The sequence below is a fragment of the Arachis stenosperma genome, chromosome 3 (assembly GCF_014773155.1).
Source record: "Arachis stenosperma cultivar V10309 chromosome 3, arast.V10309.gnm1.PFL2, whole genome shotgun sequence".
Classification (NCBI taxonomy): domain Eukaryota; kingdom Viridiplantae; phylum Streptophyta; class Magnoliopsida; order Fabales; family Fabaceae; genus Arachis; species Arachis stenosperma.
The window spans coordinates 108,752,274-108,824,362 of NC_080379.1; the positions used below are offsets into that span (position 1 = coordinate 108,752,274).

The window sequence follows — 72,089 nt, forward strand, 5'->3', positions numbered from 1 at the left end:
TGACGCACAGAAGAACTACACAACCACAGAAAAAGAGCTACTTGCAGTGGTTTACGCCATTGACAAATTCAGATCCTATTTAGTAGGATCAAAAGTGATTGTGTACACTGATCATGCTGCTCTTAAATATCTACTCACAAAGCAGGATTCAAAACCCAGACTCATCAGATGGGTGTTGCTTCTGCAAGAGTTTGATATAGAGATAAGAGACAGAAAAGGGACAGAGAATCAAGTGGCAGATCACCTGTCCCGAATAGAACCAGTGGAAGGGGCGTCCCTCCCTCTCACTGAGATCTCTGAAACCTTTCCGGATGAGCAACTGTTTGCCATCCAGGAAGTGCCATAGTTTGCAGACATTGCAAACTACAAGGCAGTGAGATTCATACCCAAAGAGCACAGTAGGGTGCAATCAAAGAAATTAATCACAGATGCAAAGTACTATCTTTGGGATGAACCATATCTCTTCAAGAGATGTGCAGACGGAGTAATCCGTAGATGTGTGCCTAAAGAAGAAGCACAAAAGATCCTTTGGCACTGCCATGGATCACAGTATGGAGGACATTTTGGAAGTGAGCGAACGGCCACAAGGGTCCTCCAAAGTGGCTTCTACTGGCCCACTCTCTATAAAGATTCCCGAGCATTTGTGCTTAATTGTGACAGTTGCCAAAGATCAGGCAACCTACCTCACAGTTATGCCATGCCTCAGCAAGGGATCTTGGAGATTGAGTTGTTTGATGTATGGGGCATTGACTTCATGGGACCTTTCCCACCATCATACTCAAACACTTATATTCTGGTGGCAGTGGATTATGTATCCAAATGGGTGGAGGCTATTGCAACACCCACTAATGACACTAAAACAGTGTTGAAATTCCTCCAGAAACATATCTTCAGCAGATTTGGTATCCCTAGAGTGTTGATCAGTGATGGGGGCACTCATTTCTGTAATAAACAGCTTTACTCTGCTCTGGTACGTTATGGAGTCAACCACAGGTGGCTACTCCATATCATCCACAAACTAATGGGCAAGCTGAAGTCTCAAATAGAGAACTCAAAAGAATCCTGGAACGGACTGTAATTAACCGTAGAAAGGATTGGGCAAGAAGCTTGGATGATGCTCTGTGGGCATACAGAACAGCATTTAAGACCCCTATAGGGACCTCTCCATACCAGCTTGTGTATGGAAAGGCGTGTCACTTGCCAGTGGAACTGGAACACAAGGCCTACTGGGCAACCAGATTCCTGAACCTTGATGCCAAGTTAGCTGGAGAAAGACGATTACTCCAGTTAAATGAGCTAGAGGAATTTAGACTTAATGCTTTCGAAAATGCAAAAATTTACAAAGAGAAAGCAAAAAGATGGCATGATAAGAAATTGTCATCCAGAGTCTTTGAGCCAAGACAGAAAGTACTGTTATTTAATTCAAGGCTCAAATTATTCCCTGGGAAATTGAAATCCCGGTGGAGAGGTCCATATGTAATTACAAGCGTATCACCATATGGATACATAGAACTTCAGGATAGTGACTCTAACAAAAAGTTCATTGTTAATGGACAAAGAGTTAAACACTATCTTGAAGGTAATTTCGAGCAAGAATGCTCAAAACTGAGACTTGATTAAAACTCAGTAATAGTCCAGCTAATGACATTAAAGAAGCGCTTGCTGGGAGGCAACCCAGCCAATCACAAAATTTAATTTTATTCGTATTAAATTTTTTTTTTCAGGTATATGTCAAGGTATCTTCAAGGTAAAATAGCAATTGGTTGGATTCACAGAGTTATAAGGGAAATTGGAAGCTCACTGGCGTGAAAAAGCCAGTACGAAGCATTTTGGGCGTTGAACGCCCAAAAGAAGCACCCACTAGGCGTTCAACGCCAGTAAGGGTAGCCTTCTGGGCGTTAAACGCCAGAAAGGAGCATCTTCTGGGCGTTAAACGCCAGAAAGAAGCACCTTCTGGGCGTTTAACGCCAGTTTTGGCAGCATCCTGGGTGTTTAGAAAAACGCCCAGTAACAAAGGACTTCCTGGCGTTCAACGCCAGAAAGATGCAGCAAATGGGCGTTGAACGCCCAGGAGAAGCAACATGTGGGCGTTAAAAGCCCAAACCATGCAGCAGTTGGGCGTTTAACGCCAGGATGGTGGGGAGGAGGTAAAATTCGTTTTTCTTTACAAATTTTCTAAATTTTTAAGTTTAAATTCATGATTTCTTGCATAAACATGTTTCAAAATGTCATCCTTCAAAATCAAATTGGTTTTCTAAGAACCCTAATTTCTAAAATCCCTCTTTCAAAAATATCAAATGTATCTTAATTCATAAACACAAATCTTTTTCCAATCCAATTCTTTTTCAAATATTTTTTAATTTCCTCTCATATCTTTTTCAACTCATCTTATCTTTATGTGAAAATGCCTTTCCTTCTACTCCTCTCCTTTCCTTTCTTTTGCTTGAGGACAAGCAAACCTCTAAGTTTGGTGTGATTTGCCATGATCACTGAGCTAAAACTCATTAAGATCATGGCACCTAAGAGAACAGGAAGAGCAAGGATGTGAACTTAAGGGAGCTGAAGCGTCAGAAACTTATTCTTGAAGGCACCCCACAGACTAGAGGAACATCCACTTCCCAAAATACAGGTTGTTAAGTTCTAATTCCAGCTTTAACTCTGTGATAGTGTTATTATAGGATTTTACCTTAGGAGATATTTAGTTTATCTATCTTGATTTTATTTCCATTTAAGCGATAATTTATTTTTCTCATCATCATCAGGCATGAATAAAGTAGTAGATTTTTTTAGAATAAAGAAGTAATTTATATTTTCGAGTTCTTAATAATAAAATTTATAATTAATTATATGTGGTGGCAATACTTTTTGTTCTCTGAATGAATGCTTGAACAGTGCATAATATGTACTTTGAATTTGATGAATATTGGCTCCTGAAAGGATGAGGAACACGAAAAATATTATTGATGATCTGAAAAATCATGAAATTGATTCTTGAAGCAAGAAAAAGCAGTTCAAAAAAAAAAAAAAAAAAAAAAACAGCCATGAGCACTAGCCAAGAGTAAAAAAGGGATCCAAGGCTTTGAGCATCAATGGATAGGAGGGCCCAAGGAAATAAAATCCAGGCCTAAGCGGCTAAACCAAGCTGTCACTAACCATATGCTTGTGGCATGCAGGTCCAAGTTATAAGCTTGAGACTGAGTGGTTAAAGTCGTGATCCAAAGCAAAAGAGTGTGCTTAAGAGCTCTGGACACCACTGACTGGGGACTCTAGCAAAGCTGAGTCACAATCTGAAAAGGTTCACCCAGTTATGTGTCTGTGGCATTTATGTATCCGGTGGTAATACTGGAAAACAAAGTGCTTAGGGCCACGGCCAAGACTCATAAAATAACTGTGTTCAAGAATCAACATACTACACTAGGAGAGTCAATAATACTATCTGAATTCCGAGTTCCTAAGGATGCCAATCATTCTGAAATTCAAAAGGTACAGGGAGATGCCAAAACTGTTCAGAAACAAAAAGCTACAAGCCCCGCTCATCTAATAAGAATCTGAGCTTCATTTAAAACTCTGAAATATTATTACTTCTTAATTTCTGTTAGAACCTATTTTATTCATCTAGTTGCTTGAGGACAAGCAACAGTTTAAGTTTGGTGTTGTGATGAGCGGATATTTTGTACGCTTTTTGGGGTAATTTCATGTAGATTTTAGTATGTTTCAATTAGTTTTTAGTAAAATAATATTAGTTTTTAAGCAAAAATCATATTTCTGGACTTTACTATGAGTGTGTGTATTTTTCTGTGATTTCAGGTATTTTCTGACTGAAATTGAGGGAGTTGAGCAAAAATCTGACTTAGGCTGAAAAAGGACTGCTGATGCTGTTGGATCCTGACCTCCCTGCACTCGAAATGGATTTTCTGGAGCTACAGGAGTCCAATTGGCGCGCTCTCAACGGCGTTGGAAAGTAAACATCCAGGGCTTTCCAGCAATATATAATAGTCCATACTTTGCGCAAGGATAGACGACGTAACTTGGCGTTAAACGCCAAGTTCATGCTGCTGTCTGGAGTTAAACGCCAGAAAAACGTCATGATCCGGAGTTGAACGCCCAAAACACGTCATAATCTGGAGTTTGACGCCAAGAAAGGTCTTTACACGTGGAAAGCCTTAGTCTCAGCCCCAGCACACACCAAGTGGGCCCCAGAAGTGGATTTCTGCACCAATTATCTTAGTTTATTCATTTTCTGTAAACCTAGGTTGCTAGTTTACTATTTAAACAACTTTTACAGACTTATCTTGTACCTCATAACATTTTCAGATCTGAATTACATACTTTTGACGGCATGAGTCTCTAAACTCCATTGTTGGGGGTGAGGAGCTCTGCAGCGTCTCGATGATTTAATACGATTCCTTTGTTTTCCATTCAAACACGCTTGCTCTTATCTAAGATGTTTATTCGCGCTTAATTGTGAAGAAGGTGATGATCCGTGACACTCATCACCTTCCTCAACCCATGAACGTGTGCCTAACAACCACCTCCGTTCTACATCAGACTGAATGAATATCTCTTAGATTCCTAATCAGAATCATCGTGGTATAAGCCGGATTGATGGCGACATTCATGAGAATCCGGAAAGTCTAAACCTTGTCTGTGGTATTCCGAGTAGGATTCCGGGATTGAATGACTGTGACGTGCTTCAAACTCCTGAGGGCTGGGCGTTAGTGACAGACGCAAAAGAATCAATGGATTCTATTCCAACCTGATTGAGAACCGACAGATGATTAGCCGTGCTGTGACAGAGCATAGGAACGTTTTCACTGAGAGGATGGGAGGTAGCCATTGACAACGGTGACACCCTACATAGAGCTTGCTATAGAATGGGTTTTGCGTGTGGAGAAAGGATTTCAAGGAAGAGTTAAAATTCAGAGGACAAAGCATCTCCAAAACTCCAACATATTTCTCACTACTACACAACAAGTAACGCTATTATTCCCTATTATTTTAACTTACAATTTTAAATACTTTGGCTTCTTACAAATAAATCCAAATAACTTTATTAGCCTCCTGACTAAGATTAATAAAATAACATTGATTGCTTCAAACCAATAATCTCCGTGGGATCGACCCTTACTCACGTAAGGTATTACTTGGACGACCCAGTGCACTTGCTGGTTAGTTGAACGGAATTGTGAAAAGAAAGTAATCAGTTAGTCGAGTTAGTTCTTTTTGGCACATGCCAAAGAGTCATTAATTAAGGATCACAATTTCGTCCACCAGATAGCTTATTGAATTATTTTGTCTCCTATTTCTGGAAATGCAACTTGATGAAGGCATTTACTGATGATGAGTGATTGGGCTAAGAACTAGCTAAAAAGCTGAGTTTGGTGTGGCCACTCACCTACTTAATCTAGGCTTACAACCATTTGGATAAACTAAATTTTGAAGAGTAAGCCCAGAGATTAAGTTTGGTGTGGCCACCACCACACGAGGATCACTTAACAAGCCTAATGCCACTCAATTTAAAAGCATTTAATATATTGGTGGAGGCTTGAATGTGAATTTTAATGTGTTCAGGGGAGATTAGAAGCAACAGAATGTGAGAGAATTAGAATTACTTCTTCCCCATGAACACATTAAAAACCCCAATGATGAACCCAATTTATTGAGATGCAAATGAATTAAGTTTGGTGTCCCAAGGGACACCCATCAGTTGCAAATCCATTCACTAGCATTAAAAAGGAATGTGGAGGATTATATTGTCATTACTCATGGGGTTTTGGTTTCATTTTCAGGAGATTGAATAGGGCCCACTTGGTTACCCAGTTGGTTGATAGCAAAGAGGTCAAAGTGTACTTGCACTTTGGAACTCAACATACGCAGAGGGCACAGTGGGATAAGGATTGGCGCCTCTTCCCACGTTAGGCGCCACTCCCCAAGTAGGAAAACATTGAATTCTCTTCCTTTCCCACCATTCGAACCACACTCTCACCCCTATAAAAACCTCACTTCTCCATCTCCCTCCCACTTCAAACCCCATCCCACACATGAAAGAAACTCACACAGATGTTTCTTTCTCTCATCTCTTTTCTCTTTCCATCCCCTTTTTCTCTATCTTTCTACTTGATTGGGACAATCAAGTCCTAAGTTTGGTGTTGGAGCAAAACTTTTGTTTTGCTTGTGTTTCTTTGCAACACTATATTACTATCTCAAAACCTTCAAACACACTCTCTCTCTCCACCCAATGGCACCACCAAGGTCCTCAGCCTAAAAAAAAAACAAAGACCAAAAAACCAACTTCCGGTTCCTCAAGCTCAACCTTCAATAAATACAAATTCCTCTCCGCGTTCAACCAAAACCAATTCTATGGTTGGGTGAGTGAGAGGGAGATCATCCCAGAGGTTGGTTTCCAACTGGAAGGAATGAGCACCATGAGATCAACATTGAGATTAACAACAGGGGTTGGGCACTCTTCTGCAACCCACCAAGGAAAGTGGTGGAGGGTGTGGTAAGGGAATTTTATGCCAACGTCGTGCCACAACCAGGGCAAGCTTATAGGTACATTAGCTATGTGAGAGGGAATTCCATTGACTATAGTCCCTCTAACATAGAAAGGGTGCTGATGGTGAAGAGGACAGACTCCACTCGGAGTTATGAGGAGAGGATGAAGCAACCAAACCCAGGATTTGATGAAATCCTGAACGAAATTTGTGTACTAAATGTGCAGTGGATCAATGACAAAGATGGGAAACCCAACCAGCTGAGAAGAAGGGACTTGAGCCCCCAAGCTAGGGGGTGGTTGGACTTTATGAGAAGATCTTTGATTCCTACATCCAACACCTCCGAGGTGACTGATGACAAGTCATCATATACCCATTTCTCAAGCTAATTTCACTTGTTTCACTAGTTTTTATCCACTTTCTTGCACCATAAGTAAGCAATTTAGAGTGGAATTGCATGTTTTATTTGAATCAAATAACCACTATTTAATTGATGCTAAATCATGAGGTTTAAGCTAAATTTAATTGATTTTTAATTGATTTATAAACCTTGTGAATTTAGTGATACTTTGATTAGTTGTTTTGATTATTTGTAGGTGAAGAAAAGAAGAAAAGAAGAAAAGAAGGAAGCGTGGCTTAAGAAAGCGTGGCCCAAGGAAGAAAAGAATGTAGCGCATGGAAGGGAGGAAGCCACATTGCCCTCCACGAGAGCGCACTGCCCTCCTAGGGAGCACAACAATGAACCAAGCATTCAAGGCTTCACTGCCCTGCCCTCCTTGAGGGCGGAGCACAATTCTAGGCCAAGAAATGAGAGAAGGAAAATCTCTACCCTGCCCTCCTCAAGAGCAGTTTCGGGCTCCTCATGAAAAAATTCAAGGAAAATGTTCTTTAAGTGCCATTTATGGGTTTCGAACCAAGCACCTGAAGGGAAGGAAGGAGCGCTACTCACAAGGGAAAATGAGCCACACTTGGCTAAAAGGCTACCACCAAGTTTCGAACACAAGATCTCTAGGAAGCCAAGCCTTAAGCGTGAATCACTTGTGGAGGGCAGGGCAACATTTCTTGGTGCATGGCACACAAATTGGAACGGCCAGGAGCTTGGGCGCGCGCAGCTTGGACGCACGGGCAGAAAAGCAAGGTCGCACCATGACAACATTGCCCTGCCCTCCACAAGGGCAGGGCAGCATCCTAATGCCCCTCCCAATTCGGCACGCTAGTTGGATCCACATGCAAGGCTTCCCTGCTCTGCCCTCCACAAGAGCAGAGCAACCTCCTGGGAGCAACATGGGCTGAATTTCACTCAAAAATCCAACTTAATTCATTTCTTCACCAAATCAAAAAGCTCACTCAAAATTCTTAGTTCCAAAATAGAAAGTGTATAAATAGGTGTTAGTTTGGATTAGAAGGAGGAGTTTTTTTAGAGAGCTTACTTTGATTTTAATTTCATCCTTAGTCAACTTGAGAGCTGAATTTCCATTTTCTGTTTTCTGCGATTGGAGGAGAGAATTCGTTTCTTCTACCTCTGATCTTTTGTTTTCTTTACTGGGTTTTGATTGAATCTTGAGTGTGAAGAATTGAGGAACTTCTGTCTCAATCTCCATTTAAGATCTCTTTAATTTCCCTTCAGCATAATTGAGTTCAATTCCATTTCCTTTACTGCTGCAATCTTTAATTTCTCTTTAATTGCTTTGTGAACTTGGATCTAGGAAGGCAATTGAGATCTAGAATCTGCTATCTAGTCTCTAGAGTCCTGAGATTTGATTTTATCTTTTTGGTTCTTCTGCTGAACCACTGCTGCAATTACATTTTCACTCTCTGTTTGAATTTTAGTTACTTTCAATTCATCTCTTACTTTGTTAATTGCTGCAATTTAATTTCCCTTGCTTAAATTCTGAATTCCCAGTCCTCAAATCCCTTTTTCATTCAAGCAATTTATTTTTCTTGCACTTTAAGTTATCGCAATTTACATTTCTTGCACTTTAAATTTCAGTCATTTAATTTCTTGTTCTTTAAGATTCAGCACCTTTACTTTCAATTCTCTTTAATTTCTACAATTCATCCCTCCCCCTTTACATTTCCTGCTATTTACTTACTGTTGGATACAAAATCACTCAACCAATACTTGATTCGCTTGACTAAATCAACCACTAAACTAAAATTGCTCAATCCTTCAATCTCTGTGGGATCGACCTCACTCCCGTGAGTTTTATTACTTGATGCAATCCGGTACACTTGCCGGTGAGTTTTGTGTTGGATCGTTTTCCACACATCAAGTTTTTGGCGCCGTTGCCGGGGATTGAAATAGATTGACAATGATTAAGTGAAGTGGAGATCTAGATTAAGCATTTTTTTCTCTTTTGTTCTTAATTAACATATTAACTATTTGACTATTTGCCTAAGCTAACCAAGTCTTCATTCTAGCAATAGATTGAAGTTTCACTGGTTTTCTTGTTTTGTGTGTTTCTTGTGGTGTGTTTGTATGTCAAGTACAGGGAGAGCTTCTCCTATTTTCTTTGAAATTGACCAAAGAACTCTTCAAAGATTAAGAAGAGCTAAAAGAGGGAAGAACATTGTTGGAGAGGAAGAATCTGAGGAGGAATTCCAAGAGATGGAAGGAGATCCATCTAATCTCAATCAGCCAGAAGGAGGGGCCAACAATAACCCACAACAGAGGAGAGTACTGGCCTCCTATACATTTGCAAATGCTAGATATTGTGGGAGTAGCATTCTTACCCCTAATGTCAATGCAAACAACTTTGAACTGAAGCCATAACTCATCACATTGGTCCAAAACAACTGCTCTTTTGGAGGAAGGCCATTGGAGGACCCGAACCAATATCTATCCACTTTCTTGAGGATCTGTGACACAGTTAAAAGCAATGGAGTGCACCCTGACATATACAAGCTGCTGTTGTTCCCATTCTCTCTCAGGGACAAAGCCACTCAATGGCTAGAAAAATTTCCAAAGGAGAGCATCAACACTTGGGATGATTTGGTGAGCAAGTTTCTTGCCAAATTTTACCCCCCTCAAAGGATCATAAGATTGAAGACTGAGGTGCAGACATTCACTCAAATGGATGCTGAAAATCTATATGAGGCATGGGAAAGATATAAGGCTCTGCTGAGGAAATGTCCACCAGAGATGTTCACTGAGTGGGACAAGCTGCAGAACTTCTATGAAGGACTTACTCTGAAGGCTCAAGAGGCACTTGATCACTCAGCTGGAGGATCATTGCAATTAATGAAAACTGTAGAGGAAGCTCAAAACCTCATTGATATGGTGGCCAACAACCAATATTTCTTTGCTCACCAAAGGCAACGCCAACCATCACAGAGGAAGGGAGTGTTAGAATTGGAAGGAGTGGATACAATTTTGGCTCAACACAAAGTGATGCAGCAGCAGATTCAACAACAATTTGAGCAAATGGCCAAGAGAATTGATAGCCTACAGGTTGCATCAGTGAGTGCCACAAGCCAACCATCAACTCCTTGGAGGCAGAATAAAGATAACCAAGAAGAACAGCAACAAGAGCAAGTGCACTATATGCACAACCAAAATTCTGGATCAAATGAGGTGTATGGTGACACCTACAATCCATCTTGGAAAAACCACCCAAACCTTAGGTGGGGAGACAATCATAATCAAAACCAACAACCATGGCGAAGGAACTCAGCTCAAAACACTCCAAGAAACAACCAAAATCACAACCAGTAGCCAACTAACCAGATTCCTTACAGAAAATCCCAAAACAATTACCCCAATTCCAACCATTATCCATCCAATACCCAACCAACTAACCAAAACACTTACCATCATCCATCAACACCCCAAAACCAACCAATCTCATAAGACTCTCAGAGGATTACTAATCTGGAGATGCTCATGGAGAAGATGATGAAGAACCAAGAATTAACAACAAAGAACCAAGAAGCTTCCATGAAGAGCCTAGAAAGGCAGATTGGACAAATCTCCAAGCAGATTTCTATTGAGAGACCTTCAAGCTCACTACCAAGTGACACCATTCCTAATCCAAAAGAGTAGTGCAAAGCTGTGCAACTAAGGAGTGGAAAGACATTGGTGGATGGCAACCAAGGGGCAACCAAGAAACTTATGGAGAGTGACAAAGAACTAACAGAGAAAGATGGAGCTAACAACAAGGACATAACAAGTAAGAATGTCACAGAAAAGCTCATAGAAGAGAACAACCAACCACAGAATTTGAAGAAGGGAAAGCAGATCATGGAAGAACCAAATCCAACACAACAGCAAATGGAGAAAAGTCTTACACCTCCACTATCTTATCCACAGAGATTCCATAAAAAAGTAAAGGATCAACATTTCCACAAATTCCTTGAGACTTTCAAGAAGCTAGAGATCAACATACCCTTGGCTAAGGCATTGGAGCAAATGCCTCTGTATGCCAAGTTCTTAAAGGAGCTTATCAACAAGAAAAGAAGTTGGGATGAAAAAGAGACTATAATGCTCACTGAAGAATGCAGTGCACTAATCAGAAAAGGACTTTCTCCCAAGCTTGAAGATCCTGGAGGTTTCTGATGCAGGTGGAAACTTGTCTTTCAACAAATCTCCCTTCGGCAAGTGTACCGAATTGTCGTCAAGTAAAACTCACAATAGAGTGAGGTCGAATCCCACAGAGATTAACGGATTAAGCAATCAATGGTTAATTGATTATCCTAGTTAGACGAATCAGATTGGAGTGATGAGTAGCAGGAAATGTAAATTGACAGAAAAGTAAAGAAAACAATAAAGTGCAGAAAAGTAAAATGGCAAGAAAAGTAAATGTAAGAACTAAAAATAAAATAAACATTGGGATCAAGAGATATTGCAATCCTCCGGATCAAGTTCATTTTCATCTCTTCCTCGATCAATGCACTCATTGATCTCCTTGGCAATCTTAATTGATCGAATTACAATTCCTTGTAATTCAATCTCTCAGATCTTGATCAATAGCCAATTCCTTGGTCAATCGCTCATGAGAAGAGATGAAGTATGGTCACTGATTATACCACATGCATTTCCCAAATCAAGTATTGAGAGGATTATAGTCACATATTCATCCAAACCCAATTTGGTCCAACATGAGAAAGCATTTCTAGCATGATCTCTTCATTCCTCTTCCAAGGTTCCGAAGAGATCCAAGTATGAATAGCTTCTTTTCCAAGATAACTACCTAATTGGATGAAGATTGAAAGCTTTCTAGTAAAATCAAGAGAAAAGAAAGTAGAAGAAGAATAAGAATTACAATTGATCCATTGAATCACAATAGAGCTCATTAACCCAATGAAAAGAGTTAGTTTATCATTGCTCTACCAAAATAGAAAAGAAAGAAAGTGCAGAAAAGTAAAGATGAAGATTAAAACTAAAATTGAAACTTCAAAATTCATAAATGAAAAGTACAAACTAGAATTAAACTACTACTAAGAAAAGAAAAGAAAAGAAAAGGAAGAAGAGTGGTTGAGGGGAGGGGTCCGAAGACCCACTCCCCTTGGAGTGTGCCAATTCACAAAAGTTCGAATTGGTCTTCACTCTCTTCCCCTTCCTTCAATTTTCAAGATCTAGAATAACTTGAATGTAAAAACTAAGGCCTTTATATAGGCTCTCCTAAATTACAAAATGAAAGCAAATTACACTTAAATGAAAATTCCTATTCTAGATGCTTGTGGCCTTGATTGGTTGACAATTGTGGGCTTGCTTGCTTGAGCTTTGAAGTGGACTTGAGAGAGAAGTGATCCAATTGAGGCCCATGGTGAAATGCTACCCAATTGGTGTTTTTGGGGCTTAAAAGATGCCTCTTGTTTGTGCTTCAATTTCATGCCCACTATAGACGATTATATATCTTTGGAAAGCGCTGAATGTCAGCTTTCTAACGCAACTGGAATCACCTCAATTGGACCTCTGTAGCTCAAGTTATGCTCCTTTGAAGTGGACATGGTCGCTGGCATCGTCGCTAGCGTTAATGAAAAACTTGAGTGCCAATAACGCTAGCGACCAAGGCTTCATTATTGCCAGTTTCTGAAGTTCAAACTTAGTGTCCACCCCATAATATTATATATTGTTGGAAAGCCCTGGATGTCTACTTTCCAATGCCTTTAGAAGCGCATCATTTGGAGCTCGACAACTCGAGTTACACTTCTTGGAAGGTGAAGAGGTCAGTTGGCCTTAATACAGGTTGATACCATGTTCATCATTGCACTTTCGGGGCAGGTTTTTTACCTCAAATTTAGTGTCAACCATGTAGTGCCATATATGCTTGGAAAGTTCTGGAATCCTACTTTCCAATGCCACTAGAATCACCTCATTTGGAGCTTTGTGGCTCAAGTTATGCGTGTTTGAAGAAGGCATGGTCAAGCTGCCAGGTGGGACTTTTTGCCCACGTTAACTACCACGTTAACTAAGTTAACGTGGGAGTTAACGTGGCTCATTGTGGCTCGTGTGGGCTCCTTCCAATGTTAGTGACAATGTTGGGTGTCACTAACATTGGCGATCACCTTTCTTCTTCACGTTAACTTCCACGTTAACTAAGTTAACGTGGGAGTTAACGTGGCTTCTTGGGGATAGTGTGGGTTTCTTCCAACGTTAGTGACAATGTTTGGTGTCACTAACGTTATCGACAACCTTGTTTCTTCACGTTAGCTTCTACGTTAACTAGGTTAACGTGGGAGTTAATGTGGCTTCTTGTGACTTGGCCAACGTTAGTGATAAAGTTGAATGTCACTAACGTTGGCGTCCCCTTTTCTTCTTAACGTTAGAGGCCACGTTAACTAAGTTAACGTGGAAACTAACGTGGCCACTTATGAGCTTGGTCCAACGTTAGTGATAATGTTAAGTGTCACTAACGTTGGCTCCATTTCCTTTCTTCAAAGTTAATGCCACTAACTTTTCTCAGTAATGTTGGGGCTTTCCTTCCCTCCACGTTAGTGCCCACGTTAGTGTAACTAACGTATCTTTTGGCCTGAAGTCAATCAAACAAAGTGCATCAAAGTCTTGCTCTTAATCATGGGATCATGCATCATCCAATTTATCATATAATTCATGCATAATTCTCATGAAATCATTCAAAATTCACAATGTTTGTTTGAATCATGGTATGATTACATTTTCAACCAAATACTTGCTTATTTCCTAAGAAAATGCATGAAACTACCCTAAAAACAGTAAAGAAAAGGTCAGTGAAACTGGCCAAAATGCCCTGTGATGCATTTGCATATTTACTATATTAGCTAGTTAGTTTAGTTGGTTTTAGCTTAGTTTCAATCATTTTCTCTAAATAAACAAGTCCTTTTATGAGTTTTATCTTCATGCATGAGAATACCAAGGAACATGTGATTCTAGCCAAATTCATGCAAATGATTTAAAGAATATATACATGAATGAGTATGAATGAATCTCATGGAATTTGTGCATGAATTGGTAAGACTTTGAAGCTATTTCTTTGGTTTATGATAGGTGATGAAGCAAGAAGACAATGATGCAAGGAAATCTTTGAGCAAGAAGGAGATGCATGTTGCCAAGTTGGCAACGCCCATTTGATGCAACAGGGATGAGAGAGCACGTTGGCAACTTGGTTTCCAAGTTGCCAACGCCCAAATTGGTGCTGCCAGGAGGTGTAGCACGTTGGCAACTTGGAAACCAAGTTGGCAACGTGCTAGTGCATGATCAGCAGAAATTGCAGCCTGACCTTCCCCTCTTCAAGGATGAATATCTCGAACCACAAGGATCCAATTGACATGATTCCAATTGCGTTGAGAAGCTGACATCAAGAGCTTTCCAACGATATACAATAGTTCATAATGTGGCAAGGAATGGAAGCTCAAATCAGAGGGAAACTTAAGCCCCAAATGCAAGGGAATGAAGCATTGCAAGTTGCCAACTTGAACACCAAGTTGGCAACGCCAGGAGCCACCAGGGGAGGATGTCACCAAGTTGCCAATGCCAACACCAAGTTGGCAACGCCAGAATGTGCACCAACCATGTTGCCAACGCCCAATGGCCGCACCAACCAAGTTGCTAACGCCAGGGAGAGGCACCACTCAAGTTGCTAACGCCAATCAAGGCACCAACCACGTTGCCAACGCCAAAATCAAGTTGCCAACGTGGGAAGCATTGTTTGGAGCCTTGAGAAGGGCTCGAGCACGTTGCCAACGTGCTAAAGAGAAGGAGTTATTCACAACAACGCCAGGAAATTGTGGTGCACGTTGCTAACTTGAAATGTATGGGCGTTATTCACAACAACTCCAACAAGGCAGCCTGACCATGTCCTCTTCAATGGAAGATATCTTGAGCTACAGAGATCCAAATTGAGTGCTTCCAGTTGCATTGGAAAGCTGACATTCAGAGATTTCCAACCATATATAATAGTCTATGATGGAGCACAAAATTGAAGCCAAACCAGAGTGATCTTTAGGCCCTAAAAACAAGAACATGAAGTGAAATTCAAGAAAGCTAGAGATTGGCCTTGGGGTGTGGGTCGAGCACGTTGCCAACGTGCCACAAGGGGGGCGTGTTTTGCAACAACGCCAGCCCCAAGTCCTTGCCTTGGGAGAGTGATGCACGGGCACGTTGCCAACTTGGGGTTGAGGGTGCGTTATTCACAACAACTTGGCAACAACTTGGCAGCTTGACCTTACCTTCTTTGAGGAACCATAACTTGAGCTAGGAAAGTCCAATTGAGGTGATTCCAGTGGCATTAGAAAATAGACATCAAGAGCTTTCCAATGATGTATAATAGTCCATATTGAAGCTGAAGGTTGACACTCAAATTCTGGGCTACATTTAGCATGAAAGTAAGGCCAAGAAGAGGAAAAGCAAGTTGTTGGCAACAACTTGGGCTAACAACGCCCCTCAATGGGCCAGAATTGGTGCCAACTTGCTTTGCTTCCCTTATTCATCACAAAGGCTAACAACTTCTCCAATTGAGCCAAGAATTCAACAAAGAGGAAGCCCATATTGCTAACCCAAGTGAAGATCTTTGGAAGAGCTTTAGGACTAGTATAAATAGAGATTGAGTTTGTACTTGTAGGGGACTTTTTTTTACACTTTTGATTACTTTTTAACACTTAGCATTTTTATTCACTTTTAGGACTTTTACTTGGCTTTGTAAGAACTTCCGGGTACTCTCCCGGAAAGCTCATTTTTGGCTTTTCTATTGGAACTTTTCTCCTTCATTTACAAGTTTTAAGCACTTCATTCTTCTTCTTCTTCTTCTTCCTTTACACTTAGTTTAATTCTTGTTTATGGCAATTGTTGTTGAAATTGGAGCAATGACTCACTAAACCCCACTTTCATTAGGGGGAGGAGCTCTGTTGGTTGGAATGAATTGGTGAACCCATCTTCTCCTCCTCAATTCTAGTGGTTGATCTAAAGAGGAAACTCTTGATCTTCAAAGATTCAACCACCATCGAGAGAGGGGTTAATCTATATGAATTATGTGGTGAGATTGAGGAATGAGCCACATAATTCAGTTTAGAGTTCATCCTTTCATGATTTCCTTAATCAATATACCTTGGTTAGTATGTGAGATGTAACTCTCCTTGGTTGAGATTATGGGAATTGTGTGGCTGGATTAAAATTGAGCTTCATCTCTTCTCATGAACAATTAGATCACGAGAGTGGCAATTGGTTATGTTGAGAGAAATTGACTCACCAAGAGATTGGGATTCAATCACCCATTTGCCATGGATCTATACCCATGATTGAGGAAGATTTGACTAACATCAATTCATGAAAACTAACATCTCTGATCCCTAATGATCTTCTTTATCATTAATTCTCATTTCTCTTGCTCTAGTTATTTGATTACCCATTTCCCAATCCCCTTCTACACTCTTGCAATTTAATATTCTTGTCATTTACATTCTGTTTCTTTATTTCTTGCTATTTACTCTTATGCTCCTTAGAATTCAGCACTTTATTTTACTGCAATTTACTTTTGATGTCATTTAAGTTTCTTGCAATTTAAGTTTCCGTTATTTACCATTCATTATATTTCTATTGTCTTGTTCTTAAATTCCTTGCAATTTAAATTCCTGCACTTATGTTCAAAAGTTACAGTAATCACAAAATCAAAATCTTATTCGCTTAACTAAATCTACCATTTAACTAAAGTTGCTTAATCTACCAATCTCCGTGGGATCGACCTCACTCTAAGTGAGTTTTACTACTTGATACGACCCGGTATACTTGCCGGTCATACGTGAAATCTAATTTTTACGTATCAAGTTTTTGGCGCCGTTGCCGGGGATTGGTTAGATTGACAATGATTAAGTGAAAGGTGGTTTAGATTAAGCATTTTTTATTGTGTTTTTGCTAAGCCCACTAACTGTTTGATACTTTGTTTCACTAACTCCAATTTCACCCTCATTCTAGAGTGTTTCACTTGTGATTTTGGTTCTGTTTGTGTATGTCAGGAACAAGTAGACGTGATATTGAGGACGAGAGAACCCGCCGAAGGTTAAGGAGAGCAGAAAGGGGAAAGTTCATAGTTGGTGAAGAAGGGTCAGAGGAATCAGAAGGAGAAGATCAAGCCATGGAGGATGAGATGCACAATCCTCCTGGAGGGGTCAACAACAATGGTGGACGAGCTAGAAGGGTGTTATCCTCGTATACTATCCCTGATCCAAGACATTGTGGGAGCAGTATTGCTACACCAAATGTTCAGGCCAATAACTTTGAGTTAAAACCTCAGCTCATCACTTTGGTACAGAACAATTGCTCTTATGGAGGGGGACCTCTTGAAGACCCAAATCAACATCTATCTGTTTTTCTGAGGATATGCAATACAGTGAAGACAAATGGAGTGCATCCAGATGTCTACAAGTTGTTGCTATTCCCATTCTCTTTGAGGGACAAGGCCACTCAATGGCTAGAATCATTCCCCAAGGAAAGCCTCAATGATTGGAATGAGGTGATGAGCAAATTTCTAGCAAAATTCTACCCACCTCAAAAGATCATCAAGTTGAAGACAGAGGTTCAAACTTTCAGGCAAATGGAAGGGGAGTCGCTATATGAAGCCTGGGAAAGGTACAAGGCACTAATGAGAAGATGTCCCCCTGACATGTTTAGTGATTGGGTTAAGCTCCAAAACTTCTATGAAGGCTTAAACTTCGAAGCAAGGAAGGGACTAGACTACTCATCAGGAGGATCACTCAACATGATGAAAACTGCCGAGGAGGCCCAAGACCTCATTGAGATTGTGGCAAACAATCAGTATTATTACTCATCAGAGAGGCAGCACAATCCACCCCCAAAGAAAGGTGTAATGGAGCTTGAAGGTGTTGATGCTATCTTGGCACAAAACAAGTTGATGCACCAACAAATCCAACAACAAATGGAAATGATGACAAGGAGAATGGATGGTTTCCAGCGAGCATTAGTAAACACAACAAATCAACCATCACTTGAATGGAGCCAAGGTGAAGGGGCCACGGTTGAGCAACCACAAGAACGAGTTCAATACATGCAGAACACTTCAAATTCTCAGGATGAATTTCATGGTGATACATACAATTCATCTTGGAGAAATCATCCCAATCTAAAGTGGGGTGAAAACCATTGGCAAAAGAACAACAACCACAATCACACCCGCACCACAAATAACCAAAACCACCATGCCAACAACACTAACCAATATAGAAAAACACAAAACACATATCAACACCCTCACAATAACTCACAAACTCACCAAAACAACTTCCCTGCACCAACATCCAACACACAGAATTACCACACTAATCCACCCAATAACTTCCAACAACAATCAACCCCCATCATATCCCCAATTGACCATCATGAGACTAGAATCTCAAGTCTTGAAGCAACCTTGCAAGCACTTGCTCAAACCACTCAAGCCTTAGCTAAGGGACACAAGGAACATGAGGTCATCATGAAGAATATTGAGAGACAAGTGGGACAAATAGCCAAACAAGCAGAGCGACCAACCAATGTTCTTCCAAGTGATACGATACCCAACCCTAGAGACACAGAAAAAGCCATAAAATGGGAGGAGTGTAAAGCAATCACCCTGAGAAGTGGGAAGAAAGTGGAGACAGAAGCCATTACTCAGGAAGAGCACATCAAAGAAGGCTTAAAAGAAGAGGTGAAGGAACAAAAGCAGGAGCAAGAAACCTATACACAAAGTGATAAATTAGCTAAGAAGGAGGCAGTGAAAGCATACCAACCAATACTCCCATACCCTCAAAGGTTTAAAGAAGAGAACAAAGAGAAGCAATATTCCAAATTCTTGGAAATATTCAAGACACTACACATCAACATCCCCTTCATTGAAGCACTTGAACAGATGCCCCTATATGCTAAGTTCATGAAGGAATTGTTGACAAAGAAAAGAGCCTTGAAAGAGGGACAAACGGTTGTGATGACCAGGGAGTGTAGTGCCATCATCCAGAAAAAGTTGCCAAAGAAGATGAAAGACCCAGGGAGCTTTCACATCCCCTGCACAATAGGTAACATGATGATTGAGAGAGCATTTTGTGATCTTGGTGCAAGCATAAATTTGATGCCTCTATCTTTGATGAGGAAGCTTCAGATTCATGAATTGAAACCTACAAAGATAGCCCTTCAAATGGCAGATAAATCTATTCAACAAGCACTTGGGGTTGTAGAGAATGTATTAGTAAAGGTGGACAAATTTTTCCTCCCAGTTGACTTTGTCATCCTAGACATAGAGGAAGATGACAACACTCCCATTATTCTAGGGAGGCCCTTTTTAGCTACTGCCAGGGCATTGATAGATGTCGAAAAAGGAGAATTAATGCTAAGGGTGCATGATGAGCATATAGTGTTCCATGTCTTCAAGAATTTGCAAGACTCCACCCAAGAAGAAGAGTGTATGAAGATTGATTCCATAGATCCAAACTTGAAAGAGGCACCTGATGAGGCACTTCCAAGCTCATGCAGGAAAGAAAATGAAGAGGTGGAGGTGCTGCAACAAGCTCAAAGAATAGAGGAGAAGCTGCAATCAAAGTCAGCATTTAAGATTCATAGCAAGGACTGTCCAAAAATTGAGATTCCAAAACCTGAACTATCTCCTGGAAAAGAAGAGAGTCCCAAGAAGAAAATGCCAAGAGGATGGAGAAACAAGAAAATCTCCAATGAAGACTTCTCACCAGGGGATAAAGTGATGCTAACTTACCAACCAAAAGAGACATCTCCACACTTTTCTGGATACTACACAGTGAACAAAATCCTCTCACTTGAACATGTGGAAATCATCAAGAATGATACTGGAAGGAAGCTCACGGTAAGAGGGGAAGGATTAAGGCACTATGATCATCATCCGCCCTAAAGAGGGACAAATGTCAAGCTAGTGACAATAAAAGAGCGCTTGTTGGGAGGCAACCCAACCAGAGGTAACCATCTTTTCATATCTAATTCAATAAAACTGTTAATTAGTTTCATCTAGATTGCAAGAAGCTAAGTTTGGTGTTGCACACCAAAACAATCTAAGGGAGAATGAAGGATTCTAAGTTTGGTGTTCCACCAAAATCCCATCATAAAACACATTCTCACTTTCTGCCATAAGGCTAGCTTCATGCATTTAGACGGACTAGTTAATTATCTTGCTGTTTTCTAGTTTTTAGTCTATTACCTTAGAAAAAGAAGAAAGAGTTTCACACATGGTTAATTTGATGCATTGGCAAGGTACTAAGTTTGGTGTTCCCACACCAAAGTAAGTTCAAAAAGCCCACAAATAAATCATGCAGATTAACCACTGTTTCTAAGTGCTTGGGGAACAAGCAACTTTTAATATCATTGTAGAATGTCATACAAGCCTTTGGAGGGATTAAGCATCATCAATCAAAGAAGAAAAAGATGAACATAAAGGCTAGCAATGATGATGATGAGAAGAAAAGCAAGTGAACTCCAACAGGTTGTATTGTTAAGTGATATTTTACATCAAATGTTGCTGTGATTGAAAGTTGGATTGTATCCTTATTTGCCCTGTTTGTCTGCATCATATAATTTTTCTCTTTATATTCCCGCCTGCCTTCATAGCATAGTCTTTCTTTATAATAAGCAAGATGCTTGATTATTCACAACATTCTTATCTTCAAAACTTGTTTGCACTCAATTTTCAAGAATGCATCACATGAAAGTTCTTTGAAAAGAAGGATTGAGGAATAAAATCAGTTTTTGAGGCAAGCAAAAGATTAGGAGAAGTGGTGGTTCTAGTAGTATGATCATGTATTGAGGTTGCATGCTTGTGAAAACTTGCATGGGAGCTCATAGGCAGGACATGAAGTTCAAAGAAGTATTGTAGAGATTCTCAAAAATCTATTGATCCAAGAAGCAGCAAACAAAGCAAAAGGAAGAAAAGAAAGTGCAAAAACAAAAAGAACATGGCCCAAGGCTCTGAGCATCAATTACTAGGCAGAAAAAGAAAGAAAGAAACAAAAACTCAAAAGAGTTGCTATCCTAGTAAATGCTTGTGGTTGAAGTGTGTCAAGGAAAGAGGCTTGAGCAAGTAAATCCTTGGGGGTGCTTTAACACCTAATACCTTAAAACCAACTGGTTTAGGAGTATTGATTGAAAGCTTATCTAAAGAGCCGCCTTGAGACATGACACTTAGAGTCGAGGTCAAAGCACAAAAATTATAAGCTGCTTCAAGGTGATTACATATAAAGAGATCTCCATGATATCATTTGAATGAAAGTCCTAAGATCTAAGACTTCCAAAATGTAAGGACTGATAAGCACTGGGACCCTTGCATGAACACATAATTCAGAGTTCACCCCACTATCACCTAATCACTTCACTCACCAAGGTATTACAAGCTATTCCTCAACTCATTCCAATTAAAAGAAATCTTTGTGCATAGTTCTTTTGTTGCTTGAGGACAAGCAAGGTTTAAGTTTGGTGTTGTGATGCATTTGCATATTTACTATATTAGCTAGTTAGTTTAGTTGGTTTTAGCTTAGTTTCAATCATTTTCTCTAAATAAACAAGTCCTTTTATGAGTTTTATCTTCATGCATGAGAATACCAAGGAACATGTGATTCTAGCCAAATTCATGCAAATGATTTAAAGAATATATACATGAATGAGTATGAATGAATCTCATGGAATTTGTGCATGAATTGGTAAGACTTTGAAGCTATTTCTTTGGTTTATGATAGGTGATGAAGCAAGAAGACAATGATGCAAGAAAATCTTGGAGCAAGAAGGAGATGCATGTTGCCAACTTGATCCTCAAGTTGGCAACGCCCATTTGATGCAACAGGGATGAGAGAGCACGTTGGCAACTTGGTTTCCAAGTTGCCAACGCCCAAATTGGTGCTGCCAGGAGGTGTAGCACGTTGGCAACTTGGAAACCAAGTTGGCAACGTGCTAGTGCATGATCAGCAGAAATTGCAGCCTGACCTTCCCCTCTTCAAGGATGAATATCTCGAACCACAAGGATCCAATTGACATGATTCCAATTGCGTTGAGAAGCTGACATCAAGAGCTTTCCAACGATATACAATAGTCCATAATGTGGCAAGGAATGGAAGCTCAAATCAGAGGGAAACTTAAGCCCCAAATGCAAGGGAATGAAGCATTGCAAGTTGCCAACTTGAACACCAAGTTGGCAACGCCAGGAGCCACCAGGGGAGGATGTCACCAAGTTGCCAACGCCAACACCAAGTTGGCAACGCCAGAATGTGCACCAACCACGTTGCCAACGCCCAATGGCCGCACCAACCAAGTTGCTAACGCCAGGGAGAGGCACCACTCAAGTTGCTAACGCCAATCAAGGCACCAACCACGTTGCCAACGCCAAAATCAAGTTGCCAACGTGGGAAGCATTGTTTGGAGCCTTGAGAAGGGCTCGAGCACGTTGCCAACGTGCTAAAGAGAAGGAGTTATTCACAACAACGCCAGGAAATTGTGGTGCACGTTGCTAACTTGAAATGTATGGGCGTTATTCACAACAACTCCAACAAGGCAGCCTGACCATGTCCTCTTCAATGGAAGATATCTTGAGCTACAGAGATCCAAATTGAGTGCTTCCAGTTGCATTGGAAAGATGACATTCAGAGCTTTCCAACCATATATAATAGTCTATGATGGAGCACAAAATTGAAGCCAAACCAGAGTCATCTTTAGGCCCTAAAAACAAGAACATGAAGTGAAATTCAAGAAAGCTAGAGATTGGCCTTGGGGTGTGGGTCGAGCACGTTGCCAACGTGCCACAAGGGGGGCGTGTTTTGCAACAACGCCAGCCCCAAGTCCTTGCCTTGGGAGAGTGATGCACGGGCACGTTGCCAACTTGGGGTTGAGGGTGCGTTATTCACAACAACTTGGCAACAACTTGGCAGCTTGACCTTACCTTCTTTGAGGAACCATAACTTGAGCTAGGAAAGTCCAATTGAGGTGATTCCAGTGGCATTAGAAAATAGACATCAAGAGCTTTCCAATGATGTATAATAGTCCATATTGAAGCTGAAGGTTGACACTCAAATTCTGGGCTACATTTAGCATGAAAGTAAGGCCAAGAAGAGGAAAAGCAAGTTGTTGGCAACAACTTGGGCTAACAACGCCCCTCAATGGGCCAGAATTGGTGCCAACTTGCTTTGCTTCCCTTATTCATCACAAAGGCTAACAACTTCTCCAATTGAGCCAAGAATTCAACAAAGAGGAAGCCCATATTGCTAACCCAAGTGAAGATCTTTGGAAGAGCTTTAGGACTAGTATAAATAGAGATTGAGTTTGTACTTGTAGGGGACTTTTTTTTACACTTTTGATTACTTTTTAACACTTAGCATTTTTATTCACTTTTAGGACTTTTACTTGGCTTTGTAAGAACTTCCGGGTACTCTCCCGGAAAGCTCATTTTTGGCTTTTCTATTGGAACTTTTCTCCTTCATTTACAAGTTTTAAGCACTTCATTCTTCTTCTTCTTCTTCCTTTACACTTAGTTTAATTCTTGTTTATGGCAATTGTTGTTGAAATTGGAGCAATGACTCACTAAACCCCACTTTCATTAGGGGGAGGAGCTCTGTTGGTTGGAATGAATTGGTGAACCCATCTTCTCCTCCTCAATTCTAGTGGTTGATCTAAAGAGGAAACTCTTGATCTTCAAAGATTCAACCACCATCGAGAGAGGGGTTAATCTATATGAATTATGTGGTGAGATTGAGGAATGAGCCACATAATTCAGTTTAGAGTTCATCCTTTCATGATTTACTTAATCAATATACCTTGGTTAGTATGTGAGATGTAACTCTCCTTGGTTGAGATTATGGGAATTGTGTGGCTGGATTAAAATTGAGCTTCATCTCTTCTCATGAACAATTAGATCACGAGAGTGGCAATTGGTTATGTTGAGAGAGATTGACTCACCAAGAGATTGGGATTCAATCACCCATTTGCCATGGATCTATACCCATGATTGAGGAAGATTTGACTAACATCAATTCATGAAAACTAACATCTCTGATCCCTAATGATCTTCTTTATCATTAATTCTCATTTCTCTTGCTCTAGTTATTTGATTACCCATTTCCCAATCCCCTTCTACACTCTTGCAATTTAATATTCTTGTCATTTACATTCTGTTTCTTTATTTCTTGCTATTTACTCTTATGCTCCTTAGAATTCAGCACTTTATTTTACTGCAATTTACTTTTGATGTCATTTAAGTTTCTTGCAATTTAAGTTTCCGTTATTTACCATTCATTATATTTCTATTGTCTTGTTCTTAAATTCCTTGCAATTTAAATTCCTGCACTTATGTTCAAAAGTTACAGTAATCACAAAATCAAAATCTTATTCGCTTAACTAAATCTACCATTTAACTAAAGTTGCTTAATCTACCAATCTCCGTGGGATCGACCTCACTCTAAGTGAGTTTTACTACTTGATACGACCCGGTATACTTGCCGGTCATACGTGAAATCTAATTTTTACGTATCACCCTGGCATCAGTTTCTTCCTACCTTGTACCATTGGAAGTCTATTCATCAACAAGGGGATGTGTGACTTAGGAGCAAGCATAAATTTAATCCCATCTTCTTTAGTGAAAAAGCTTGGCATAGGAGAGGTGAAACAAATACAGATGTCCTTGGAATTGGTAGACCAATCAGTGGTATATTCCAAAGGGGTGATTGAAAACCTTTTAGTTAAGGTTGACAAGTTCATCTTTCCTACAGACTTTGTGATCCTGAATTCAGCAGAGAATGAGAATGACTCCATTATACTTGGTCGACCATTTTTGGCCACTGCTAGAGCCATCGTAGATATAGAGCAGGGAGAGCTAACCATCAGGATGCATGAGGAAAGCATTACCTTGAAAGTGTTTCCAGAATCACAAATTAATGAAGGAACAAGCAAGACAAGTAGTGACTGTCTTCCAAGGCAAGCAACCAATAACACAGTAGAGCAGAAGAATGAGCAGGTACAAGGAGGAGAAGGAATTTAAAAAGAAGCCGGGATGATAAACAAAAAGGGAGGTATCACAACTCAAGCCACTGTCAAGGAAGAAAGATCAACAAGAAAAAAAAAAAGAAAAACAAGAAGAAGGCTTATAAAGGGTGGAAGAATAAAAAAATCCCAACTGAAGGATTTTCCAAAGGTGACAAGGTGCAATTAGTATATCAACAGCTGGGAACAGAAGATCACTACACTGTCAACCAAGTACTCTCTCTTGAGCACATTGAAATCGAACATCAAGGCACACAAAGGAAGCTTACAATGAGAGGGGACAAGCTCCGACATTTCATCCATCAACCACCCTAAAGGGATCAATGTCAAGCTAGTGACAATAAAGAAGCGCTTGTTGGGAGGCAACCCAACCTGAGGTAGTTTTCTTTTCATAGCTTTTTCAATAAAAATGTTGAATAATTTGTATGCATTGCAAGGAGCTAAGTTTGGTGTTGCACACTAAAACAATTTAAGGGAGAATGAAGGATTCTAAGTTTGGTGTTCCACCAAAATCTCATTTAAAATAACATTCTCACTTCCTGCACAAGGCTAGCTCCAAGCAATAAGACAAATTATTCAACTATTTAACTACTTTTCCATAACCTTTAGCAAGGATACAAGGCTTCACATATGGTTAACATGTTGCATCAGAGGCAGTGGCAAGCAATTAAGTTTGGTGTTCCCACACCAAAATAAATCCAAAAGACACACTCAATTTATGCATACTAACCATTCATTTAAGGGCTTGAGAAGCAAGCAACTTTTGAGAATTATGCAGGAAATTAGCCAACAATTGAAGACAATTTGCATTGTGACTCAAAAGGAATACAACAAGAGGAAGAATGAAAAGCTGCAACCCAAAAGGTTGTATCTACACTTAATCCTTGTTGTTGTGAAATGTTTTAATTCAGGAATTCTTGTATGTCTTGCTAAAGTGTTCATCTAGTTGCAAGTGAAGTTGTTTGATTAAGTATGCTAATCTGCATAAATGCTTGTCATTCATCACTTAGCTTTGAATTTTGTTTTGTTTCCCATATGCTTGAATAAAAGAGAAATGTTTGAATTAAAAAGTAAATATCCAATGTTGCATAAGTTGGAATGGAAGTTAATGGTGGTATATGTGTTTGATTAAATGCATAACTCATGAAATAATTGCTGCATAATGTCATTTTCATTGAAGTGTGAGCTAGCTTGCTGTCATAAAGGTCCCTATTAGTAAAGAAAAAAAATCCCTTGAGAACAAAAATAAAACAGAAAGAAAAGGAAGAAGAAAAAGCCAATGTGGCAAGAAAAACAAAGAATAAAGGCTGGACACCAATAGCTTGGACCCTAGGACACATGCCTGTGGTGTTCTTGTACTAGGATATGCTTGGATAAGTAAATTCTAAGGGGTATTTCAAAACCTGGCCACTTAGATCAACTGATTTGGGATGGCTAATTGAAAGTCCACAATAAAGAGCAACCTAGATACAGAACATTTAGTTATCCAAAGAGATGCTGGGCACCAATGATCCTAGAAGGAAATAGTGAGCCATGTGTCTGTGGTGAAGAAATGTTGAGTAAAAATAAAGCCAAAGGCTACTGCAACATTTGACACCAAGCCTTCAAAGAATAATAAGCTTGTTAAGCAAAATAAAACAAGAAAAGTTAGCAAGGGAGCAATTAAAAAGTAAACCTTACACCAGCAAGTTTAGTAAGCCTCTGAGGAAAAGTGTATATTATGTAACAGCAAACAATAACTGAGTTATCATTGTCTGCATAAAAACTCCATGAACCAAGTTCTACTATATGCCTAATAAGGATATCTATGCTTTTCTTTTTTCAGTTCATTTCCTCTTAATTTTGATGCTTGCTTGGGGACAAGCAAGATTTAAGTTTGGTGTTGTGATGACAAGTCATCATATACCCATTTCTCAAGCTAATTTCACTTGTTTCACTAGTTTTTATGCACTTTCTTGCACCCTAAGTAAGCAATTTAGAGTGGAATTGCATGTTTTATTTGAATCAAACAACCACTATTTAATTGATGCTAAATCATGAGGTTTAAGCTAAATTTAATTGATTTTTAATTGATTTATAAACCTTGTGAATTTAGTGATACTTTGATTAGTTGTTTTGATTATTTGTAGGTGAAGAAAAGAAGAAAAAAGGAAGCGTGGCTTAAGAAACCGTGGCCCAAGGAAGAAAAGAATGTAGCGCATGGAAGGGAGGAAGCCACATTGCCCTCCACGAGAGCACACTGCCCTCCAAGGGAGCACAACAATGAACCAAGCATTCAAGGCTTCACTGCCCTGCCCTCCTTGAGGGCGGAGCACAATTCTAGGCCAAGAAATGAGAGAAGGAAAATCTCTGCCCTGCCCTCCTCAAGAGCAGTTTCGGGCTCCTCATGGAAAAATTCAAGGAAAATGTTCTTCAAGTGCCATTTATGGGTTTCGAACCAAGCACCTGAAGGGAAGGAAGGAGCGCTACTCACAAGGGAAAATGAGCCACACTTGGCTAAAAGGCTACCACCAAGTTTCGAACACAAGATCTCTAGGAAGCCAAGCCTTAAGCGTGAATCATGTGCCAAGAAGAAAAGCTCAGCATGCCTTCCACCAATTTTTGAACTTGGGACCTCACCCAAGAACAAGGAAAGCTTGCACTGCACTGCCCTTGTGGAGGGCAGGGCAGCATTTCTTGGTGCATGGCACACAAATTGGCACGGCCAGGAGCTTGGGCGCGCGCAGCTTGGACGCACGGGCAGGAAGGCAAGGCCGCACCATGACAACATTGCACTGCCCTCCACAAGGGCAGGGCAGCATCCTGATGCCCCTCCCAATTTGGCACGCTAGTTGGATCCACATGCAAGGCTTCCCTGCTCTGCCCTCCACAAGAGCAGAGCAACCTCCTGGGAGCAACATGGGCTGAATTTCACTCAAAAATCCAACTTAATTCATTTCTTCACCAAATCAAAAAGTCCACTCAAAATTCTTAGATCCAAAATAGAAAGTGTATAAATAGGTGTTATTTAAGATTAGAAGGAGGAGTTTTTTTAGAGAGCTTACTTTTATTTTAATTTTCATCCTTAGTCAACTTGAGAGCTGAATTTCCATTTTCTGTTTTCTGCGATTGGAGGAGAGAATTCATTTCTTCTACCTCTGATCTTTTGTTTTCTTTACTGGGTTTTGATTGAATCTTGAGTGTGAAGAATTGAGGAACTTCTATCTCAATCTCCATTTAAAATCTCTTTAATTTCCCTTATGCATAATTGAGTTCAATTCCATTTCCTTTACTGCTGCAATCTTTAATTTCTCTTTAATTGCTTTGTGAACTTGGATCTAGGAAGACAATTGAGATCTAGAATCTGCTATCTAGTCTCTGGAGTCCTGAGATCTGATTTTATCTTTTTGGTTCTTCTGCTGAACCACTGCTGTAACTACATTTTCACTCTCTGTTTGAATTCTAGTTACTTTCAATTCATCTCTTGCTTTGTTAATTGCTGCAATTTAATTTCCCTTGCTTAAATTCTGAATTCTCAGTCCTCAAACCCCTTTTTCATTCAAGCAATTTATTTTTCTTGCACTTTAAGTTACCGCAATTTACATTTCTTGCACTTTAAACTTCAGTCATTTAATTTCTTGTTCTTTAAGATTCAGCACCTTTACTTTCAATTCTCTTTAATTTCTGCAATTCATCCCTCTCCCTTTACATTTCCTGCTATTTACTTACTGTTGGATACAAAATCACTCAACCAATACTTGATTCGCTTGACTAAATCAACCACTAAACAAAAATTGCTCAATCCTTCAATCCCTGTGGGATCGACCTTACTCCCGTGAGTTTTATTACTTGATGCGACCCGGTACACTTGCCGGTGAGTTTTGCGTTGGATCGTTTTCCACACATCAGTGACCAAGGAGAGAGCTGTGCTCATATACATCATTGGTGCACGAAATTGTGATCATCAATGGCGCCATCAACATGGTACGCTCAATTGCAATCTCAACTCTTTATCACAACTTCGCACAACTAACCAGCAAGTGCACTGGGTCGTCCAAGTAATAAACCTTACGCGAGTAAGGGTCGATCCCACGGAGATTGTTGGTATGAAGCAAGCTATGGTCACCTTGTAAATCTTAGTCAGGCAGATTCAAATGGTTATGGATGATATACGAATAAAGCATAAAGATAGAGATACTTATGTAATGCATTGGTGAGAATTTCAGATAAGCGTATGGAGATGCTTTGTCCCTTTCGCCTCTCTGCTTTCCTACTGTCTTCATCCAATCCTTCTTACTCCTTTCCATGGCAAGCTGTATGTTGGGCATCACCGTTGTCAGTGGCTACAATCCCGTCCTCTCAGTGAAAATGTTCAACGCACCCTGTCACGGCACGGCTAATCATCTGTCGGTTCTCAATCAGGTTGGAATAGAATCCATTGATTCTTTTGCGTCTGTCACTAACGCCCAGCCTTCAGGAGTTTGAAGCACGTCACAGTCATTCAATCATTGAATCCTACTCAAAATACCACAGACAAGGTTTAGACCTTCCAGATTCTCTTGAATGCTGCCATCAATTCTAGCTTATACCACGAAGATTCTGATTAAGGGATCCAAGAGATATCCACTCAATCTAAGGTAGAACGGAGGTGGTTGTCAGGCACACGTTCATAGGTGAGAATGATGATGAGTGTCACGGATCATCACATTCATCAAGTTGAGGAACAAGTGATATCTTAGAACAAGAACAAGCTGAATTGAATAGAAGAACAATAGTAATTGCATTAATACTCGAGGTACAGCAGAGCTCCACACCTTAATCTATGGTTTGTAGAAACTCCACCGTTGAAAATACATAAGAACAAGGTCTAGGCATGGCCGTGAGGCCAGCCCCCAAAAAGTGATCAAAAGATTCAAAGATCTAAAGATGATCAAAGATCCAAAGATGAAAATACAATAGTAATAGGTCCTATTTGCAGAGAACTAGTAGCCTAGGGTTTACAGAAATGAGTAAATGACATAAAAATCCACTTCCGGGCCCACTTGGTGTGTGCTTGGGCTGAGCATTGAAGCTTTCATGTATAGAGACTTCTCTTGGAGTTAAACGCCAGCTTTTATGCCAGTTTGGGCGTTTAACTCCCATTCTTGTGCCAGTTCTGGCGTTTAACGCCGGGCAGTTTTGAGCTGATTTGGAACGCCGGTTTGGGCCATCAAATCTTGGGCAAAGTATAGACTATTATATATTGCTGGAAAGCCAGGATGTCTACTTTCCAACGTAGTTGAGAGCGCGCCAATTGGGCTTCTGTAGCTCCATAAAATCCACTTCGAGTGTAGGGAGATCAGAATCCAATAGTATCTGCAGTCCTTTTCAGCCTCTGAATCAGATTTTTGCTCAGGTCCCTCAATTTCAGCCAGAAAATACCTGAAATCACAGAAAAATACACAAACTCATAGTAAAGTCCAGAAAAGTGAATTTTAACTAAAAACTAATAAAAATATACCAAAAACTAACTAAAACATACTAAAAACATACCAAAAATAATGCCAAAAAGCGTATAAATTATCCGCTCATCACAACACCAAACTTAAATTGTTGCTTGTCCCCAAGCAACTGAAAATCAAATAAGATAAAAGGAAGAGAATATGCAATAAATTCCAAAAACATCTATGAAGATCAGTATTAATTAGATGAGCGGGGCTTTTAGCTTTTTGTCTCTGAATAGTTTTGGCATCTCACTCTATCCTTTGAAATTCAGAATGATTGGCTTCTATAGGAACTTAGAATCCAGATAGTGTTATTGATTCTCCTAGTTAAGTATGATGATTCTTGAACACAGCTACTTTATGAGTCTTGGCCGTGGCCCAAAGCACTCTGTCTTCCAGTATTACCACCGGATACATACATGCCACAGACACATAATTGGGTGAACCTTTTCAGATTGTGACTCAGCTTTGCTAGAGTCCCCAATTAGAGGTGTCCAAGGTTCTTAAACACACTCTTTTTGCATTGGATCACAACTTTATTAATTTTTTCTTTTTCTTTTTTTTTTTCTTTTTCTTGCTTCAAGAATTATTTTTATGATTTTTCAGATCCTCAGTAACATGTCTCCTTTTTCATCATTCTTTCAAGAGCCAACCATTCATGAACAACAAATTCAAAAGACATATGCACTGTTTAAGAATACATTCAGAAAACAAAAGTATTGCCACCACATTAAAATAATTAATCTGTTATAAAATTCAAAATTCATGAAATTCTTCTCTTTTTCAATTAAGAACATTTTTCATTCAAGAAAGGTGATGGATTCATAGGACATTCATAACTTTAAGGCATAGAGACTAAGACACTAATAATCATAAGACACAAACATAGATAAACATAAGCATTAAAATTCAAAAAATAGGAAAATAAAGAACAAGGAAATTAAAGAACGGGTCCACCTTAGTAATGGCGGCTTGTTCTTCCTCTTGAAGATCTTATGGAGTGCTTGAGCTCCTCAATGTCTCTTCCTTGCCTTTGTTGTTCCTCTCTCATGATTCTTTGATCTTCCCTAATTTCATGGAGGAGGATGGAATGTTCTTGGTGCTCCACCCTTAGTTGTCCCATGTTGGAACTCAATTCTCCTAGGGAAAATGGTTTGAATTTGAATGGTGAGGTAGGTGGGGTTTTATGAAGGATGGATATGAGTGGTGAAGAGAATAGTGGGATTTGATAGGTGAGGGGTTTTTGGGGAAGAGTGGTTGAGGTGATTGGTGAATGGGTGAAGAAGAAGAGAGAGGGTGGTGGGGTAGGCGGGGATCCTGTGGGGTCCACAGATCCTGAGGTGTCAAGGAAAATTCGTCCATGCACCAAGTGGCGAGCAAAAAATGCTCTTCATGCCAATTCTGGCGTTAAACGCCGGGCTAGTGCCTATTTTTGGCGTTTAACGCCAGCTTCTTGCCCTTTCTTGGCATTTAACGCCAGTCTGGTGCCCCTTTCTGGCGTTAAACGCCCAGAATGGTGCCAGACTAGGCGTTAAACGCCCATTTGCTGTCCTTACTGGCGTTTAAACGCCAGCAAGATCTTCCTCCAGGGTGTGCTGTTTTTCATTCTATTTTTGCTTTTTCAATTGATTTTGTGACTTCCCATGATCATCAACCTACAGAAAACATAGAATAACAAAGGGAAACAGATTAAATACAACATTGGGTTGCCTCCCAACAAGCGCTTCTTTAATGTCAGTAGCTTGACAGAGGGCCCTCATGGAGCCTCACAGATACTCAGAGCAATATTGGAACCTCCCAACACCAAACATAGAGTTTAAATGTGGGGGTTCAACACCAAACTTAGAAGTTGGTTGTGATCTCCCAACACCAAACTTAGAGTTTGACTGTGGGGGCTCTGTTTGACTCTGTTTTGAGAGAAGCTCTTCATGCTTCCTCTCCATGGTGACAGAGGGATATCCTTGAGTCTTAAACACAAAGGATTCTTTATTCACTTGAATGATCAATTCTCCTCTGTTCACATCAATCACAGCCTTTGCTGTGGCTAGGAAGGGTCTGCCAAAGATGATGGATTCATCCATGCACTTCCCAGTTTCTAGGACTATGAAATCAGTAGGGATGTAATGGTCTTCAATCTTTACCAGAATATCCTCTACAAGCCCATAAGCTTGTTTTCTTGAATTGTCTGCCATCTCTAGTGAGATTCTTGCAGCTTGTACCTCAAAGATCCCTAGCTTCTTCATTACAGAGAGAGGCATGAGGTTTATACTTGACCCTAAGTCACACAGAGCCTTCTTAAAGGTCATGGTGCCTATGGTACAAGGTATTGAGAACTTCCCAGGATCTTGTCTCTTTTGAGGTAATTTCTGCCTAGACAAGTCATCCAGTTCTTTGGTGAGCAAAGGAGGTTCGTTCTCCCAAGTCTCATTACCAAATAACTTGTCATTTAGCTTCATGATTGCTCCAAGGTATTTAGCAACTTGCTCTTCAGTGACATATTCATCCTCTTCAGAGAAAGAATACTCATCAGAGCTCATGAATGGCAGAAGTAAATCCAATGGAATCTCTACGGTCTCAGTGTGAGCCTCAAATTCCCATGGTTCCTCATTAGGGAACTCATTGGAGGCCAGTGAACGTCCATTGATGTCTTCCTCAGTGGCGATCACTGCCTCTTCTTCCTCTCCAAATTCGGCCATGTGGGTCATGCTAATGGCCTTGCATTCTCCTTTTGGATTCTCTTCTGTATTGCTTGGAAGAGTACTAGGAGGGAGTTCAGTAACTTTTTTACTCAGCTGACCCACTTGTGCCTCCAAATTCCTAATGGAGGACCTTGTTTCAGTCATGAAACTTTGAGTGGTTTTGATTAGATCAGGGATCATGGTTGCTAAGTCAGAGTGGCTCTGCTTAGAATTCTCTGTCTGTTGCTGAGAAGATGATGGAAAAGGTTTGCCATTGCTAAACCTGTTTCTTCCACTATTATTGTTGTTGAAACCTTGATGAGGTCTCTGTTGATCCTTCCATGAGAGATTTAGATGATCTCTCCATGAAGGATTATAGGTGTTTCCATAGGATTCTCCCATGTAATTCACCTCTTCCATTAAGGGGTTCTCAGGATCATAAGCTTCTTCTTCAGATGAAGCATCCTTAGTACTACCTGGTGCAGCTTGCATTCCAGACAGACTTTGAGAGATCATATTGACTTGCTGAGTCAATATTTTGTTCTGAGCCAATATGGCATTCAGAGTATCAATCTCAAGAACTTCTTTCTTTTGATTCGTCCCATTGTTCACAGGATTCCTTTCAGAAGTGTACATGAATTGGTTATTTGCAACCATTTCAATGAGTTCTTGAGCTTCTACAGGCGTCTTCTTCAGATGAAGAGATCCTCCAGCAGAGCTATCCAATGACATCTTGGACAGTTCAGACAGGCCATCATAGAAGATACCTATGATGCTCCATTCAGAAAGCATGTCAGAAGGACACTTTCTGATTAATTGTTTGTATCTTTCCCAAGCTTCATAGAGGGATTCACCTTTCTTCTGTCTGAAGGTTTGGACTTCCACTCTAAGCTTACTCAATTTTTGAGGTGGAAAGAACTTTGCCAAGAAGGCATTGACTAGCTTTTCCCAAGAGTTCAGGCTTTCTTTAGGTTGTGAGTCCAACCATATCCTAGCTCTGTCTCTTACAGCAAAAGGGAATAGCATAAGTCTATAGACCTCAGGGTCAACCCCATTAGTCTTGACAGTGTCACAGATTTGCAAGAATTCAGCTAAAAACTGATGAGGATCTTCCAATGGAAGTCCATGGAACTTGCAATTTTGTTGCATTAGAGAAACTAATTGAGGCTTAAGCTCAAAGTTGTTTGCTCCAATGGCAGGGATAGAGATGCTTCTCCCATAGAAGTCGGAAGTAGGTGCAGTAAAGTCACCCAGCACCTTCCTTGCATTGTTGGCATTGTTGTTATTTTCGGCTGCCATGGGTTCTTCTTCTTTAAAGATTTTTGTTAGGTCCTCAACAGAGAGTTGTGCCTTAGCTTGTCTTAGCTTTCGCTTCAAGGTCCTTTCAGGTTCAGGGTCAGCCTCAACAAGAATGCTTTTGTCTTTGCTCCTACTCATATGAAAGAGAAGAGAACAAGAAAATATGGAATCCTCTATGTCACAGTATAGAGATTCCTTGAGGTTTCAGAGGAAAAGAAAAATAGAAGGAAGAGGTAGAAGAATTCGAACTTATCAAGAAAGATGGAGTTCGAATTGTGCATTGAGGAGGAGTGTTAGTCCATAAATAGAAGGATGTGAGAAGAGGGGAAGAAATTTTCGAAAATAAATTAAAAAGATTTTAAAAACATTTTGAAAAATACTAATTGATTTTCGAAAACTAAGAGTGGAAAAGAAATCAAGTGATTTTTGAAAAAGATTTTGAAATTAGAAATCAAAAAGATATGATTGAAAACTATTTTGAAAAAGATGTGATTAAAAGATTTGATTGAAAAGTTATGGTTTTAAAAAGATGTGATTGAGAAGCTATGATTTGAAAAATAATTTAAAAAGATTTGATTTTAAAAATTAATGACTTGGCTAACAAGGAAAGATATGATTCAAACATTAAACCTTTCTCAACAGAAAAGGCAACATACCTGAAATGTTGAATCAAATCATTAATTGTTAGCAAATATTTTTGAAAATGGAAAGAAATTGATTTTGAAAACATATGATTGAAAAGATATGATTTGAAAAAGATTTGATTTTGAAAAATTTTGAAAACTTGAAAAAAAAATTGAGTTAAAAAAAATCTTCCCTCTTGTGCCATCCTAGCGTTAAACGCCCAAAATGGTATACATTCTGGCGTTTAACGCCCAAATTGCTACCCTTTTGGGCGTTAAACGCCCAGCCAGACACCCTGGCTGGCGTTTAAGCGCCAGTTTTCCTTCCTCACTGGGCGTTTTGAACGCCCAGCTTTTTCTGTGTAATTCCTCTGCTGTATGTTCTGAATCTTTAATTCTTTGTATTATTGACTTGAAAAGACACAAAGAACAATTTTTTGGATTTTTAATGATGAGGAATAATCAAAATGTAACTAAAATCAAATAAACAATGCATGCAAGACACCAAACTTAGAAGTTTGTATACTAATGACACTAACAAATTGGGAGTGCATATGAGAAACACAAAATACTGAAGACAAGAGAATTTAAAGATCAGAGCAAGGAAATCATCAAGAACATCTTGAAGATCACTTAAGACACATGAATGAATGCAAGGAGAACAGAAACATGCAATTTACACCAAACTTAAAATGAGACACTAGACTCAACAAGAAACATAAAATATTTTTGGCTTTTATGATTTTGTAATTTTTTGGATTTTTTTTTCGAAAATTAAGTGGAAAAGAAAATAAAGATATCAAAATTCTTAATGAGAATTCTAGGAATAATGCAATGTTAGTCTAAAGGAATTAGACATGGCTAGCCAAGCTTCAGCAGGACATTGCATTCAAGAGCTAAATTGATGAGAATCAATCAGCTTTGGTGATGATAAGAACATCACCTTGAAACACTAAAATTCATTCTTAAGAACTCTGAAGAAAAATACCTAAGCTAAGCAACAAGATGAACCGTCAGTTGTCCATACTCAAACAATCCCCGGCAACGGTGCCAAAAACTTGGTGCACGAAATTGTGATCATCAATGCCGCCATCAACATGGTACGCTCAATTACAATCTCAACTCTTTATCACAACTTCGCACAACTAACCAGCAAGTGCACTGGGTCGTCCAAGTAATAAACCTTACGCGAGTAAGGGTCGATCCCACGGAGATTGTTGGTATGAAGCAAGCTATGGTCACCTTGTAAATCTTAGTCAGGCAGATTCAAATGGTTATGGATGATATACGAATAAAGCATAAAGATAGAGATACTTATGTAATGCATTGGTGAGAATTTCAGATAAGCGTATGGAGATGCTTTGTCCCTTCCGTCTCTCTGCTTTCCTACTGTCTTCATCCAATCCTTCTTACTCCTTTCCATGGCAAGCTGTATGTTGGGCATCACCGTTGTCAGTGGCTACAATCCCGTCCTCTCAGTGAAAATATTCAACGCATCCTGTCACGGCACGGCTAATCATCTGTCGGTTCTCAATCAGGTTGGAATAGAATCCATTGATTCTTTTGCGTCTGTCACTAACGCCCAGCCTTCAGGAGTTTGAAGCTCGTCACAGTCATTCAATCATTGAATCCTACTCAGAATACCACAGACAAGGTTTAGACCTTCCGGATTCTCTTGAATGCCGCCATCAATTCTAGCTTATACCACGAAGATTCCGATTAAGGGATCCAAGAGATATCCACTCAATCTAAGGTAGAACGGAGGTGGTTGTCAGGCACACGTTCATAGGTGAGAATGATGATGAGTGTCACGGATAATCATATTCATCAAGTTGAGGAACAAGTGATATCTTAGAACAAGAACAAGCTGAATTGAATAGAAGAACAATAGTAATTGCATTAATACTCGAGGTACAGCAGAGCTCCACACCTTAATCTATGGTGTGTAGAAACTCTACCGTTGAAAATACATAAGAACAAGGTCTAGGCATGGCCGTGAGGCCAGCCCCCAAAACGTGATCAAAAGATTCAAAGATCTAAAGATGATCAAAGATCCAAAGATGAAAATACAATAGTAAAAGGTCCTATTTGTAGAGAACTAGTAGCCTAGGGTTTACAGAAATGAGTAAATGACATAAAAATCCACTTCCGGGCCCACTTGGTGTGTGCTTGGGCTGAGCATTAAAGCTTTCATGTGTAGAGACTTCTCTTGGAGTTAAACGCCAGCTTTTATGCCAGTTTGGGCGTTTAACTCCCATTCTTGTGCTAGTTCCGGCGTTTAACGCCGGGCAGTTTTGAGCTGATTTGGAACGCCGGTTTGGGCCATCAAATCTCGGGCAAAATATAGACTATTATATATTGCTGGAAAGCCCAGGATGTCTACTTTCTAACGCAGTTGAGAGCGCGCCAATTAAGCTTCTGTATCTCCAGAAAATCCACTTCGAGTGCAGGGAGGTCAGAATCCAACAGCATCTGCAATCCTTTTCAGCCTCTGAATCAGATTTTTGCTCAGGTCCCTCAATTTCAGCCAGAAAATACCTGAAATCACAGAAAAACACACAAAATCATAGTAAAGTCCAGAAAAGTAAATTTTAACTAAAAACTAATAAAAATATACCAAAAACTAACTAAAACATACTAAAAATATACTAAAAATAATGCCAAAAAGCGTATAAATTATCCGCTCATCAATCATTATGAAAGGAGAGAATGTAAATGTTGGGGAGTTGATTGTCAACAACATCAACAAGATACTGAAGAGCACTAATAAAAGCATAAGGTTGACATTCTCTAGCATCATACAAGAACTATGTGATGATGCTGGAGTTGAGAAAGTTATTGATGAGGTGCTAGTGAAGCAAGATAAGCCTATAACTGCCAAAAAAATGGCCAAGGTGTTGGCTATCAACCCACTTCAGAGGGCCAGAGAGCATAGAGCTCATGCTCATGTGCCACAACAACAACAACAACAACAAGAGGCTGAGGAGCAACCACATTTCCTGGCGCTTCAACCACCACAATATCAACAATACCAGTAATTTCAACAATTTCCTGAAGGAGTAAACTGGGAGTAGCTGCAAGGAAACGTGCATCAAATGAAGGGAGATTTGTATCAATTGAGGGAATATGTCAACTAATTTCAAAATAGCTAAAGGGAGCAATGGAACCAAGTGAATGAGAACATACAAAACCTCCAAGGAAGCTTTGAGCAAGCAAGGAAGGAGCAGCAAGAGGAGTTCGACTGGGGAGAGGTGCGAAGTGCACTCGACAAAGTAATAGAGCAGAACAAATGGCAGCAGAGGAACCTCGCTAAGTTCAGGCATCTTTATGATGCCTGGACCATTTCAAAGAGGCAATATGATATCAACACACAAGCAAAGCTGAATAACTTGTGTAATGCTGTTGCCGCTCTTAACCCTGGATACCCAACATTCATGCAAGGACTGGAGGAATTTAGTGCTAGACAAGAGGAGATCCTAGCTAAGCACAAGGAGGATGAAAGAAATTATATGGTAAGGCTGGGATTCTGGAAGCCCAGGGATAAGAAAGCACAAGAAGGATCCTCCCAAAAGGGTGAATATGACTCCTCCCCCTCCAAGAAGAAAGACAAGGGTAAAGGGCCAATGAACTAAAGTTGAAGCTGCTCAAGGTTGTTTAGTTCCATGGTTGACATTTTCCAAATTTTTGAATTCTGTTTAAGTTCTTATCTATCTACTTTACTTTATGTTTGAGAATAATTGATAATGCTAGAATAGTTTATGTTTTATGTTTAGTTCTTTATTACTTGAAGTCTTTTGTGAGTCCCTTGATATGTAAGAAAGAAAATGCAATGTTAACTTTAGTCTTTTTCAACATCAATAAAGTGTAGTTTGTCTCCATAAGAGTTGTTGTGAGTTGTGCAAGAACAAGAGTAAATGAGACTAAGACCAAGAAAGCTCTTTCAAAGAACTAAGACACAAAAGACTAAGTGTAGAACCTTGAATGAACTAAAAAGGAAATGAGTCATGAAAGGCAACTAGTCCTAGAAGGCATGACAAGTAGAGGTTGAGGGGTGTTCCTTGAATATCTATAGAACCAAGAAGTAGTAAGCAACAAAGACCCAAAGCTCTGAGCATCAACTACTAGGAAGGAAAGAGAAACATTGAAAAACTCAAAAGAGTTAGAGACCCTAGTAGATGCTTATGGTGAAGATGTGTCAATCAGATTTGGGAGTGTTAATTGAAAGCCTAACTAAAGGGTTGTCTTAAGACAAAACACTTAGAGTCGTGGTCAATGAACAGAAAAAAAGCAAAACCAAAAATAGAATGAGCTAACTCTTACTACTTCAAGGTGACAATCAATGAAAAGGACCCTTGAGGCACATACTTTAAAGAACCCTCAAGGATCTAGGGACTCTTTGTGACATTCAAAGCATTCATGAATGTGTTGAACACTTAGTCCCATTCTTAGTTATATTGTATCCATTCAAGGTCAAGTCTCAATTCACAAAAAGACCACTCACATTGATTTGCTTGGGACAAGCAAAGCTTAAGTTTGGTGTTGTGATGACTTACGTCATCTACCCTTTTTCTTGCATAAAAAGGACCATAAAAGAGGCATAATCTCATTTAATCATTGTAATTCATGCCTTAATTGATTAATATCATAGTACATTGCTTTGAAATGAGTTTGTGTTGAATTTCAGGCAAAAAAGACATCAAAAATGGGAAGGAGACTGTTCATACCCTGACCGGGCTCCCCCAACTCGGTAAATCCATGAAAGGTCCGACCTCGTCCTAAGGCCCACGCCTAGAGGTCGGACCTCGGACAGCAAAGCAAAGGAAGGCCCATCAAAAGGAACGAAGCCCAAAACCTAAAGGCCGAAAGGGCCTAGCAAAGGCGGTTCCACAAAGATAGGGATAAAACTCCCGAAAGATAAGATAAGATAAGAATATCTTATCCAGGGAAGATCACAGCCAACTACTATAAATACACTGGAGCACCCAGGTATGAGACACATTCCATATTCTACACATATCTGCTTGGACCCATGCTAACTTAAGCATCGGAGTGTCATTGCAGGTACAACCACCCGCCGCTCAAACATCAAGCTCGGGTCACGGAACCCCCACCTCGGGTCTTGCCAGACGACCGAGCTCCACGTTTCAGGTAACCCTCGGAACATTGGCGCCGTTGCCGGGGACCTGGAAGTCATCCCTTTACCATGGCGGACGACCCTCTCAACAATGACCACGCCGCACCAGAACAAGAGGAGGAAGTGGACACCGGAGAACGACCGGACAGCCCTCTGTCACCACGCACTCCAGGAGGAAACAAACAGAATCGCCCAAAGACACCACTCCCAAACAAAGATCCACAAAATCCCGAAAAAGAAAAGAGCTCAGAAATTCTAGAAGCAGTCCGGGCACAACAAAACCGACTGAAACAACTCGAAGAGGACATAAAGAAGCAAAAAGAAACCGAACAAGATCTGAGAAGGGAGACTCGCAAGCGCAGAGAATTAGAAGAGAAACTGCGGAAAATAGAGGCCAACCTGAAAAATCGGACAGAACGCGACACCACCCCCGAAGGCAATCATGATCCCTTCACAAAAGAGATCATGAAGGAGAAGGTACCGTGATGAGCGGATAATTTGTATACTTTTTGGCATTGTTTTTAGTATGTTTTTGATATGATATAGTTAGTTTTTAGTATATTTTTATTAGTTTTTAGTTAAAATTCACTTTTCTGGACTTTACTATGAGTTTGTGTGTTTTTCTGTGATTTCAGGTATTTTCTGGCTGAAATTGAGGGACCTGAGCAAAAATCTGATCCAGAGACTCAAAAGGACTGCAGATGCTGTTGGATTCTGACCTCCCTGCACTCGAAGTGGATTTTCTGGAGCTACAGAAGCCCAATTGGCGCGCTCTCAACGGCGTTGGAAAGTAGACATCCTGGGCTTTCCAGCAATATATAATAGTCTATACTTTGCCCAAGATTTGATGGCCCAAACCGGCGTTCAAAGTCACCTCAAGAAATCCCAGCGTTAAACGCTGGAACTGGCACCTAAATGGGAGTTAAACGCCCAAACTGGCACCAAAGCTGGCGTTTAACTCCAAGAAGAGTCTCTACACGAAATTGCTTCATTGCTCAGCCCAAGCACACACCAAGTGGGCCCGGAAGAGGATTTTTATGTCATTTACTCATTTCTGTACACCCTAGGCTACTAGTTTCTTATAAGTAGGACCTTTTACTATTGTATAGAAATCTTTTGATCACTTTTAAATCTTTTGATCACTTTTAAATCTTTTGATCACTTTTAGATCTCTAGATCATCTTTGGACATTTCAGTTCTTAGATCATTGGGAGGCTGGCCATTCGGCCATGCCTAGACCTTATGCTTATGTATTTTCAACGGTGGAGTTTCTACACACCATAGATTAAGGTGTGGAGCTCTGCTGTACCTCGAGTATTAATGCAATTACTATTGTTCTTCCATTCAATTCCGCTTGTTCTTTGTCCAAGATATCACTTGTTCTTCAACATGATAAAGGTGATGATTGACGCCCATCACCATTCTCACCCATGAACAAGGTGACTGACAACCATTCTTGTTCTACAAGCATCTGAGGCTTGGTGAATATCTCTTGGATTCCTGATTGCACGATGCATGGTTGATCGCCTGACAACCGAGTGCTCGCCTGACAAACGAGCCAGCCATTCCGTGAGATCAGAGTCTTCGTGGTATAGGCAAGAACTGATGGCAGCATTCAAGAGAATCCGGAAGGTCTAACCTTGTCTGTGGTATTCTGAGTAGGATTCAATGACTGAATGACTGTGACGTGCTTCAAACCTGTAACCTACTGGGCGTTAGTGACAGAGGCAAAAGAGTTATTCTATTCCGGTAGGGGAGGGAACCGAACCGGTGATTGGCCGTACTGTGACAGAGTATTGAGCATTAGCTTTCACTGCGAGGATGGGAGGTAGCTGCTGACAACAGTGAGACCCTATACGAGCTTGCCATGGAAAGGAGTAAGAAGGGGTGGATGAAGACAGTAGGAAAGCAGAGAGACGGAAGGGAAGGCATCTTCATGCGCTTATCTGAAGTTCCTACCAATGAGTTACATAAGTATCACTATCTTTATCTTTTATGTTATTTTCGTTCATCACCATACATATCTGAGTTTGCCTGACTAAGATTTACAAGATGACCATAGCTTGCTTCAATACTAACAATCTCCGTGGGATCGACCCTTACTCACGTAAGGTTTATTACTTGGACGACCCAGTGCACTTGCTGGTTAGTTGTGCGAAGTTGTGTAATGCCATGGTATTAAGCGCACCAAGTTTTTGGAGCCATTACCAGGGATTATGAGAGTTGTGAAAAAGTATAGTTCACAATTTCGCGCACCAAGTTTTTGGCGCTGTTGCCGGGGATTGTTCTAGTTTTGAGCAAGCCTTTGGTAACATCAGTGCCAAGATCCGGCAACAACATCAAATTTTTGGTGTTATTGCCCGGGATTGTTTAGGCTGGACAACTGACGGTTCATCTTGTTGCTTAGATTAGGTATTTTTTTTTCGAAATTCTTGAAGATGAATTCTAGAGTTTCATGATGATTTGTTGAAACCTGGCTGGCTGAGAAGCCATGTCTAATCTGATTGGACCGAGGTTTCAACTTATCACCACAAGAGCTTGTTGATTTCGTATCAATCTTGCTTTTGGAGCAGTGATTTGCTAAGGCTTGGCTGACCTTTGGTCATGTCTAGTGTTTTGGACCGAAGCTTTCTTTGGAAGCTTGGCTGGCTGTGAAGCCATGTCTAATTCCTGGACCGGAGTCTTAGACTAACATTGCACTGATTCCTGGAATTCTCATTAAGAATTTTGATACCTTTTTCCACTTAATTTTCGAAAAACACAAAAAAATTTACAAAATCATAAAAAACCAAAAAGATTTTATGTTTCTTGCTTGAGTCTAGTGTCTCATCTTAAGTTTGGTGTCAATTGCATGAATTCATTCATGTGTCTTAAGGATCTTCAAGTAATTCTTGATGATTTCTTGCTCTGATCTTTGAATTCTATTGACTTGAGTATTTTGTGTGTCTCATATGCATTTTCAGTTCATTAGTGTCAGTAGTATACAAACTGCTAAGTTTGGTGTCTTGCATGCATTGTTATTTGATTCTTGTTGCATTTTAATTATTAAAAATCCAAAAATTTTTTTAATTTGTGTCTTTTCAAGTCAATGATACAAGGGATTGAAGATTCAGAACACACTGCAGAGGAATTATACAGAAAAAGCTGAGCATTCAAAAATGCCCAGTGAAGAAGGCAGACTGGCGTTTAAACGCCAGCCAGGGCACCTGGTTGGGCGTTTAACGCCCAAAAAGGTAGCATTTTGGGCGTTAAACGCCAGAATGTATACCATTCTGGGCGTTTAACGCCAGGATGGTGCTAGGGGGAAGATTTTGTTTTCAAATCAATTTTTTTCAAGTTTTCCAAGATCAAATCTTTTTCAAATCAAATCTTTTCAATCAAATGTTTTCAAAATTAATTTCTTTCCTTTCAAAGATACTTACTAACAATTAATGATTTGATTGAACATTTTTTGCCTTTTCTGTTAAGGAAGGTTTTATGTTTGAATAATATCTTTTCTTGTTAGGCAAGTCTTTAATTTTTAAAATCATATCTTTTAAAATTGTTTTCAAATCATATCTTTTAAAATTGTTTTCAAATCATATCTTCTCAATCACATCTTTTTAAAACCATAACTTTTCAATCAAATCTTTTTAACCTCATCTTTTTCAAAATAGTTTTCAATCAAATCTTTTTGACTTCTAATTTCAAAATCTTTTTCAAAAATTACTTGATTTCTTTTTCACTTTCAATTTTCGAAAATTATCAATCAAATTTTCAAAATGTTTTCAAAATCTTTTAATTGAATTTTCGAAAATCCTCTTCCCTCCTTCTCACATCCTTCTATTTATGGAGTACCACTCCTTCTAAATGCACAATTCGAACCTTATCTACTTAGAGTTCGAATTCTTCTTCTCCTTCTTCTTTCTATTTCTCTTTTCCTCTGACAATTCAAGGAATCTCTATACTGTGACATAGAGGATTCCACATTTTCTTTTTCTCTTCTCTTTCATATGAGCAGGAGCAGAGACAAAGGCATTCTTGTTGAAGCTGATCCTGAACCCGAAAGGACCTTGAAGAGAAAGCTAAGAGAAGCCAAAGCACAACTCTCTTTAGAGGACCTGACCGAATTCTTCAAAGAAGAAGAACCCATGGCAGCCGAAAACAACAACAATGCCAACAATGCAAGGAAGGTGCTGGGTGACTTTACTGCACCTACTCCTGATTTCTATGGGAGAAGCATCTCTATCCCTGCCATTGGAGCAAACAACTTTGAGCTTAAGCCTCAATTAGTTTCTCTAATGCAACAGAATTGCAAGTTCCATGGACTTCCAATGGAAGATCCTCATCAGTTTTTAGCTGAATTCTTGCAAATCTGTGACACAGTCAAGACTAATGGGGTTAACCCTGAGGTCTACAGACTGATGCTATTCCCTTTTGCTGTAAGAGACAGAGCTAGAATATGGTTGGATTCTCAACCTAAAGAAAGCCTGGACTCTTGGGAAAAGCTAGTCAATGCCTTCTTGGCAAAGTTCTTTCCACCACAAAGATAGAGTAAGCTTAGAGTGGAAGTCCAAACCTTCAGACAGAAGGATGGAGAATCCCTCTATGAAGCTTGGGAAAGATACAAACAATTAATCAGAAGATGTCCCTCAGACATGCTTTCTGAATGGAGCATCATAGGAATTTTCTATGATGGTCTCTCTGAACTATCTAAGATGTCCTTGGATAGCTCTGCTGGAGGATCTCTTCATCTGAAGAAGACGCCTACAGAAGCTCAAGAATTGATTGAAATGGTTGCAAATAACCAATTCATGTACACTTCTGAAAGGAATCCTGTGAACAATGGGACTAGTCAGAAGAAAGGAGTTCTTGAGATTGACACTCTGAATGCCATACTGGCCCAGAACAAGATATTGACTCAACAAGTCAATTTGATTTCTCAAAGTCTGTCTGGAATGCAAAATGCACCTGGCAGTACTAAGGAAGCTTCATCTGAGGAAGAAGCTTATGATCCTGAGAACCCTTCCATGGAAGAGGTGAATTACCTAGGAGAACCCTATGGAAATACCTACAATTCTTCATGGAGAAATCACCCAAATCTCTCATGGAAGAATCAAGAGAGACCTCAACAAGGTTTCAATAACAATAATGGTGGAAGAAACAGGTTTAGCAATGGCAAGCCTTTTCCATCATCTTCTCAGCAACAGACAGAGAGTTCTAAGCAGAATACTTCTGACTTAGCAACAATGGTCTCTGATCTAATAAAGACCACTCAAAGTTTCATGAGTGAAACAAGGTCCTCCATCAGAAATTTGGAAGGACAAGTGGGTCAGCTGAGCAAGAAAGTTACTGAACTCCCTCCTAGTACTCTCCCAAGTAATACAGAAGAAAATCCAAAAGGAGAGTGCAAGGCCATCAACATGGCCGAATATGGAGAGGAAAGAGAGGAAGAAGACGCCACTGAGAGAGACCCCAGTGGGCGTGCACCACTCTCCTCTGAGTTCCTCAATGAGGAACCTTGGGAATCTGAGGCTCAAAATGAGACCATAGAGATTCCATTGGACTTACTTCTGCCATTCATGAGCTCTGATGAGTATTCTTCCTCTGAAGAGGATGAGTATGTTACTGAAGAGCAAGTTGCTAAATACCTTGGAGCAATCATGAAACTAAATGACAAGTTATTTGGAAATGAGACTTGGGAGGATGAACCTCCCTTGCTCACCAAATAACTGGATGACTTGTCTAGGCAGAAACTGCCTCAAAAGAGGCAGGATCCTGGGAAGTTTTCTATACCTTGTACCATAGGCACCATGACCTTCAAGAAGGCCTTGTGTGACTTAGGGTCAAGTATAAACCTCATGCCCCTCTCTGTAATGGAGAAATTAGGGATCTTTGAGGTGCAAGCTGCAAGAATCTCATTAGAGATGGCAGACAACTCAAGAAAACAAGCTTATGGACTTGTAGAGAATGTTTTGGTGAAGATTGAAGACCATTACATCCCTACTGACTTCATAGTCCTAGAGACTGGGAAGTGCATGGATGAATCCATCATCCTTGGCAGACCCTTCCTAGCCACAGCAAAGGCTATGATTGATGTTGATAGAGGAGAGTTGATCATTCAAGTGAATGAAAAATCCTTGGTGTTTAAGGCCCAAGGATATCCCTCTGTCATCATGGAGAGGAAGCATGAAGAGCTTCTCTCAAAACAGAGCCAAGCAGAGCCCCCACAGTCAAACTCTAAGTTTGGTGTTGGGAGGCCACAACCAAACTCTAAGTTTGGTGTTGAACCCCCACATTCAAACTCTAAGTTTGGTGTTGGGAGGTTCCAACACGATTCTGAGTGTTTCTGAGGCTCCATGAGAGTCCTCTGTCAAGCTAATGACATTAAAGAAGCGCTTGTTGGGAGGCAACCCAATGTTTTATAATTAATTATTTTCTTTTGTTATTTTATCTTTTTTGTAGGTTGATGATCATAAGAAGTCACAAAAACAATGAAAAAAAGCAAAACAAAATGAAAAACAGGAAGAAAAACAGCACACCCTGGAGGAGGAGAAGCTGGCGTTCAAACGCCAGTAATGCTAGCTGTTGGGCGTTTAACGCCCAGTCTGGCACCCTTCTGGGCGTTTAACGCCAGAAAGGGGCACCAGACTGGTGTTAAACGCCAGTAAAGGGCAAGAACCTGGCGTTAAATGCCAGGAATGGGCACCAGCCCGGCGTTTAACGCCAGAAATGGCTCAAAACGTGATTTTGAGCCACATTTGGTGCAGGGATGACTTTTCCTTGACACTACATGATCCGTGGACCCCACAGGACCCTACCATCACTCTCTCTCTTCTTTCCCCATTCACCAATCACCTCAACACCTCTTCCCCAAAAACCCTTCACCTATCAAATCCCATCTTTCTCTTCACCACTCACATCCATCCTTCATAAAACCCCACCAACCTCACCCTTCAAATTCAAACCACTTTCCCTCCCAAACCCACCCATAATGGCCGAACCTTTACCCCCCTCTCTCCTATAAATACCCTTCTTCCTCATTTCTTCTTCTTCTACTCTCTTCTTTCTTCTTTTGCTCGAGGACGAGCAAACATTTTAAGTTTGGTGTGGTAAAAGCGTTGCTTTTTCATAACCATTATGGCATCCAAGGCCGGAGAAACCTCTAAAAAGAGGAAAGGGAAGGCAAAAGCTTCCACCTCCGAGTCATGGGAGATGGATAGATTCCTCTCAAGGGTGCATCAAGACCACTTCTATGAAGTTGTGGCCTTGAAGAAGGTGATCCCCGAAGTCCCCTTTTCACTCAAAGAGGGTGAATATCCGGAGATCCGCCATGAGATCCGAAGAAGAGGTTGGGAAGTTCTTACCAACCCCATTCAACAAGTGGTGGACGAAATTGTGATTCAAATTCTTGTATCATTTGTGATCAATGTTCTAATTATGGCTCTGGTGGAATTCACAACTCCGTTCAACTAACCAGCAAGTGTACTGGGTCGTCCAAGTAATACCTTACGTGAGTAAGGGTCGAATCCACAGAGATTGTTGGTATGAAGCAAGCTATGGTCACCTTGCAAATCTCAGTTAGGGAGATTAAAGAGTAATTGTGATTATCATTAAATAGAAAGGAATAATAAAAGGGATAGAAGTACTTATGTAGATTCATTGGTAGGAATTTCAGATAAGCGGAATGGAGGTGCTGTAGAGCTCTAGGACGCCTGCTCTCCTATTCCTTCTACCCAATCCTTCTTACTCCTCTCCATGGCAAGCTTTGTATAGGGGTTCACTATCAGCTGTGGCTACTTTCATTCCTCTCGGGGAAATAACCTGCACGGCTGTCACTCGCACAGCTAACCAGTCTGGAGGCATCACCCATGGTTGATAGCTACATCCCATCCTCGCAGTGAAAGCTATGCACGCACTCTGTCACAGTACGGCCAATCACCGGTTGGTTCCCGCTCCTACTGGAATAGAATCCCTCTTTTGCGTTTGTCACTAACGCCCAGCAGGTTAAAGTTTGAAGCACGTCACAGTCATTCATGAACGGAATCCTACTCGGAATACCACAGACAAGGTGAGACTTTCCGGATTCCCAGGATCCTACTCGGAACACCACAGACAAGGTTGGACTTTCCGGATCCAGATAAATGCCGCCATCCATCTAACTTATACCACGAAGATTCTGTTGGAGAATCTAAGAGATATACATTCAAGCCTTGTTACACGCAGAACGGAAGTGGTTGTCAATCACGCGCGTTCATAAGTGAGAATGATGATGAGAGTTATTAGCTCATCACATTCATCATGTTCTTGAGTACGAATGAATATCTTGGAATAAGAATAAGATAGAGAATTGAATAAAAGAAAATAGAACTTCATTAATCTTTGAGGTACAGCAGAGCTCCACACCCTTAATCTATGGTGTGCAGAAACTCCACCGTTGAAAATACATAAGTAAAAGAAGGTTCAGGCATGGCCGAATGGCCAGCCCCCTAAACGTGATCAATGATCTCCTAAGATGAAGAATAAAATAAAACTGAGATCAAATGATGGTCAAAAGATGTCTAATACAATAGATAAGTGTCCTATATATACTAGACTAGCTACTAGGGTTTACATGAGTAAGTAATTGATGCATAAATCCACTTCCGGGGCCCACTTGGTGTGTGCTTGGGCTAAGCTTGATCTATCCACGAGCTGAGGCTTCTCTTGGAGTTGAATTTCGAGTTATGATGTGCTTTGGGCGTTCAACTCCGGATTATGACGTTTTTCTGGCGTTTAACTCCAGAAAGGAGTGTGTACTTGGCGTTCAACGCCAAGTTGCGTCGTAATTCTTCGAATAAAGTATGGACTATTATATATTGCTGGAAAGCCCTGGATGTCTACTTTCCAACGCCGTTGAGAGCGCGCCATTTGGAGTTCTGTAGCTCCAGAAAATCCATTTCGAGTGCAGGGAGGTCAGAATCCAACAGCATCAGCAGTCCTTTTGTCAGCCTTTTTCAGAGTTTTGCTCAAATCCCTCAATTTCAGTCAGAATTTACCTGAAATCACAGAAAAACACACAAACTCATAGTAAAGTCCAGAAATGTGAATTTAACATAAAAACTAATGAAAACATCCCTAAAAATAGCTCAAACTTACTAAAAACTATATAAAAACAATGCCAAAAAGCGTATAAATTATCCGCTCATCACAACACCAAACTTAAATTGTTGCTTGTCCCCAAGCAACTGAAATCAAATAGGATGAAAAGAAGAGAATATACTATAAAGTCCAAAATATCAATGAATATTAATTTAATTACATGAGCGGGACTTGTAGCTTTTTGTTTCTGAACAGTTTTGGCATCTCACTTTTTCCTTTGAAATTCAGAGTGATTGGCATCTCTAGGAACTTAGAATTTTGGATAGTGTTATTGACTTTCCTAGTTAAGCATGTTGATTCTTGAACACAGCTACTTATGAGTCTTGGCTGTGGCCCTAAGCACTTTGTCTTCCAGTATTACCACCGGATACACAAATGCCACAGACACATAACTGGGTGAACCTTTTCAGATTGTGACTTAGCTTTGCTAAAGTCCCCAGTTAGTGGTGTCCAGAGCTCTTAAGCACACTCTTTTGCCTTGGATCACGACTTTAACCACTCAGTCTCAAGCTTTTCACTTGGACCTTCATGACACAAGCACATGGTTAGGGACAGCTTGGTTTAGCCGCTTAGGCCTGGATTTAATTTCCTTGGGCCCTCCTATCCATTGATGCTCAAAGCCTTGGATCCTTTTTACCCTTGCCTTTTGGTTTTAAGGGTTATTGGCTTTTTCTACTGCTTCTTCTTTTTCTATATACTCTTTTTAGATCCCCTTCTTTTTTTTTTTCACTGCTTTTTCTTGCTTCAAGAATCAATTTCATGATGTTTTTCAGATCATCAATAACATTTCTCTTTGTTCATCATTCTTTCAAGAGCCAACAATTTTAACACTCATAAACAACAATATCCAAAGACATATGCACTGTTCATTCATTCATTCAGAAAACAAAAGCATTGTCACCACATCAAAATAATTAAACTAAATTCAATAATAATTTCGAAAATTATGTACTTCTTGTTCTTTTGATTTAAAACATTTTTCTTTTAAGAGAGGTGAAGGACTAATGGAATTTATTTATAGCTTTAAGGCATGGTTACATACTAATGATCATGAAATAAAGACACAAAACATAGATAAACATAATAATTAAAAACCGAAAACAGAAAGAAATAAAGAACAAGGAATGAATCCACCTCTAGTGGCGTCTTCTTCTTGAAGGACCAATGATGTTCTTCAACTCTTCTATGTCCCTTCCTTGCCTTTGTTGCTCCTCCCTCATTGCTCTTTGATCTTCTCTTATTTCTTGAAGAGTGAGGGCATGTTCATGGTGTTCCACCCTTAGTTGTTCCACATTATGGCTCAAATCTTCCAAGGAGGTGCTAAGTTGCTCCCAATAGTTGTTGGGAGGAAAGTGCATTTGAGGCATTTGTTGATGGTGAACCTCCTCTTGTTCTCCTTGAGGGCCGTGAGGAACTTCCCTTGTTTGCTCCATCCTTTTCTTGGTGATGGGCTTGTCTTCTTCTATGGAGGCATCTCCATCTATGATAACTCCGGCTGAATAACATAGATGGCATATGAGGTGAGGGAATGCTAGCCGTGCCATGTATGAAGGTTTGTCAGCTATTTTGTAGAGTTCATTGGCTATGACTTCATGAACCTCTACTTCTTCACCAATCATGATGCTATGAACCATGATGGCCCGATCCACAGTAACTTCAGATCGGTTGCTTGTGGGGATGATGGATCTTTGAATGAACTCCAACCATCCTCTAGCTACAGGCTTGAGGTCCAGTCTTCTTAGTTGGACTGGCTTGCCTTTGGAGTCAACTCTCCATTGGGCGCCTTCCACACAAATGTCCCTAAGGACTTGGTCCAACCTTTGATCAAAGTTGACCCTTCTAGTGTAGGGGTGTTCATCACCTTGCATCATAGGCAAATGAAATGCCAACCTCACATTCTCCGGACTAAAATCCAAGTATTTCCCCCTAACCATGGTGATATAGTTTTTCGGACTTGGGTTCATACCTTGGTTATGGTTTCTAGTGATCCATGCATTGGCATAGAACTCTTGAACCATTAAAATTCCAACTTGTTGTATGGGGTTGGCTATGACTTCCCAACCTCTTCTTTGAATTTCAAGTCGGATTTCCGGATACTCATTCTTCTTGAGTTTGAAAGGGACCTCATGGATCACTTTCTTCTTTGCCACAACATCATAGAAGTGGTCTTGGTGGCTCTTGGAGATGAATCTCTCCTTCTCCCATGACTCGAAAGTGGAAGCTTTTGCCTTCCCTTTTCCTTTTCTTGAGGAAACTCCGGCCTTGGGTGCCATTGATGGTGAATGAAAAATAAAAAGCTTATGCTTTTTACCACACCAAACTTAAAATTTGCTTGTCCCCAAGCAAAAAGAAAAGAAGAGTAGAAGAAGAAGAAAATATGGAGAGAGGGAGAAGAGAGGGTTCGGTTATGTGGAGAATGTGGTTTGTGTTGTGTGAAAATGTAAAAGAAAAGAAGGGTATTTATAGGGAGGGGGGGGGTATAGGTTCGGCCATGTTGGGTGGGAAAGGGTGGGAAATTGAATTTGAAAGTAGTGGGGGTAGGTGGGTGTATGGGGAAGAGGGGTTGATGTGAATGGTGAATGGGGTAATTGGGAAGAGGAATTGAGGTGATAGGTGAAGGTTTTTGGGAAGTGTGACATTGAGAATGAGATTTGGATTAGAAGAGTGTGATTAGAATTAAAAGGAATGTGGTAGGTGGGGATCCTGTGGGGTCCACAGATCCTGAGGTGAGGATCCTGTGGGGTCCACAGATCCTGAGGTGAAAACAAATACCATTCTTTCACCATATAGGCATGTAACATGCCTTGATGCATCATTCTGGCGTTCAAACGCCCATTGATGCTAGTTCTGGGCGTTAAACGCCCATGTTATGCACGTTTCTGGCGTTGAACGCCAGTTTCATGCTTGTTTCTGGCGTTCAGCGCCAGATTGTCCTCTGTGTGCGCATCCTGGCGTTAAACGCCAGGTTGTTGCTTGTTTTGGGCGTTCAACGCCAGAAAGATGCTCTGTTCTGGCGTTGAACGCCAGAAAGATGCTCCTTCTGGGCGTTGAACGCCAGCCCGTGCGCCTCCAGGGTGAAAAATTTTTTTCTTCTGTTTTTGACTCTGTTTTTATTTTTTTTGATTTTTTCGTGACTCCTCATGATCATGTACCTAATAAAACACAAAAATAACAAAGAAACAAAATAAAATAGAATTAGATAAATAAAATTGGGTTGCCTCCCAACAAGCGCTTCTTTAATGTCAATAGCTTGACAGTGGCTCTCATGGAGCCACATGGTGATCAGGTCAATTTAGTGTGTAGTGTTCCCAACACCAAACTTAGAGTTTGGATATGGGGTTTGAACACCAAACTTAGAGTTTGGTTGTGGCCTCACAACACCAAACTTAGAGTTTGACTGTGGAGGCTCTTCTTGACTCTGAACTGAGAGAAGCTCTTCATGCTTACTCTCTTCTGTCACAGAGGGATGGCCATGTGCTTGAAACACAAGGTAGTCCCCATTCAATTGAAGGACTAACTCACCTCTGTTGACATCTATCACAGCTCCTGCTGTAGCTAGGAAAGGTCTTCCTAGGATGATGCATTCATCATCTTCCTTCCTAGTATCTAGGATTATGAAATTAGTAGGGATGTAAAGGCCTTCAACCTTTACTAGCACGTCCTCTACTAATCCATAAGCTTGTCTTATGGACTTATCTGCCAATTGTAATGAGAACAAGGCAGGTTGTACCTCAATGATCCCCATCTTCTCCATTACAGAGAGTGGCATAAGATTTATCCCTGACCCCAGATCACATAGAGCTTTTTCAAAGCTCATGGTGCCAATGGTACAAGGTATTAAGAACTTGCCAGGATCTTGTTTCTTTTGAGGTAGAGTTTGCTGAATCCAAGTGTCTAGTTCACTAATGAGTAAGGGAGGTTTACTTTCCCAAGTCTTATTACCAAATAGTTTGGCATTCAGCTTCATGATAGCTCCTAAATATAGAGCAGCTTGCTCTCCAATCACGTCTTCATCCTCTTCAGAGGATAAATATTCTTCAGAGCTCATGAATGGCAGAAGGAGATTTAATGGGATCTCTATGGTCTCTAGATGAGCCTCAGATTCCTCTGGATCCTTAATAGGAAACTCCTTCATGCTTGAAGGACGTCCCAGGAGGTCTTTCTCCTTAGGATTTTCGTCCTCCTCCTCCCTAGTGCATTCGGTCACTTTGATTAAATCAATGGCCTTGCACTCTCCTTTTGGATTCTCTTCTGTATTGCTTGGGAGAATACTGGGAGGAGTTTCAATAACTTTCTTACTCAGCTGGCCCACTTGTGCTTCCAGATTTCTAATGGAAGATCTGGTTTCATTCATGAAACTGAAAGTGGCCTTTGACAGATCAGAGACTATGTTGGCTAAATTAGAGTTGTTTTGTTCAGAGTTCTCTGTCTGTTGCTGAGAAGATGATGGATATGGCTTACTATTATTCAGCCTTGCACGTCCACCATTGTTAAAACCTTGATGGGGTTTTTGTTGATCCTTCCATGAGAAATTTGGATGATTTCTCCATGTTGGGTTATAGGTGTTTCCATAAGGTTCACCTAAGTAATTAACCTCTGCCATGGCAGGGTTTTCAGGATCATAAGCTTCTTTAGAAGCTGCCTCTCTATTACTGTTGGATGCATGTTGCAATCCATTCAGATTCTGAGAGATCATGTTGACCTGTTGAGTCAACACTTTGTTCTGAGCCAATATGGCATTCAGAGCATCAATTTCAAGAACTCCTTTCTTCTGAGGTACCCCATTGTTCACGGAATTCCTCTCAGAAGTATACATGAACTGGTTGTTTGCAACCATGTCAATGAGTTCTTGAGCCTCTTCAGGCGTTTTCTTCAGGTGAATAGATCCACCTGCGGAATGGTCCAATGACATTTTCGAAAATTCAGAGAGACCATAATAGAATATCTAATATGGTCCATTCAGAAAACATGTCAGATGGACATCTCTTTGTCAGCTGCTTGTATCTTTCCCAAGCTTCATAGAGGGATTCACCATCTTTTTGTTTGAAGGTTTGAACATCCACTCTCAGCTTGCTCAGCTTTTGAGGAGGAAAGAACTTATCTAAGAATGCAGTGACCAGCTTATCCCATGAGTCCAGGCTATCCTTGGGTTGAGAATCCAACCATACTCTAGCTCTGTCTCTTACAGCAAAAGGGAAAAGCAAGAGTCTGTAGACTTCAGGATTAACTCCATTTGTCTTTACAGTGTCACAGATCTGCAAGAACTCAGTTAAAAACTGGTAAGGATCTTCAGATGGAAGTCCATAAAACTTGCAGTTTTGTTGCATTAATGCAACTAGTTGAGGCTTAAGCTCAAAGTTATTGGCTCCAATGGCCGGAATGGAGATGCTTCTTCCATCAAACTTGGATGTTGGCTTTGTGAAGTCACCAAGCATTCTCCTTGCATTATCATTATTATTTTCGGCCATCTCTTCCTCTTGTTCGAAATTTTCTAAAAGGTTGCTTCTGGATTGTTGTAATTTAGCTTCTTTTAATTTTCTCTTCAGAGTCCTTTCAGGTTCTGGATCAACTTCAACAAGAGTGCCTTTGTCCCTGTTCCTGCTCATATGAAAGAAAAGGGAACACAAAAAAAAGAAAGAAGGAATCCTCTATGTCACAGTATAGAGATTTCTTTATGTTAGTAGAAAAAGAAGGGGTAGAAGAAGAGGAATGGATTCGGATTTTTGATGAAGAGGGGTGAAGAGAAGTGTTAGTAATTAAATAATTAAATAGAGGAAGAAAAGAGAAGAGAGAATTCGAAAACAATTTTTGAAAAGGAGTTAGTGATTTTCGAAAATTAGAGATAAAATAAAATTAAAATTAAAATTTAAAACAATTAATTAATTAAAAAGAATTTTTGAAAAAGGGAAGAAATATTTTCGAAAATAGAGGAGGAAAAAGTAGTTAGGTGGTTTTGAAAAAGATAAGAAACAAACAAAAAGTTAGTTAGTTGATTGAAAAAGATTTGAAATCAAAATTTAAAAAGATAAGAAGATAGTAAGTTGGATAAGATATTTTAAAATCAAATTTTGAAAAAGATAAAATTTTTGAAAAAGATAAAATTTTTTTTTGAAAAAGATAAGATAAAAGATAAAAAGATTTAATTCAAAAAATTTTGAAATTATTTACTTCACTAACAAGAAACTACAAGATAAGATTCTAGAACTTAAAGATTGAACCTTTCTTAATAAGAAAGTAACAAACTTCAAATTTTTGAACCAATCACATTAATTATTAGTGAATTTTCGAAAATTACATATAAAGATAAGAAAAAGAATTTGAAAATATTTGAAAAATATTTTTGAAATTTTCGAAAATAAATAAAAAATTTTGAAAAAGATATAATTTTGAAAAAGATTTTGAAAAGATAAGATTTTTAAAATTGAAATTTTGACTTGACTTGTAAGAAACAACTAATTTTAAAAATCTTTTGACCAAGTCAACCCAAAATTTCGAAATTGTGGAGGGCAATAAGGAAAAGATATTTTTGATTTTTGAATTTTTAAGGAAAAACACAAAAATGACCCAAAACATGGAAATTTTGGATCAAGACACAAGATGCATGCAAGAATGCTATGAATGTCAAGATGAACACCAAGAACACTTTGAAGATCATGATGAACATCAAGAACATATTTTTGAAAAATTTTGATGCAAAGAAAACATGCAAGACACCAAACTTAGAAATTTTTAATGTATGAAAAATATGAATGCAAAAATGCACATGAAAAACAAGAAAAGACACAAAACAAGAAATCATCAAGATCAAACAAGAAGACTTGTCAAGAACAACTTGAAGATCATGAAGAACACTATGAATGCATGAGATTTTCGAAAAATGCAAGAAAAATTTTAAAAGCATGCAATTGACACCAAACTTAAAATTTAACACAAGACTCAAACAAGAAACACAAAATACTTTTGATTTTTATGATTTTCTAATTTTTTTGGATTTTTATTATTATTTTTCGAAAATAAAGTTTAAAAACACGAAAAATTTAAAAGAAAAATTTTGAAAAAGATTTTTGAAAAGAAAATTACCTAATCTGAGCAACAAGATGAACCGTCAGTTGTCCATACTCGAACAATCCCCGGCAACGGCGCCAAAAACTTGGTGGACGAAATTGTGATTCAAATTCTTGTATCATTTGTGATCAATGTTCTAATTATGGCTCTGGTGGAATTCACAACTCCGTTCAACTAACCAGCAAGTGTACTGGGTCGTCCAAGTAATACCTTACGTGAGTAAGGGTCGAATCCACAGAGATTGTTGGTATGAAGCAAGCTATGGTCACCTTGCAAATCTCAGTTAGGGAGATTAAAGAGTAATTGTGATTATCATTAAATAGAAAGGAATAATAAAAGGGATAGAAGTACTTATGTAGATTCATTGGTAGGAATTTCAGATAAGCGGAATGGAGGTGCTGTAGCTCTAGGACGCCTGCTCTCCTATTTCTTCTACCCAATCCTTCTTACTCCTCTCCATGGCAAGCTTTGTATAGGGGTTCACTATCAGCTGTGGCTACTTTCATTCCTCTCGGGGAATAACCTGCACGGCTGTCACTCGCACAGCTAACCAGTCTGGAGGCATCACCCATGGTTGATAGCTACATCCCATCCTCGCAGTGAAAGCTATGCACGCACTCTGTCACAGTACGGCCAATCACCGGTTGGTTCCCGCTCCTACTGGAATAGAATCCCTCTTTTGCGTTTGTCACTAACGCCCAGCAGGTTAAAGTTTGAAGCACGTCACAGTCATTCATGAACGGAATCCTACTCGGAATACCACAGACAAGGTGAGACTTTCCGGATTCCCAGGATCCTACTCGGAACACCACAGACAAGGTTGGACTTTCCGGATCCAGATAAATGCCGCCATCCATCTAACTTATACCACGAAGATTCTGTTGGAGAATCTAAGATATACATTCAAGCCTTGTTACACGCAGAACGGAAGTGGTTGTCAATCACGCGCGTTCATAAGTGAGAATGATGATGAGAGTTATTAGCTCATCACATTCATCATGTTCTTGAGTACGAATGAATATCTTGGAATAAGAATAAGATAGAGAATTGAATAAAAGAAAATAGAACTTCATTAATCTTTGAGGTACAGCAGAGCTCCACACCCTTAATCTATGGTGTGCAGAACTCCACCGTTGAAAATACATAAGTAAAAGAAGGTTCAGGCATGGCCGAATGGCCAGCCCCTAAACGTGATCAATGATCTCCTAAGATGAAGAATAAAATAAAACTGAGATCAAAAGATGGTCAAAAGATGTCTAATACAATAGATAAGTGTCCTATATACTAGACTACTACTAGGGTTTACATGAGTAAGTAATTGATGCATAAATCCACTTCCGGGGCCCACTTGGTGTGTGCTTGGGCTAAGCTTGATCTATCCACGAGCTGAGGCTTCTCTTGGAGTTGAATTTCGAGTTATGATGTGCTTTGGGCGTTCAACTCCGGATTATGACGTTTTTCTGGCGTTTAACTCCAGAAAGGAGTGTGTACTTGGCGTTCAACGCAAAGTTGCGTCGTAATTCTTCGAATAAAGTATGGACTATTATATATTGCTGGAAAGCCCTGGATGTCTACTTTCCAACGCCGTTGAGAGCGCGCCATTTGGAGTTCTGTAGCTCCAGAAATCCATTTCGAGTGCAGGGAGGTCAGAATCCAACAGCATCAGCAGTCCTTTTGTCAGCCTTTTTCAGAGTTTTGCTCAAATCCCTCAATTTCAGTCAGAATTTACCTGAAATCACAGAAAAACACACAAACTCATAGTAAAGTCCAGAAATGTGAATTTAACATAAAAACTAATGAAAACATCCCTAAAAATAGCTCAAACTTACTAAAAACTATATAAAAACAATGCCAAAAAGCGTATAAATTATCCGCTCATCAACAAGTCGGAATCTTGATGGTTCAAGAGTTCTATGCCAATGCATGGATCACAAAGAACCATGACCAAAGTGTGAACCCGAATCCAAAGAATTATCTCACTATGGTTCGGGGGAAATACTTGGATTTTAGTCCGGAGAGTGTGAGGGTGGCGTTCAACTTGCCTATGATGCAAGGAGATGAGCATCCTTACACTAGAAGGGTCAACTTTGATCAAAGGTTGGACCAAGTCCTCACAACCATATGTGAAGAGGGCGCACAATGGAAGCAAGATTCAAGAGGAAAGCCGGTCCAATTGAGAAGGCATGACCTCAAGCCCGTGGCTAGAGGATGGTTAGAGTTCATACAACGCTCAATCATCCCCACTAGCAACCGTCTGAAGTTACCATAGACCGGGCCATCATGATCCATAGTATCATGATTGGAGAAGAAATAGAGGTTCATGAGGTTATAGCCCAAGAACTCTATAAGGTGGCGGACAAGACCTCCACCTTGGCAAGGTTAGCCTTTCCCCATCTCATTTGTCACCTCTGTTATTCAGTTGGAGTTGACATAGAGGGAGACATTCCCATTGATGAGGACAAGCCCATCACCAAGAAAAGGATGGAGTACACAAGAGATCTCACTCATCATGAGATCCCTGAGATTCCTCAAGGGATGAATTTTCCTCCACAAAACTATTGGGAGCAACTAAACACCTCCCTAGGAGAACTAAGTTCCAACATGGGACAACTGAGGGTGGAGCATCAAGAACACTCCATCATCCTTCATGAAATTAGAGAAGATCAAAGAATCATGAGGGAGGAGCAACAAAGACAAGGAAGAGACATTGAGGAGCTCAAGCACTCCATAAGATCTTCATGAGCAAGAAAGAGCCGCCATCACTAAGGTGGACCCGTTCTTTTATTTCCTTGTTATTGTTCTTCTGTTTTTCGAATTTTAATGCTTATGTTTATCCATGATTGTGTCTTATGATCATTAGTGTCTTAGTGTCTATGCCTTAAAGTTATGAATGTCCTATGAATCCATCACCTTTCTTCAATAAAAACGTGCCTAATTGATAAAAGAAAGAATTGCATGAATTTTGAATTTTATAATAGTTTAATTATTTTGATGTGGTGGCAATATTTTTGTTCTCTGAATGTATGCTTAAACAGTGCATATGTCTTTTGAATTTGTGGTTCATGAATGTTGGCTCTTGAAAGAATGATGAAAAAGGAGACATGTTACTGAGGATCTGAAAAATCAATAAAATGATTCTTGAAGCAAGAAAAAGCATTGCAAAAAAAAAAAAAAACCGAAAAAAAGGAAAGAGAAAAAGAAAGAAAAAGAAAGAATAAAGTTGTGATCCAAGGCAAATAAGAGTGTGCTTAAGAACCCTGGACACCTCTAATTGGGGACTTTAGCAAAGCTGAGTCACAATCTGAAAAGGTTCACCCAATTATGTGTCTGTGGCATGTATGTATCCAGTGGTAATACTGGAAGACAGAGTGCTTTGGGCCACAGCCAAGACTCAATAAATAGCTATGTTCAAGAATCATCATACTTTACTAGGAGAATCATTAACACTATCTGGATTCTGAGTTCCTAAAGAAGCCAATCATTCTGAATTACAAGGGATAGAGTGAGATGCCAAAACTATTCAGAGGCAAAAAGTAAAAGCCCCGCTCATCTAATTAATACTGATCTTCACAGATGTTTTTGGAATTCATTGCATATTCTCTTCTTTTTATCTTATTTGATTTTCAGTTGCTTGAGGACAAGCACAATTTAAGTTTGGTGTTGTGATGAGCGATAATTTTGTATACTTTTTGGCATTGTTTTTAGTATGTTTTTGATATGATATAGTTAGTTTTTAGTATATTTTTATTAGTTTTTAGTTAAAATTCACTTTTCTGGACTTTACTATGAGTTTGTGTGTTTTTCTGTGATTTCAGGTATTTTCTGGCTGAAATTGAGGGACCTGAGCAAAAATCTGATCCAGAGACTCAAAAGGACTGCAGATGCTGTTGGATTCTGACCTCCCTGCACTCGAAGTGGATTTTCTGGAGCTACAGAAGCCCAATTGGCGCGCTCTCAACGGCGTTGGAAAGTAGACATCCTGGGCTTTCCAGCAATATATAATAGTCCATACTTTGCCCAAGATTTGATGGCCCAAACCGGCGTTCAAAGTCACCTCAAGAAATCCCAGCGTTAAACGCTGGAACTGGCACCTAAATGGGAGTTAAACGCCCAAACTGGCACCAAAGCTGGCGTTTAACTCCAAGAAGAGTCTCTACACGAAATTGCTTCATTGCTCAGCCCAAGCACACACCAAGTGGGCCCGGAAGAGGATTTTTATGTCATTTACTCATTTCTGTACACCCTAGGCTACTAGTTTCTTATAAGTAGGACCTTTTACTATTGTATAGAAATCTTTTGATCACTTTTAAATCTTTTGATCACTTTTAAATCTTTTGATCACTTTTAGATCTCTAGATCATCTTTGGACATTTCAGTTCTTAGATCATTGGGAGGCTGGCCATTCGGCCATGCCTAGACCTTATGCTTATGTATTTTCAACGGTGGAGTTTCTACACACCATAGATTAAGGTGTGGAGCTCTGCTGTACCTCGAGTATTAATGCAATTACTATTGTTCTTCCATTCAATTCCGCTTGTTCTTTGTCCAAGATATCACTTGTTCTTCAACATGATGAAGGTGATGATTGACGACCATCACCATTCTCACCCATGAACAAGGTGACTGACAACCATTCTTGTTCTACAAGCATCTGAGGCTTGGTGAATATCTCCTGGATTCCTGATTGCACGATGCATGGTTGATCGCCTGACAACCGAGTGCTCGCCTGACAAACGAGCCAGCCATTCCGTGAGATCAGAGTCTTCGTGGTATAGGCAAGAACTGATGGCAGCATTCAAGAGAATCCGGAAGGTCTAACCTTGTCTGTGGTATTCTGAGTAGGATTCAATGACTGAATGACTGTGACGTGCTTCAAACCTGTAACCTACTGGGCGTTAGTGACAGACGCAAAAGAGTTATTCTATTCCGGTAGGGGAGGGAACCGAACCGGTGATTGGCCGTACTGTGACAGAGTATTGAGCATTAGCTTTCACTGCGAGGATGGGAGGTAGCTGCTGACAACAGTGAGACCCTATACGAGCTTGCCATGGAAAGGAGTAAGAAGGGGTGGATGAAGACAGTAGGAAAGCAGAGAGACGGAAGGGAAGGCATCTTCATGCGCTAATCTGAAGTTCCTACCAATGAGTTACATAAGTATCACTATCTTTATCTTTTATGTTATTTTCGTTCATCACCATACATATCTGAGTTTGCCTGACTAAGATTTACAAGATGACCATAGCTTGCTTCAATACTAACAATCTCCGTGGGATCGACCCTTACTCACGTAAGGTTTATTACTTGGATGACCCAGTGCACTTGCTGGTTAGTTGTGCGAAGTTGTGTAATGCCATGGTATTAAGCGCACCAAGTTTTTGGAGCCATTACCAGGGATTATGAGAGTTGTGAAAAAGTATAGTTCACAATTTCGCGCACCATACCGCGAAACTTCAAGCCACCCGATATGGATCTCTACGACGGCACCACCGATCCAAGTCACCACCTCAGCAACTTCAGAAGCAGAATGTACCTAGTCGACGCCTCCGACGCGATTCGGTGCAAAGCCTTCCCCACCACTCTCACCAAGTCAGCTATGAAGTGGTTCGACAAACTGCCACCAAGATCGATCACCAGCTTCGAAGACCTAACCAAAAAATTCCCAACAAGGTTCTCCATTCAAAAGGACAAGGCAAAACATGCCCCCAGTCTACTCGGGATCAAACAAGGTAACCAAGAAACTCTCCGAAAATACATGGAGCGATTCAACAAAGCCTGCCTGGACATACAACACTTGCCCACTGAAGCAGCCATCATGGGACTAGCAAACGGCCTAAAAGAAGGACCGCTTAGCCAATCCCTATCCAAACGGTACCCGACCTCCCTATACGAGGTGCAGGAGCGGGCAGAAAAATATATCAACATGGAGGAAACCTCCCAGCTAAGAGACTCTTCTAGGAAGGAATCAACCTACCCACTCCGAGATCGAGATCGGGAACAGAAGAAGAAAGAAGAACCCAGCTCGGACAAGCCACGGAAGTACCACAACTACACCCCCCTCCGAGTCTCCCTGGTAGACGTCTACCGAGAAGTGTGCCACACCGAAAAAATTCCACCGCCCCGACCTCTAAAACACAAGAGAGCGGGGAGAGATCGGTCCGAATACTGTGAATATCACAAGCTCTACGGTCATTCTACCAACGACTGCCACGACCTAAAGAATGTTATAGAAAAGCTAGCCAGAGAAGGAAAACTCGACAGGTACATAGCAGAGAGGAGAAGAGACCAGGAAAAGAAGACGGGGAGACAATGAAGGTCGGGCCGAACAAGTCCCGCGAACCCCTGAAAGACACGTTCACATGATAAATGGAGGTTTTGCAAGCGGAGGAACATCCAGATCCTCGCGAAAAAGACACCTCAAAGAAGTCTATCATGTCCGAGAAAACAGTCCCCTGCCCGAGTTACCCACTATCTCATTTACCCGAGAAGATGCTCAAGGGATAATACCCGGGCACGACGATCCAATGGTGATCACCGTTATTCTAGCAAACGCCAACTTACATCGAACCCTGATTGACCAGGGAAGCTCAGCAGATATCCTGTTCAAAGCGGCCTTCGACAAGCTCGGACTTGAAGAAAAAGAGCTAAAAGCCTATCCCACCGACCTATTTGGGCTAGGGGACGCCCCGATCCATCCCTTAGGATACATCTCGCTACACACTACCTTTGGAAGAGGCGAGCAATCTAAAACGTTAAGCATCGACTACATTGTAGTCGACGTCACTTCAGCATACAATGCCCTCATTGGGCGACCAACCTTAAACAGACTGGCAGCTATAGTCTCGACCCCACACCTCTGTATGAAGTTCCCTACCACAAAAGGAATCGCTACCCTAAAGGGCGACCAAAAACTAGCACGGCAATGCTACAACGAAAGCCTAAGCCTAAAAGGGAAAGAGATCAACACGATAGAACTCGGACGAGTTCGAACCCGAGAAGATCTTCGGCCACAACCAGAGGGAGAAACCAAAAAAATCCAGATTGGGAGCACACCTGAAAAAATAACAAACATAGGGGCAAATCTCGAGGCAGGCCTAAAAAAGGAACTCATAAACCTCTTAAGGGAGAATTCCGACCTCTTCGCCTGGAAAGCCTCCGACGTGCCAGGCATAAGCCCCGATCTGATGTGCCATAAGCTATCAGTGTACCCGGGATCCCGACCTGTCCAACAAAGACGCAGGAAGCTCGGGCCCGAACGCATGCAAGCAATAGAAGAACAAGTACAAGCACTACTAGATGCAGGGTTCATTAGGGAAGTAAAATACCCCTTATGGCTCGCAAACGTGGTCCTGGTAAAAAAGCCCAATGGAAAATGGAGGATGTGCGTCGACTACACGGATCTCAACAAAGCCTGCCCCAAAGATCCATATCCGCTACCAAACATCGACACCTTAGTAGACGCGGCCTCAGGCTATAGATATCTCTCCTTCATGGACGCATACTCGGGATACAACCAAATCCCGATGTATGGACCTGACCAAGAAAAGACCTCGTTCATAACCCCAAGGGCAAACTACTGCTACGTAGTAATGCCCTTCGGGCTGAAGAACGCAGGGGCAACCTACCAGAGGCTAATGAACAAAGTGTTCTCAGAGCACATCGGACTACACCTGGAGGTGTACGTCGACGACATGCTGGTAAGACACAAGAAGACGGAAACTTGCTGACCGACCTCACCAGTGTCTTCGGCACCCTCAGAGAACACAACATGAGACTTAACCCGACGAAATGCACCTTCGCCGCAGAAGTCGGAAAGTTCTTAGGCTTCATGCTGACTCAAAGGGGCATCGAAGCAAACCCGGACAAATGCCAAGCAATACTCAATATGAAGAGCCCGACGTGTGTCAAAGAAGTACAACAACTAAATGGAAGGCTGGCCGCCCTATCAAGATTCTTGGCAGGATCAGCGATAAAGTCACTACCTCTCTACTCACTCCTAAAGAAAGGGAAACCCTTCTCATGGACCCCGGAGTGCGAAAAAGCCTTTCAAGAATTCAAGGAGTTCCTCGGGCAGCCACCAATCCTAACCCGACCTGTAAAAGGGGAAGAGCTCGTACTATACCTCTCGGTCGGACATCGAGCAGTCGCTTCAGCATTAATACGAGAAAATGACCAAGGACAACACCCCGTATACTTTGTAAGCAAGGCACTACAAGGGGCCGAATTAAACTATCAGAAAATAGAAAAATTCGCCTACGCCCTAGTGTTCACAGCTCGGAGGCTCCGTCCCTACTTTCAAGCCCACACCATCAAAGTCCGGACAAACCAACCCATGAGACACATCCTCCAAAAAACAGACCTGGCAGGACGAATACTGCAATGGGCGGTGGAACTGTCCGAGTTCGACCTCCACTATGAAACCCGGACTGCCATAAAGTCTCAGTATCTAGCCGACTTCATCGCAGAATACACTGAGACCCCTGGAACCCCACTCTCATGGAACCTATATGTCGACGGATCCTCAAACAAAACTGGAAGTGGAGCCGGGGTTATACTCGAAAGCGACCAAGGAACGCGGATAGAACTATCCCTAAAATTCGAGTTCCAAGCTTCAAACAACCAAGCCGAATACGAAGCCCTACTAGCAGGTCTAAAACTAGCCGAAGAGGTCGGAGCCCAGAAAATTACAATCTTCAGCGACTCCCAGGTCATCACATCGCAAGTAAATGGAAGCTACCAGGCCAAAGACCCAACTATGAGGAAATACCTGGACCAAACACAGGCACAATTACGCCACTTTCCAGAAATACAGATCCAGCACATACCTCGGGAACAAAATGCCCGGGCAGACGCTCTCTCAAAGCTTGCCAGCACCAAGCCCGGAGGCAACAACAGAAGTCTCCTCCAGGAAATCTTACGATCTCCCTCCGTGCTAAGAGAGGAAGAAACGTTAAATATATCCGACCAACAGCAAGGATGGATGACCCCCATACTCAGCTACCTGAAGTCGGGAACTCTCCCCGCCGAAAGAAAGGAAGCCAAAAGACTCACAAAAGACGCCCAGAATTATACACTAATTCACGACGTATTATACAGAAGAGGATTCGCAAACCCCCTCCTTAGGTGCGTCCCGACCTCAGAAACAAAGAGCGTCCTCGAAGAAGTCCACGGAGGCATGTGTGGGAACCACCTCGGAGCTCGGGCATTATCCAAAAAAGTAGTCCGAGCCGGGTTCTACTGGCCAACTTTACAAAGAGATGCAATGGAGTTTGTGAAAATATGCCCCCCTGCCAAAAACACGCCAATTTCCACAAGGCACCACCCGAAGACCTCATCAGCATCACCGCACCATGGCCCTTCGCAAAATGGGGACTTGACCTACTCGGCCCGTTTCCCCAAGGACCGGGGCAAGTCAAATACCTCATAGTAGGGATCGACTACTTCACAAAGTGGATCGAAGCTGAACCTTTAGCCACCATTACGGCTCAGAAAAGCCGGAAATTCTTATACAAAAACATTGTCACAAGGTTCGGAGTCCCCTATTCCATTACAACAGACAATGGAACACAGTTCACGGACACAAGTTTTCAGAACTTGGTGGCCGAACTAAAAATTAAACAGCAATTCACCTCAGTCGAGCACCCACAAGCCAATGGACAAGCAGAGGCTGCAAACAAAGTCATCCTAGCAGGGTTAAAACGAAGGCTCCAAGAGGCCAAAGGGGCATGGGCCGAGGAGCTCCCCCAGGTACTATGGGCATATCGGACAACTCCACACTCTACAACGGGAGAATCGCCATTCCGACTAGCTTATGGGATGGAGGCAATGATTCCTATCGAAATAAATGAAGGGTCACCCAGAGTCATCTTCTACAACGAAGAAGGTAACCCACAGGCACAAAAGGAAGAACTCGACCTCCTCCCCGAGGTCCGAGAAAGAGCCCGAATCCGAGAAGAAGCCCTAAAGCGACGAACGGCCCTCAGATACAATCAGAAGGTAATAAAACGAAGCTTCTCCATTCACGACCTGATTCTAATCCGAAATGACATCGGAACACAAAAGTCGGGAGAAGGAAAGCTAGCTGCAAATTGGAAAGGACCCTACAAGGTAACAGAAGTCTTAGGGACAGGCTACTACAAAATATCCGACCTAGAAGGCAATGAGCTGCCCAGAGCCTGGCACGCCTGTAATCTAAGGCGGTACTACAGCTAGAAAAACTTAACCCGAGGTGTACTCTTTTTCCCTACAAGGGTTTTTTAATGAGACACCCGGTTAAGTAAGATACCCGACCTAATCAAAGGGTAAACACTCTGTAAATTTTCTTTCTTTTTTAATACTAATCAAATTTCTCTATTTTCTTTTCTTCTTCTTCATGATGAAACAAATCCTAGAAAGTACCCCACCAAGGCGCATTAATTTATGCTCGGCAAAACGCAAAAAATCATTTGCCAAGAGACCATACAAGGTCGGCAAAGATAAAGCGACGAGGTTCAAATTAATGTGAGAAGTTATAAAGTAACTCTGAAAGGGCTCAAAAGGCCAAATAAAAAGAGATTACAAAAATAACTTAAAAAGGCCGACCAACGATAAAGTCGGACCCAACAAAAAGGAGGTACTCGAGCACCCGAGGTCCAAGAAAAAGCTCGGACCCAAGAAAGAAGCCTTAAAATGGCGGAAACCAAGATTTCGAAAAACGCTTACTAAAAAGTTGCTTTACAAAAAACAACTAAAAAGTACAAGCGAAAGAACGAAATCGAAGGAAGTTTCGAAAACGCTTACTAAAAAGTTGCTTTACAAAAAACAACTAAAAAGTACAAGCGAAAGAACGAAATCAAAGGAAGTTTCGAAAACGCTTACTAAAAGTTGCTTTGCAAAAAACAACTAAAAGTACAAAGCGAAAGAACGAAATCGAAGGAAGTTTCAAAAACGCTAGCTAAAAAGTTGTTATCCAAAAACAACTAAAAAGCACAAAAGCGGAAACAAAAAGTCAAACGTGAAAAAAAAACACCGCATAATAAAGTTACTACAAGTAGCTAAATAAAGCAAAAGGTGTCCAAAGCGTTCACAGAAACCATCCAAAAACAAAAGAGCCCACAGGTCGGGCAAAACACCAAAAATACAAAGCTACAGAGGACCAAGGCCCTTTCCGGACTCCACATCAACAGCAGGCTGAAACATAGATATCGGGACTGCATCGACGGCAACGTCATCCCGGTTTGACACCTCCACGCCAGATCCATTCCCGACCAAAGGAGAAGTCGGGTTCTCAACTGGAACACTGGGATCGGACGTCGGAACCTCATCCTCGGTAGGAGCAGGAACAATCTTTCCCTCCACAACGACGTTATCCGTACTGAATAAGCTCAGATCTAGGTCGGGAGCAAGTACTCGGACCTGAGCCTTCAAATTCTCAAACATAGCATCCATACCCTTGGCCACATGACCTTCTAGCTCGTAAAAATCATCCCGGGCAGATTGCAGTTTCTCTTTTGTCTCCACAAGCTCGGCATATAACCGAGTATAATTCTCCGTCGCAACCTTCGCCATCTCCTCAGACGTCTTCGCTGCCGCCACAGCCGCGGTGGCTTTAGTCTTCTCTTTCTCCAAGGAGGCCTCCAACTCAGTGATCCTGGCAGCCTTCAGTTGACTAATCTTATCAAGCTCAGACTGAGCCTTCTCAAGTCGGGAGCTGGTCGCACCAATGGGGGATTTCTTGAACTCCCGGGCAATAGCGGCATGAAGACTAGCCATCCGAACACAGCTCCGCGCCATATACTGAAAATGATGCTCCATAGACACATCATCAGTAGAAATAAAGGTCTGAGGGAGGATATGCTGCTCAATCCAACCAAGAGCATCAAAGTCCTTATCATTGAAACCGGCAAGCTCTTGAGAGGTCTTCTGCTTCTTTGGAGGAGGACCCGAGAACGGAGGAGGAGAAGAAGTAGCAGGCCCAGAGGTCGGAGGATCCTGACTTACAGCCCGGAACTGAGGGGTCGGAATAGTCTTCGACCGAGTCTGAACACCCACAGTAGTCTTCTGTGGAGAAGATCGGGCAGAAGCCTCCCCGGCCTCGATATTCCGAGCAGCCACCGACTTCTTCGTCCGACGAAGGAATTTCATGGAATCCGCCTGAGAAGACATCTCTGCAAGAAACAAAGAAAAGGATTACCACAACGGATATTCCACCAAAAACAAGCAAAATACGAAAAAAGACAAATTTCGGAAGAGGTCGGGAACTACCTAACTCGGAACGGAGAAGGCTTGGATCTCCCAACATTTTCTTCGTGTCCAAGTGAGGTGCCCGACCCCATAAACTGCTCACCACACCCACAAAAGCCTGCTCCACCTCATCTAGACTCTCAAAGGTATACTTAACAGACACTACATTCTCCTGCCAACAAAGAGGAAAAGAAGGCTCCCCACTCTCATCTAGAAAGAAAGGTCGGACGTCTCCAGTAGCCCGGACCTTGAAATAAAAGTTCTTAAAATCGTGAAAGGACTCATCATACAGGGTACAAAACTTTCTTCCCTGGTTAGCCCTAAAAGAGACCCAGGATACCTTCCCTCCACCCGACCCCGGCTTCGTCAACACAAACAAATAGGAAAAAAGGGAAATAGAGGGAGAGACACCCAGAAACTGACACAAAAGTTGGAACAGCTTTAAAAATGCCCAAGAATTTGGATGGAGCTGCGTAGGGGCAAGGTTACAAGACCACAACACCTCGGACTCCAGGTCGGTAAAAGGAAGTCGGACACTCAGCTTAGAGAAAAAACAATCATAAGCGTAAAAGAAGAGCTTCTCGGAACTATCTAAAGGCGGGAAGCAAACTCTCTCCTCGGAATCCGGGGCTACTAATTCATAATCCCTCTCAGACTCTCTATCTTCACATATGCTACATTGCCTACGAAACCTAGCTAAATACTCAGAATCTACCACAGAAGGGACTTTTAGAGGAACAGGATCTACCCAACCAAGACCACTCGGAATCTTGGTCGACATCGCTTGAAGAACCTTTCGAGACATAAAAATCTTGCCTACAAAGAAAAATACAAACAGCAAGCAAAAATCATAAAGCAGACGGCGAAAACCCATTCATCAAAACAAAAAACAAAGATCTTTTAGAAAGAAAATGCAGCAACCCGAAATGAAATACCAGAGAAAAGAGCCCCCCCATACAATCAAACAAAGTGATGGCGGCACCTCTTTTCGGGGCAACCCAGGCATAGAGAAAAAGAAACAAACAGAGAGCCACACAAAAGAAACAGAAGCATATGTGCACAAAAGAGACGGGAACAAACCTGGGAGAAGGAAGCGAGGACGACGAGCTCCAAAAACAAGGAGAACGGAACGGCGGCGCAGAGGAAACCCCGGAGAAACGCACGGAAAGGTTCGGGGAAGAAGAATAAAGAAAAAGAGGAAAGCGGCGCTCGAAAAAGAGATGGCGAAAAACAAAGAAAGGAACAGAATAAGCGAAGAAAAAGGAAAGGGGGCGAATAAATAAAGCCTTCACGAAGGCCAGAACGAAAATCGAGGAAAAACGGTAAAGCGCAATAAATGCAAGAAAACGGCCATTTTTTGAAAATTTGAAAAACTACTATGCCCGAGCTCGACCTCCCAAAAAGGACGAACTCGGGCAGGGGCACTGTTCATACCCTGACCGGGCTCCCCCAACTCGGTAAATCCATGAAAGGTCCGACCTCGTTCTAAGGCCCACGCCTAGAGGTCGGACCTCGGACAGCAAAGCAAAGGAAGGCCCATCAAAAGGAACGAAGCCCAAAACCTAAAGGCCGAAAGGGCCTAGCAAAGGCGGTTCCACAAAGATAGGGATAAAACTCCCGAAAGATAAGATAAGATAAGAATATCTTATCCAGGGAAGATCACAGCCAACTACTATAAATACACTGGAGCACCCAGGTATGAGACACATTCCATATTCTACACATATCTGCTTGGACCCATGCTAACTTAAGCATCGGAGTGTCATTGCAGGTACAACCACCCGCCGCTCAAACATCAAGCTCGGGTCACGGAACCCCCACCTCGGGTCTTGCCAGACGACCGAGCTCCACGTTTCAGGTAACCCTCGGAACAGAGACAACTAAACAAATGGGCGTGTGAAGCAGGCGTGCCACTTGGAACAAACACCATAAAAATGTATTGGCGTGGCACGCCAGAAGCTTGGCGTGGCACGCTGGTACAACATTCCAGAGAGCAACAATGAAGACCATCAAAGGGGCGCGGCATGCCTACTAATTAACTAGAAGAGTCATCACTAGGGCGTGCCACTTTGTATCGAAGGCATGGCATGCCAGTTCCAGAATTCACTTGGGTGTGCCACTTGAGGATCAAGGTGTGGCACGCCAAGCCTAAGAGACCCACAATTGAATGGGCGTGCCACTTGAGCAACATGGCGTGGCACGCTGGTACAAGAATCCATAGAAAGGATTGAAGGCTTATGAGGTCTGGGCGTGCCACGTGAGCAACCAGGCGTGGCACGCCAATGAACAATAAGGCAAAGCAAAAAGCTAGGCGTGCCACTTGGTGTCGAAGGCGTGGCACGCCAGCTCAAGAAGTCTCACTAAGGCGTGCCACTTGAATGATCAGGCGTGGCACGCCAGCATTGAAGGAGGCCAAACAAAGTTGGGCGTGCCACTTGGTATCGAAGGCGTGGCACGCCAGCTCAATTATCCCACTTTGGCATGCCACTTGAACGTCCAGGCATGGCACGCCAACCTTTGGAACTAAGGCAAGTGAAGGGCGTGGCACGCCAGTCTCATGGCGTGGCACGCTGGTAGTGTTTTCCAGAGGAGGAGATAAAGGGCCAAATGAACTGGGCATGCCACTTGGATGATTAGGCGTGGCATGCCAGCAAGAGAAGCATTTAGAGGGGCGTGGCACGCCAGACCCTGGGCGTGCAACACTGGTACAAGTTTCCAGAAGCATGAAGATGTGGAAAATGGCCTGCGCGTGCCACTTGGTGTCGAAGGCGTGGCAGGCCAACCTACTTGAGGACTTTAAAATGCCCTGGGCGTGCCACTTTGGCTCGAAGGTGTGGCATGCCAGGGATGTGATAGAGGAAGGCGTGCCACTTGGAGGGTGAGGCGTGGCACGCGAAGCTTGAAACGAAGAGAGCGTGACACCAGGGGAGCGCCAGTCACACGCCAGCTGGAAGATCACGTTTGTTGAGTTTCTTTTCCCTCCAAATTGTAATTTTCTTTTCACTTTTGTAATTTCCTTTATATCTAGATCTTGGAGTAGTATAAATACCCTTGGAAGTATTGGAAACACAGAGGGAGACGCAGATCACTATCTCAAGGGGATTGTAGAGTTTTACTTTTGAATTCACTTTTTCACTTTTTACACTTCATCTCTTCCATCTTTTGTACTTTCTTTCTGAGCTATGAGTAGCTAAATTCCCTCTCTTTGAGAGAGGGAGCTCTATTGTACTTGAAGGATTAATGATGGTGAATTTCTTCTTCTCTTCATCTTCTCTTTGATTTGCTAGAAGGAATTTCGATTTTCATGCTTAGTGTTCAATTATCTTGGAAAAGAGATTGAATGCAAAATGGGTTTCACGGGAACCTTGAAAAAGGAAACATGAAACCATGCTAGAAATCTCTTCTCACACTTGAGTAGAATCTGGGTTTTGGTGTTTGGATATGGTGACATATAATCCTCCCTCTACCTGGACCTACAAGGATGTGTGGTATAATCTGGGACCAAGCATATCTCTCTTCATAAGTAATTAGACCAAGGAATCAGCTATTGATCAAGATC

At 41.1% G+C, this 72,089-nt stretch overlaps 2 non-coding genes across 2 annotated transcripts; one reads left to right on the plus strand and one right to left on the minus strand.

The window, feature by feature from the left end:
- Nucleotides 1-33,856: 33,856 nt before the first annotated feature.
- Nucleotides 33,857-33,964, plus strand: LOC130971893 (small nucleolar RNA R71). The gene has a single exon (XR_009083096.1). It is a non-coding gene; the product is annotated as a small nucleolar RNA R71 (small nucleolar RNA).
- A 10,697-nt stretch (nucleotides 33,965-44,661) lies between these two features.
- On the minus strand, nucleotides 44,662-44,769 carry LOC130972010 (small nucleolar RNA R71). The gene has a single exon (XR_009083214.1). It is a non-coding gene; the product is annotated as a small nucleolar RNA R71 (small nucleolar RNA).
- Nucleotides 44,770-72,089: the final 27,320 nt, after the last annotated feature.